Raw genomic sequence first — 72089 nt, 5'->3', positions numbered from 1 at the left:
GTCATTTCTGTCCAGGTTACATAAGCCTGTGTTATGTGTGCTCCTCTGGTGGCTGCTTCCTCCTTATCTCACATACCCAAGCTTCCTCATGGTTTCACTTCAGGGATCCAGAGAAGATAATGCTTGAGATTATAGATCAAGGAATGAACCACATTGGACCTTTCAGACAGAGTTTGTGAATGATTAGGGTTGTGGTCAGAGTAATAATCATAATAACAACTACAATATAACATTTACTGAAGTATTTCTTTGTGCCAGATTTTGGTATAAGCGCTTTACATACATCAACTTATTCAATCACAAAAACTCTGTGAAGTAAATTTGATTATAATTCACAATGAAGGATAAAGAAACAAGGTGTTATAGCCAGTGGTTATAGCTGGAAAGGTGCAGGCACTGAGGAGCTCTGAGCATCCTGTCACAGCACAGGAGTCTGATACCCAAATGAAGGAAGGGACATGGAGTTAGAAAGAGGGAACTTCTCTCTCAGCAAAATTTAACTATTTACCAACCTAAAAAGCTTGCCACCAGAGCCTGGACTCTCAATCAAAGTAGTTTTGCAATTATTCTTGTCAAAAGCCCTCATTTATACTGAAGTCCAGAGAGGAGAGATAATTTGTCATTGACAGCTAAGTCACTGACAGAACCAGGAGCAGAATACAGTTACAGTAACTCCCCAGGCTGCTTCTCAATTCCTGTATCTACTTTCCTAACTTTCAACATGCATTTTCCTGACATCTTCTGAATTTCTTTTCATTAAGATTTACAAATCCAATGGACAATGAAGTATGGTATTAACAGTGCGCTATTCAGAGCTAGGCAGACTCACATTTCTCTGCCAGCTTTGCACTCTGGACCAGGCATGCAGTTCCTGGAATGAACATGAGACTTTCAACAATGTATACAAATGTCTATATATATGCTATATGACTAGCATGTCTATATGACTAGCATGTAGTTGGAACTGAATTAATGCTTTATTCCTTATCCCTTCAAAACTCAAGTTGCTCAGCTATATGAAATTTAGCAACCTATCCTCTCGATAATTCCTAAGGAGACAGAGACCTGAAGCACGCTACTTATTCTCTCCTGATCCCTGCTTAATATCTTTTGCATCTGGGAAGACGTATGTTCCTGTCATTACCTGTATCTTATTATCCAAAATTATTCTTTGAAACATCTTGGTGTATACATACCAGGAGAATTCCTTAACACATGATACATTAATTGATGTCAGGCCTGCTGTCCTACTTTTGATTTCTAAATCATTTCCTTGTTTTCTTTCGAAGAGTGCAAGAACGGGAAAAAAAAAGTATTCTTCCTTAGTCTGATTTTACTTGTCATAAAATGAAGTTCTATGCAAAATTCTAATCTGCCTGGGAAGATAATTTGATTTGAGATAAGGTACAAAACTAGCTTCCCCTCTGCCTAGTCCTTGGAATTTTAAACAGCCCCTCAACCCTGTGCCAGGCATTCATGCAAGACACCACATCAGAGCCTCATTTATGAACTAGTTCATCAGACTTGTTCCAGCGTCTTTATCCTGTTCTTCTTCTCCAAGCTTTGAGTCTGTTTGCTCTCAAACTCAGCACTATCTCCACAACTACATCCAGCCCTGCATTCCTCTTGTCCACAATTCATGTTCTACTTTGGATGACAATATGGACCAACTATTTTAGTGCCTTTGTTTGGGACACGTTAGCAGAAGAAAAAGAATGCTGGATTTATGTAAAATTCAAATAAAGGAACTCAATTTCTTGGAGATTCTTGTCCATACCACTTAATTTTAGACCTCCATTATTTTATTTATGTTTCTATATAGAATATCCTTCCTTCCTTTTTCTTGATCTAACAAAATTTATTCACCACCAAGACTCAGATAATGTTGAACATCCTGTAAGAAACCTTCCCAAACTCTCCCTGTCCCTATAGAATGTATTAGATGCCCCACTTTTGCACTTCACTAACATCTTGTGCACATTTCTATTATAGGATGCAACAGAATTATTGTGATGATAGTTTCAATCACATTTCTTGCTTTGGTCTGTAAACTCATTGAGATTAGGGACTTGTTCTTTCTCATATCCATACCATTTCTACTATATTTACTACCATGAAGAAAATACTCAATATATACCAAACTTGACTAAAGTTTTAATAAAAGGTCAGTATCAAGAATTGGGACAGCAGGAAGGAGAAGGTCCACAAACATACCATGTTGAAATACATATTTCTAATTCACACAAAAACCTCACTTCCTAATTGAAAAGTAGAATTTAGAGAATGCCTTGCTAAGTCTCATTTTCTTTGTCTGTGAAACAGGTATAGTGTTAAACATTTTGTGCCTATGTTAAGGAGATTATGAAATATGTGAAAGTATAGGACTTGGCACAAAGTAGGTGCTTTGTGGTAGAAAAAATTAGATATTATTCTAGCTAGAATTTCTCCTATGATTTTTATTAAGACAGAAGATATGAAAAACAAGAGTTGATATTCTTTTTTAAACAATATGTAAGAGCCTTATGAGGCTATTTTATTAATTTCCAGCTTTATTGAGATATAATTGACATATAACATTTTATAAGTTTAAGGTGTAAAACATGATGATGTTTCACAGTATATCCATCTGTCAAATGGATTATCATACTAGATCAGTTAACACCTCCATCATCTCACATATTACCATTTTTGTGTGTATGTTTACAACTTTAAAGATCTACTCTCTTTTTCAGTAGCTGAATATATATAATATATATTTAATTAATCATATGTTCTTTATCCATTCATTCATCAATGATACTTGGTTTGTTTCCATATCTTAGCAATGGTGCAGTGAACACAGGTGCAAATATCTCTTCAAGACAGTGACTTTGTTTCATATATATATATATATATATATCCAGAAGTGGGATTGCTGGATCATATGGTAGTTTTGTTTTCAGTTTTTTGAGTGACCTCCATGCTGTTTGAAAGTTTTATTTCTTGACCACTAATTTAACTAGCATATTTTTAATCAACTATTTTGTGTCAACTATTTCCATGGGAGCAACTATTACCCAAATTATATGTTCTAATCTATATTACCTCCATGAACTCCTATCCTGAGCTTCAGAATCATTAATTTCTCTCCTTCTGGATATATAAAGATATCTTAAGCCCATGTATAAAAGGGAATTTATCATCTTTCCCCAAAATATCTTCCTTTTCTAGTATTCATCTTGGTGGCAACATCAGTAAATTACCTCAAACCAAACTCTTCCTCATCCATATCCTTTGTGGCCAATCATCCCTCCAAATCCAGTCTTGTTAACATTCATTAATCCCAACAAATAACTAAATACTTGTGCGAAGCACTAGTCCAGGCATTAAATCTATAGCAGTGGACAAATCAAATTCTGGAATTAAGACAGGTCAATGAATGCATGCATACATGTACAAGCATACATACTGAAGATAAATACAATGAAGAAAAGTAAATCAAAGTGAAAGGATAAAGAACAACTGGAGAAAGGTGCTACTTTAGCAAACTGTCCAAAGAAGGGGCCTCTGATGCTGTAACATTTGAGCAGAAACCTAAATGAAATGAGAGGGAAAGCCACTGTGACTAGAACAAATGAATAAAAAGGAATGACACAAAGTGAAATCATCTAGAAGGGGCTAGACTGTGAGAGCCTTATGAACCATGGTAAAGACTCCAAGGGAAATAGAAGCATAGCAAGAAGTGTCCATATCTGACTTAAATTTTGGAAGAATCTCTCTACCCTTAAACTCTTTGTTGAGGTTATCTTCCATGTCAAATATCCATCATGAGAGAGTGGCATCTCCACTTGAACGTCTAATAATAATAACACACTTACCTCTTGTTTTTGACACTCCAAACTGCTCTTGCCCTTACTGTTCTATTTTTCAATAAAAAGCATTCAGTTACTCAAGACTCAAACCCAGAAGTCATCCTTAATCCCTGTATTTTTCTCACTCCCTCCACCCACTATCAGCAAGTCCTGATAATGCTGCCTCCAAAATGAATCTCAAACCTGTACACCTCTACTAGGTTTAAAGCCACCACAATTTTTTACCTCAACAATTGCTCTTACTACTACAGCCTCTTGTCTTATTTCTCTGCTCTCTTTTCCCTTTATAATTCATTCTCCACACAATCAAAAGAATGATCTTACAAAGTTTGTATCAGATCATGGCATTTCCTTGCTTAAAACTATCTGGCGAGGTTTTCTTGTTGAAATTAGAACAAAACCTGAACTCCTTTCTTTGACTAACCAGGTTCTATATGACCTAATTTTAAACAAGTCTCCCTCTTTGCTTCAGGTTCACTGGCTTTTTTCTATTCCTCAAATATGACAAGTTACCACCTTAGGGCATTCCACTTGATGTTTGTTTGCCACAATATTCCACCCTCAGTTTTCAGCATAGTTGGCTTCCTCTTACAATTCAGGTCTCAGCTTGAACACAATCTCCTCAGAGAAGTTTTCTCTGACCACCTAATCTAAAGTAGCTGCCTGTTATTGCACTCTCATTTTCATCGTCTTCTCATAATATATCAGGGATAGGCTGAAATATGGTACCACCAAGGTACCCTTTAAAGGCAAAAGAAACTTTGAAGATACTATTAAGGATCTTGAGATGGAAAGGTTATTCTGGATAATCGGGGAGGGCCCAATATAATCACATTGGTACTTATAAAAGAGAGGCAGAAGGGTAAGAGTTAGAGGAGGGTACTGAAAGATTCTACGCAGCTAACTTTGAAGATGAAGGATGGGACTATGAGCAAAGAACACAGGTAATCTTTAGGAGCTAGAAAAGACAAGGGAAGAGAACTTTACCTAGAGCCTTCATAAGAAATGTAGCCCTGATGACCGATTTTAGGATTTCTGACCTCCAGAATTTTAAGATAATAAATTTGCATGGTTTAAAGCCACTAAATTTGTACAGAAGCAGCAATAGCAAGCGTACAGAGTTGGGTAACTGACAATAAGGTGTTGCTGTAACAAATCCCTAACAATTTTGAAGTGGTTTTGAAACTGATTGATGGGCAGAAGCTAGAAGAATGTTGAGGACATGTTCCTCCATTTTATCATGATAAAATAACACTTGCCTTGACCACTGTTATTAGAAATACAGACTTTAAAGACTGCCAGTGAAAGGATGAGGAGAAAGAGGAACCCTTTTATACTGTTGGTGGGAATGCAAACTGGCACAGGTATTCTGGAAAACAGCATGGAGTTTCCTCAAAAAGTTAACAATAGAACTATACAATCCAGCAATCGCACTACTAGGTATTTACTCAAAGGCCTCAAAAATACATTTTTGAAGAGGTACTTGTATCCCAATGTTTATAGCAACATTATCTACAATAGCCAAACTATGAAAAGATCCCAAAAGTCCACTGACTGATGAATGGATAAAGAAGAGGTGGTATATAAATACAATGGAATAATACGCAGCCATCAAAAAGAGTGAAATCTTGTGATTTGCAATGATGTGGATGGAGTTAGAGTTCATTATGCTAAGCAAAATAAATCAGTCAAAGAAAGACAAATACCATATGATTTCACTAACATGTGGAATTTAAGAAATAAAACAAACATAGGGGAAAAAGAGAGAGACAAACCAGACACTTAACTCTAGATAACAAACTGATGGTTGCTGGAGAGAAGGTGGGTGGGGGGATGAGTGAAATAGGTGATGGGTATTGAGGAGGGCATTTGTTCTGCAGAGCACTAGGTGTTGAAGGTAAGTGATGAATCACTGAATTCTATACCTGAAAGTAATATTATATTGTATATTAAATAACTGGAATTTAAATAAAAACATGAAAAAAAGACCACTAGAAAGGGCTCAGAAAGAAATAAGGAGGAAAGTAGGAAAAAACCTTATATAGTCTTAAAAAATACCTAAGGAGTCAAATGGATTGTTGTTAGAAATATGAGCATTAAAGGAACTACTGATAAGGACTCAGAAGAAAATTAGGAACATATTATTGGAAACTGGAGGAATGGAATCCTTGTTATAAAGTGGCAGAAAACTTCGCAGAATTGTGTTTTACAGATATGTGGGAAGGCTGACTTATAAGAAATGAACTTGGATATTTAGCTGATGAGATTTCTAAGCAAAGTGTCAAAGGTGAAGCCTGGAATTACAGCCTGGTTTCCCCTTGCTGCCTACAGTAAACCGTGAAGTGAAAGATATAAATTGATAGAAGTAGTGTTGAGCAAAAAGGAACCAACACCTGATGATTTGGAAAATTCTCAGCCTATCCAGACTGCAAACAATACCCAAATTAGTAGATTCACTGTCAGGGAAGAATGCTCTGGGAGGAAATCAAGGGTGTGGCTGGACAACATTTTGCTAGTGTCTTGGAAAGACTGAAGGTGAGCGTATTCAAACACAGAGAAGGCTTTTTGAAGAGAGTAGGCCTGTGAGTCATAGATCTCCTCAGCCATCTAATTTTAAGGTAGGAAAACATATAGGACTATACAGAAAATACTATGGCAGACTCTTGTCTAATTGAGTGAATTCCTGAGATATACATGAAAGACCCACAAGTATTTGAGAACGTAACACCAGCAGAAATATTGCCAACTTGGATTGAAAGGGACAAAGAAAGATGAAATAAAAAAAGGTTGTCAGACTCCCAAAATTCTACAGGCATGAAACAGATTGATAAAAGTATTCAATGGCAAACACTTGCTAATCTTCCTGAAAAAAGGCAAAGCCACCAGACTAGAGGACAAAACCGAAAGCCCAAAGAGTAGAGTTTTGAGCCAAGAGCTTGTAGTAATTTATTACAGCAGCAACTAGAACCTAGTACCATATCAATACCTGAAGTTATTTTATTCATTCCTTTGTTCTGTGTTAGATTCTTCTAGAAAGTATGTTCAAGTAATATCAAAAACCTTGTTTGTCCTGTACACCACTATATCTCCAGCGCCAGAACAATGTCCAATGCATTCTATATACTGAAATATTTGTCAAATAAATGAATTAATATATTAATGAGCATGTTATATATTAATAGTACAATTACAGAAATAGGTAACTTTGGCTAAGAGTTCCATGCAATTCCCAGATCTAATTCTAAGCATTTCTCTTTATCTCAAAAAAGTAGAGCAAGTTGTACCACTAATACAGGGATGCATATACAACTTTTCTAAATAATTTATTTTAAGAGAAGTCATATGCATGTTCATATTTAGCCATGATAAAGAACAAACATAATTGTGATGCATCTCACAATGTCCTTGATATGCTGGTGTATCACAGCACCAAATTTTAGTGAGCTCACATCTGGGATAATGTCAAAAGTCATGGGCTTCCTGGAATCATTACCATCATTGCACCAATCCCCTCTCAATAGAAAGAAAGTGGTATTTGAAGGAATTCTGAGTTCTCTCAAAAACCCTGAGGCCATTTATTATTGCAGATTTTATCACAGCGAAGTTTCAATGCTGGTATATCCTGTTGTAAGGAACCCAGGGATAATCTAGAAGTCAGATCATTTAAAAACTGTGCATACTATCACACAAATGAAATTAAAATAGGGTCTCCCAAGTCGAATTTTATTTTTTAAATCTAGTAGCTCCATCTGGGGGCCATTGCTGAAATCTGCTGCTACAGTTCTGTGTATTCTAATCACACCATCTGATTGCCAAAATCAGGCCCAAGAATGATATATATATTTTTTCTCATAAATCTTGCTCATATAAGTGTGCTCAAAGTATACCTGAGACAAGGGTAGAGTCTCAAATGGCATGTTCACCCCCTGAGAAAATCATTTGGTTGTGAAAAGTATTCTAACTGAATACCCTCCAATTAATTTATGGCATGCATGAAAGCACTTTCTAAGTATATAGAGAAAAGCTGAATTTTAATAAGGAGATGATTTTGATTTCTGATTGTATTTTGGATCGCTCAGATTACTTTAACTGGAACAGGAAAAATAACAGAAATAAGCATGAGCAGGCATTTAGAAAGTTTATTTACTAGCAATTTATGTAGTTTCTTACTAATTCTGGTGGTTCTGGTTTCTATTCTTTAAAAAGCATTCATTGAGTAATTATCAAGTATTCTAGTCTTAACAACTCCCAGTTAAAATCCTACAAAACAAGATGTTCTTTATTCTCTATTATTCAATGGCATTTCTACATCTAGCAATGAATCCTCACTAAAAATGTCATATAAGGAAAGAGGAATTACTCTCTGACATAACTCTAATTTACAGGCAAGATAAGGTTGGTTCCCTTATTAGTTATCTGTAGCTATGTAACAAATCACTCCAAATTTTGCAGCTTGATACAATAGACATTCATTATTTAATTGCTTCTTTGGTTCAGGGATCCAGATGTGGCTTAAACAAGTGCCTCTGACTAAGGGTCTCTCCTAAGGCCAGAGTAAAGTTGTTCACAATGGCTGCAATCACCCCAAGGCCTGACTAAAGAAGGACCAGCTCCCAAGCTCACTCACATTGTTAGGTAGAAGGTCCTTGGTGGCTGTTGACTAGAGACATCAATTTCATGCCACAAAAGCCTCTCCATTAGACAGCTTACAAAATAGAAGGGTCTTCCCTTGGAATTAACATACAAAATAAAGAAGAAAAGGCACCTGAGAGAGAAACCATAGCCTTTTTATAAACTAATGTGTCAGGTGGCAAACCATCACTTTTACAATATTCTATTTGTTAGAAGTGAGCCACCAGGTCCAGCCCACACTCAAAGGAGAGCATTACATAAGGCCATGAGTAACAGGAGGCAGGAATCAATGGAGAGCACCTTACAGGGTACCACAGCTTCCTACTCAGAGATTTGAGATTCTCATACTGCAATGATTATTTTCATGTGTCAACTTGACCAGGATATAGTGACCAGCTGTTTGGTCAAACGCAAGCCTAGATATTGCTATAAAGGTAATTTTTCAGTGGTTAACACTTACAATCAGTTAAATTTAGGTACAGTAGATTACCATCATTATGTGAGTGGGCCTTACCCAATCAGTTGAAGTTCTTAAAAGCAAAGATTGATGTTTCCTGAGAAAGATGGAATTATGCTCCCATTGCAGCATATAAAGCCTGCCTGAATTTCCAGTTTCCACTCAAGACTGTAATATCAACTCTCACTTGAATCTTCAGCTTGTTGGCTTGCCCTATAGATTTCAGACCATCTTCTACAACTGTGTGAACCAATTCATTGAAAATCTCTCTCTCTCTCTCTTTTCCTCTCCTTCTCCCTCCCCCTCTCCCTCTCTCTCCCTTTCTTTCCCTCTCTCTCTCCTTTCTCCCCTCTCCGCCTCTCTTCCCTGCACTCTCTCATAGATTAGTAGACCCAGTTACCACATAGGATTATTGTGAAGTTAAATATAGTAGCATATTAAAGAACATTTATTTTGGAGCCAGTCACACAAGCTTGTATTCAAAACACAGCTCTCTCCCTTACATAAAAGTTGTTGTTTTTTTTTTTTTTAACCTTGAGCAAACTTATTCTTCCTGAATTTGTGTGATCACTGAAAAAAAAGATAATGGTACTCACACTGTAGAATCAAAGTGAAATCATGAAAAAGATTTTAAATATGACAGTCACTTGATCAACATTAGTTATATTTTATGCTACCAAGTATAAACTATACAATTAGTTTTTAATATAATTATTGTTGCTACTACTGTCATAGTTTGCCATATAGTGAAGATTCCATGTGGATAAGAGAAGTTAATACCAGTCCTCCTTTCATTGTGTATAATGCGGTACCTACAAACTGGAAACAAAAATTAAGAGCAAACAGGGCATTTACAGGTGGAAGGAATAAATCATAGTTAAAAACAGTCAATTAATCAGATCATTTTCCTTGATATCAATATGGTCTCACATTTGTTAGTATATTAATTATTGAACAGGGTTTTTCAAAGTTGCTTAGTAGATTTAGCCCCATTTCAGCCCAGATGTGTTTTTGCCATAATATGTTTTATATGTAAATATTGACAGTATTCTTTAGGGACATTTGGCTGTGTTATGTTTCTGTTCAGTTTAACAGAGTATTTGTTCAAGTTTCTTCAGCTTAGGCAGTGTATTTAAGCATTAGCTTGTAAATCATGACATGCTGTGTTGCAAACCACAGAATGGGCAGAGAAGTAGGAGTGTGAAAAGCTCTTCACTTGGTCTATTTAAGAATGAACATCCTACTGGAGAATATATTTAGCATCCTGAGTATATGCTCCAAGTTTTCTAATGAGTTTAGGCTCCAAGTCTTCTATTTGATAATTCTTTTGTCCATTAATATATATGATTCATTAAAAACTGTCCTCAGCATTTCTAACAGCATGCGTGTATGGAGGATCAACCCCATACTGTATGGTGCAAATAGCAGTGTACTGAGGCTTAAACAAGGATTCTGATGGCTTTCTGTCTGTAGCCATGTAATCCTGAAAAAGCCATTTCATCTCTATATCCAAGTCTTAGTTTTCTAATATGTAGAGTGAACCAGTAAGAATATAATCCTTTTATGAACCTAAGAATATAAAAATTCAAATTCTACCCTTGGGAGAAAAAGGTCAGATAATGTCCCAAACCAGATTATATTACTCCTTGCTTCATTTATCTATAAGTCATTAATAACTGTAAGTTTCACCATTAATGGCCACCTTTTTTTTTTTTTAACCAAACTCTCAAGTTAGTCTTCTAGAAAACCTCCAAGGAAATAAAAAACTAAATAGTTAAATGTCAATCTAAAGGATGAATTAGGAAAAGGCCAGGGCCAAAGAAATTTTCAAATAAGACAATTTAATTTTAAAGTATACAATATCTCAATAATTATTTTTATTATTATCACTAATACTTGATTTATCTCAAGTACACTAAGGTCACATCATTTGCCCTCTCATCTTCCTTTATGGTAGTAAGTTTGATATATGAAATCACTAGATGAAAACAAGTAAGAGAAGATAATATTTGGTCCCAAACTCAAGAATTGAACTAAATGAGACCTTGTTTTGGGATTGTGTTTCTTCTCCATCAGATGTCATGGAGATAAGGGCACAGCAAGAACACAGCTCTTGGAACAAAATCATATGTGCAGGAGACTAAGGGACCCAGAACAAGTATGCAGTCTTGAAATACAGATCTTATAAATCATTGGATAAAAATCTATATGAACCTATTAACAAAAAGGTTATTTTGGAATGATTTCCAAAACATGCTTTATAATTAATAACTCTAGTTTTAAGAACCAAAAAAAGTTGAAATTTATTAGAATTTCTCAATCCTATTAAGCCTCTCATGACTTCTCATTTTATCAGTTGGGCATAGTTCATAGCAGCTTATGAGAAGATCCTGCACCAATGGGATTTTTCCCACCTCCTTACATACTATCCCCAGATCTGGTCTTCCAAGGATTTACAGAATTAATTTGCTTTCCCTTGAGAAACTGTCCTGAGTATTTTGATCCACAGTAACCACAACTAAAAAGCAATAAAGTTCATCAAAGGTATATCCAGGGATGTCTCCAGAGATATCGATAACATTGTTGAGTAGAATCTAATCACTTGTTGGGCCACTAGAGGGTGCACCTTAAAGACTTAAGAAAGAGAGAGAGAAAGTGCAAGTTATACTTTCTTCGTTTCTTGCCTCCACACAGTAAGCATATCTGAGCAGTAAGCCTACAGGACCTTGAATACTTTTTCTGTTTTATTCATTCTTTCTGTCTTAGAGACCAGACCATGTCACTAAGTCAAGTCACTTCTGTTCTTGGCAATCCACCTCATAAATCATGGATGACAAAACAAGAGGAGAGCCTTAGACGTTTCCAGGCTTAAGACTCTGGTAGAGTTCACCACAGAATCCTGATTTGGGATTGTGTCTGTTCGGTCATTAACGAAGTGAAACTGTGTTCTCTATTTGGCTCTAGTTTTTCTGTTATACTAGTTTGGCAGGAAACCAAAATGCGAAAAATAAAAAGCACAGTATTCAAATACCAGATCCTCATCCTATATCTTTAAAATAGCCCTTCCTCAAACTTCCGTAGTGCTGTCGTGGGACGCTTCTCGTATCTCCTTTTTATCTCATATTATAAATGTTTATAAAAGAGACTTCATTTAAATACTAAGGTTGTGTCTTTTCCTACTAGGTGGCAATGAGCCCTACGTGTGGATTTTGATATTTAGAAGTTAGTTGATTATGATTAAGTATACTTGTTCTTTTCTGAATGTGCCCAATCTTCTGTGAAACTCATTCACATTATTTACAGTCAACAGTGTCTCTGGGATAAGTTACTTAACATTGTAAGTAGAATGGTTGTTGCTTCCAGCTCAGTTCATTTGCTTACATTCTTCAAAATAATGGGTAAATTATTTATTGTCTCTTAATTTAAAAATGTAAAATATAACAATAAATAATAGTGCCATAAATTTGTTTAATGTTTTAGAGGAATCATTCCCAAACACCAGGCACAAGACTAATGCCTGTCTTTATTGAATTTTTAGGTCTACGATTAAATGAGAAAAAATAAAAATAAAAACAGAAGAAAGAGTTTTCCATTTTTGGTTAAGATATAGAAGAGCAAGAGACTCTTCCTCACATCATAATAATTTTAAAAAAATCACTGAATAAAATTAAAGTAAGTCAATGGGTTTTTTTTTTTACTCCCACGAGAGAGATAATGATGTTAAAAAATATAAATGAACTAAATTCCAGAAAAGTATAATCCCTTTCAAGGAGACTTCTGCAGACTGAGGAGCAAATCCACCATATACAGGAAGTTTTACTGGTTTAAGCAGAAACAAGCAGAACTTTTAATGGTAACACATAAGTCAGCATGGAGTCCATCACCAACTATATGGTAGCATATCAAAGACTTAGGTGAGGTAAGAAGGCAGGGAGAGAAGAGAAATCTCTCAAGGCTTAGAGCAGGAGAGAGCTAGCTATTCAGTAGCCAACAGAGCTGACAGGTGAACTGTAAAAAGAGATAACCAGAATCTTACTGAGGTTTATATCTCAAGCCCAGCTGAAATGGAAGTCCTGAAGATGTTTTCAAAATATTTATAATAAGTAATAAATTGAAGTTTATTAAAACTGGGACCCAGCCCAGATTCAGCTCAGTATTAGATCAGATCAAAGAAATTAGCCCCTTAAATTAGCAGCCTCAAAGAGAAAAAGGATTCCCTCTTCTAGAGTTAAGTAGTATTTACTCTCATCTCTATCATTTACCTTTAAACAGTTGCTGGCATACAGTTAAAAATTATGAGATGTGAAAAGGGTAGGACAGGGGCACCTGGGTGGCTCAGTCATTAAGCATCTGCCTTCGGAGCCACATCAGGCTCCTCCGCTGGAAGCCTGCTTCTCCCTCTCCTACTCTCCCTGCTTGTGTTCCCTCTTGCTGGCTGTCTATCTCTGTGTCAAATAAATAAATAAAATCTCTAAAAAAAAAAAAAGAAAAGAAAAGAAAAAAGAAAAAGGTAGGACAATGTGACCTAAAGTCAATACAAAATACTGTCAGTAGAAGCAAAATCACAGATGACCCATATCTTGGAATATGCAGAAAAAGACTTTAAAACAGTAATATATTAAATGATTTACCAGAAAAGGTGGGCCAAAATACATTAACACTTAAGGAATCTCACACAGAAATAAAAACCTTAAAAAGAAACCAGTTACATGAAAATTCTCACAAACACAAGGAAGAAGAATTTGAAGCACATAGAACCTTCAACTATAGCAAACATTAAATACAACCCACATCCTAGCCAAATTACCATAAAATCTCACACTAAGGTCTATTACACAGACATCACATTTAGTTATAACAAAAAATTATAAAGCATGTGTAAAGGTAAGAAAAAACAGTCTGAAGAGATGAAACAGGCATTAGAACTAGACTCAAATATGGCACATATGTTGAAATGATCAAGCATGGAATTTAAAATAACTATGATAAATCTATCAAGAGGTCAAATGGAAAAAGTAGAAAACATGCAAGTCTAGATGGGTGACCTAATTAGAGAAATGAGAATTATAAGAACAAATCAAGAGGTAATTGTTTATATCAAAAACACCATAACAAAAAGTAAAAGTCTTTAATGGGCTCATCAGTATACTGAATATGGAAGAACAAATAGTGAGTTTGAAGATAGGTCAATAGAAGCTTTTCAAATTGACAGGCAAAGAAAAAAGAGAATGGACAAAAAAGAATAAGAATATTCAAAACCTGTGGAACAATTTCAAATGGTTTAACTTACACATAACTAGAATACCAGAAGGGCAAGAAAGAGATAAAGGAGAAGAAAAAACACTTGTAGTAAAAGTCACTGAGAATTTTTAACAATAAACATTGAAACATTCAATGACAGATCAGGGAAGTTCAGGAAACATGTAAAATACCAACAAAAACAACATCTGGGTATATCATAATCAAACTGAAGAAAACCAAAGAAAAAGGAAAAACATTGAAAGAAATCAGAGGAAGGAAAAAAAAAAGCCATTTACCACCTATAGAGGAACAAGAGTCAGAATTACAGGAGACATCTCCCCAGGAGCTATGGAATCAAGAAGAGAGGAGTGAAACAATTGAAGTGTTAGAAAAAGTAAATCAACCTCAAATTCAATAACTAACAAAATTAATCTTCAAAAGTGAAGGAGAAATAATGTCTTTCTCAAAGAAAAATGTGAAATTTGTCACCAGCCGCCTGTCCTGCAAAAAGGAGTATTTTAGAGAAAAAGTAAAGTAATATAGAGCACAATTTCAGATCTACATAAAGAAAGGAAGGGAATGAAAGAGTGAGTAATTGAATGTAAAATAAAATCTAAGCAGAGAGACAGAGAAAGGGAGAGGACATAAATCATCAATATCAGAAATAAAAGAGGGGCATCATTACTCATTCTATGGACACTAAAAGGATTATAAAGGAACACACATAAAAGGATTATAAAGAACCATGAATTTGATAACTGGGATGAAATGGACAAATTTTTCAAAAGACATAAACTACTGAAGATCATACATGGAGAAATAATTAATCTGAATAGATTATAGTGATTAAATAATTTGAACCAATTATTAATAATTCCCCCCCCAAAGGTCTAATGCCCCTAGATGGTTCATTGGTGAATTCTGCCAAACATTTAAGAAAAAGGTAACATAAATTCTCTACAATATCTTCCAGAAAATAGAAGCAAAAGGAATATTTTCTAATTCATTCTATGAGGTCAACATTACCTGATGCCAAAATCAAGTAAACACATTGAAAAAAGGAAAACTACAAACTGATATCTCTTATGAATATGGATGTGAAAATCCTCAACAAAATATTAACAAATCAATTACAACAATGTATAAAAGGAATTATACACTGTGAACAAGTAGGATTTATTCCAGAATGCAAAGCTGATTCCAAATTCAAAAACTGGTCAATTAAAACCACTCCCTCAACAGGCTAAAAACAGAAACAAAAAAAAAAAAAAAAAAAAGAAAGACAAATGAAAAGGAAAAAAAAACCCATACAATCATATCAATTAATGCAGAAAAACCATTTGGCAAAAATTCAACACCCATTATTGATAAAAATTCTTAAACTAGGAATAGAAGGGAATTTCTTCACTTGCTACAGAACAGGTATAAAAATCCTACAGCTAACATTATATTTAATAGCAAGAAAATGGACGTTTTCCCCCTAAGAACAGGAAGAAGACAAGGTTGTACTCTCTCATCATTTCTATTCAACACTGTACTGGAAGACCAAACTAGTGAAATAAGACAAAAAGACAAAAAGGGAATTAAATATATACAAAATTGGGAAGGAAAAACAAGATTGTCTTTGTTCACAGATGACATGATTGCCTCTGTAGAAAATCTCAATGAATTACCCAAAAAATTACTAGAACTAATAGCAAGTTTGCAGGAGACAATGTTAATATACATAAGTCTCAAATGCTCTTCTATATGCCAGTAATGAACAAATGGAATTTGAAATTTATTTCTGTGCCAGTACCATACTGTCTTAATCCCTACAGCTTTGTAATAGAACTTGAAATCTCGAATTATGATGCCTCCAGCTTTGCTTCTCTTTTTCAGGTTTGCTTTGGCTATTGGGGTCTTCTGTGGTTCCATACAAATTTTTAGATTGTTTGTTCTAGCTCTTTGAAAAATGCTGTTGGCATATTGACAGGGATTGCATTAAAGGTGTAGATTGCTTTGGCTAATATAGACATTTTAACAATATTTGTTCTTCCAATCCATGAGCATGGAATGTTTTTTCCATTTCTTTGTGTCATCTTCAAGTTCTTTTATCAGTGTTTTATAGTTCTCAGAGTACAGATCTCTTACCTCTTTGGTTAGGTTTATTTCCAGGTATCTTAAGACTCTTAGCAGGTAAATGGGATTCATTCCTTAATTTAAAAAAAAAAGAATAAAATATTACCAAAAAAGTGAAGTACCTGGATATAAATCTAATAAAGTATGTACACAACTAAATGTGAAAAACTACAAAACTATGAAGAAATTTTAAAAAGCTACATAAATGGAGAAATATTCCATGTTTATAAATTGGAACTCAATATTATTAAATGTTAATTCTTCCCAATATGATCTATAGAGGCAATATAATCTCAATAAAAATCCCAGAAAACTATTCTATAGATATATACAAACTGATTCTAAAGTTTATATGTAAAAGCAAGAGACCTAGAATAATCAACACAGGCTAAAGAACAAATTTGAAGGACTCACACTCTTGGTTTCAAGACTTACTATAAAACTACCCTAATCTGAACAGAATGATATTGATGAAAAAATAGATATATAGATCAATGGAACAGAATAGAGAGACCAGAAATAGACCCAAACATATAAAAATCAACTGGTGTTTGACAAGAAGCAAAGGTAACTCAATAAAGGTAGTCTTTTCAACAAACTCTCATAAAAGAAACAACAAAACCACACACACCTAGATACAACCCTTATACATTTCACAAAAATTAACTCAAAATGGATCTTAGGTCTATATGTAAAACTTAAAACTATAAAACATGGAAGGAAGGAAGGAAGGAAGGAAGGAAGGAAGGAAGGAAGGAAGGAAGGAAGGNATCCGGCTCCCTGCTCAGCGGGAAGCCTGCTTCTTCCTCTCCTACTCCCCCTGCTTGTGTTCCTTCTCTCGCTGCCTCTCTCTCTGTCAAATAAATAAATAAAATCTTTAAAATAAATAAATATATATATATATATAAGTATACATGAAAATAAAATTTAAAAAGAATTGAAAAATAAGAAAACTGAAAATAAGACTAAAGAATAAAAATACAAAGACTGCTATATACTGTTTTCCCCTACAGCTGAAGCTTCACAGCCCTCTATGATCAGTAAACTTGATGCTAGCAAGTTGTTTTTGCTTGTCTTCTGGGGGAGAGGCCTATTGTGTTGATTCTCAGGTGGGCTTGCCCAAGTGGAAATGTGCCTCCAGTGCAAAGGGTAAACAGCTTCGGACTCCACTAGGAGGTGCTGTTTTGCTCCCCGAAGGTTTCCAGCACGGATGGGTGAGATGAATATGGCAGTGCCCTACTCTCTAGACCCGGAGCTGAAAATTCATGCCCTCCCCCCTTCAGTGAGGCATCACAGAAGAACAATCAATCACTGTTATCTTCCTGGTTTCCCTCAGGACTCTGTTCACCCAGCCTGTGTCCGAGTGTTTTTATAACAGGCACACAACTAAGTTTCAAAACTCCAAATTTTAGGGACTCCTGCAGGAGGTACCAGCACTATTCCTCCAGGAGAGGGTCTTGCCATGCTTCTGCCTTTTGCTGGACCCATCCCAAGAAAGCAGTCACATGGCTGCACAGCAGTTCACAGTTTATGGCAACACAGAGCAGAAAGCTGGCACCTAGACTCACTGTTCTCAGTGGCTTCCGCGTGCCCTGTCACACTTATGCACCACCTGTTTTTCTGACACCCTGGGGATCCTCAGACGGTGCCGTCATACCTGGGATTCCACCCCACCTTGCCACCTGACCACCTTTAAGCCAGGCATGTCCTCTAACAGACTTTCAGAAGTTCTGATTTCCCACTCACTGCTTAAAATACTTTTCATTAGCCTCCTTAAGCAGTCTCACTCTCCACCGCTGTATCCTCAGATATATCACTCCAGATTCAAGTCTCTGCACCTCCTACCTTCCAAATGGTGGTTGCTTTTTTACTTGTAAACTTGCAGCATTTGTTTTCTCGGAACTCTGGACTTCTCCGATGTTCAGAATGATTTGGTAACTAGTTGTATATGAGGGATGACACAAACCTAGGGTCCCTCTACTCCTCTGCCCATCTTAACTCCTCCTTGGCAATCAGTCTTTAGATATAACACTAACTGCATAATCCATGAAAAAAAATACAAAATTGCAATTTGATAAAATTTTTAAATTCTTTGTAAAATACACTTAAAATCCAGAGACAAGCCAAAATAAGAAGAAAATGTTTCAAAAATGCATAGCTGATAAAAAACTGGCATATGAACTATACAAAGAACCTCTAAAACTCAGCAGTAAGTAAGCAAACAACATTGTAAAATGGGAAAATGACCTGAACAGACATCTTGGTAAAGAAGATATACAAATAGAAAATAAGCAAGTGAAATGATATTAAATGTCAGTTGTCCTTAGGAAATTGCAAATTAAACCAACAATTAGATACCACTCTGCACCTATTAGAATGGCTAAATTTTTTCTAAAAAACTGACAATACCATTTGTCAGCTAGTATGCAGATCATATGTCTCGTGCATTATCGGTGGGTATTTGAAATAGTTCAGCCACTTTAGAAGACATTTTCCTAATTTTTTTTTACAAAGCTAAACATAGTTTTACCCTATGATGCAGCCACCATGTTTCTAGGTATTTATCCAACTGATTTGAAAACTATGTCCACACAAAATCCAACATGCAATCTTTATAGTTCTTTTATCTATTATAGCCCAAAATTGGAAACAATCAAGATGTCCTTCAATAGGTAAATGAATAAGCAAATGGCGGTACATCTACACAATAGAATTTTATTCAGAAAAAAAAAAGAAAAAAGAAATGAGCTACTAAGCCACAAAAGACATGGAGGAAACTTAAGTACACATTACTAAGTAAAGGAAGTCAGTATGAAAAAGCTACATACTGGACTACTTCATTCATAAGGCATTTCTATAAAAGACAAAACTCTTAAGAGGCTAAAAAGATCATTGGTTGCCAGGAATGCTGAAGAGGGAAGGGGAAGTTGAATTTGAGCAGCACAGTGTGGTTTTTATGGTAGTGAACATACTCTGATACTGTAATATAGGATACATGACACTACACGTTTGTGCATTTATGTTTATTGAACATTGCACCACAAAAAGTGAACCATAATGAATGCAAATTAAAAAAATCATTTAGAAGGTCAAAGGATCCCAGGATTGAAAGCAAAAATGTGATAAAACAGCCTCACTATATGTATGAAATACATGAAATAACATCACTGAAGGGGTTGAGGGGGTAGGGTGGGGTAGGTGTCGACCTAATAACTTCAGAAATGTGTGGACTCTGTAAGACTAAAGTAAAAGAGACTATACTCTCACTGATCCTACAGAAATGGATCAACAATTCTAATAGCACTGCACATGAATACTAAATTAAACAGCTAAGTAAATAGATGCCAAATGGTGATAGCCACAGTCCTTACTGTAGGAGTGGGAATTTACGGATAAGCAAGGGAAGAGACTAGAATAATCCATGTAGTAATAGATTAGAATTGGAGACATGAGTAGGAATTCATGCTTGGGTTCATATAGATATACATGATTCTGTATATGAATATCTATAGATACATATATAAATTATTATATACATATATGTGTAAAAGACACACACCTATTTCTGTGCTATGTCAGTTAAGAGGGCTAAAAGAATGACACCTCAATAGCAGAAGTACATTTAACACCCAGACCTTGGTTTGTAATACCATTTCCCAATAAAAGAAGCCAGGGACCCTTGGAAAAATTGCTGATTCTAGAACTGAGGCAGGAAATATACAAGGTGAACCTGGAACATCTTGTAATGCCAGAAGTTAGCAAGTGCGCAAAACAAAAAGCCAACTAGGTGAGTATATGCGTATGTCAAAAGAACGTAGGAATCCACAAAAATGTTGCCCAGTCTAATCATGAAAAAAAAATCAGACAAATTTCAATTGATAGATATGCTAGAAAATACAAGTAAACCTCAAAACTATCAGTGTCACCAAAAACAAAGGAAAGTCTAAGAAACTGTCACAGTCAAGAAGAACCTAGAGAGACAGGATGACAAAATGTAATGTGGTATCATGAATGGGATCCAGGGTCACAAAAAGGACATTAAATAAAAACTCGGGAAATCTAAGTAAAGTATGGACTTTTTAATTAGTATTTATCAATATTGATTCATTAACTGTAACAAATGTGCCATTCTAATGTAAGGTGCTAATAATAGGGAAAACTGGCTGGAGAATGTTATGGGAACTTTCTGTGCTATATTCACAAATTTTTATGAATCTAAAATTGTTATAAAATTAGAAGCATCTTAAAAGGTAAACAAACCATTAACACTATGTAATTTCCTAAATTTTTGTTTCTTTATCTTTTACTGACCTGTGATATAACCAAACCTGCAAACTCCTATTTTAGACCTTTTGAAGACCTCTTACAAGCATTACCAATTTTGAGACTCATTATTATCCTCTGGTATACCTAAAATAGCTATTATTGTTATTCTTATTTTGTAGAGTAAGAGAATAAAGAGATATTACGTGCTTTTCTTATGGGAATTCAACAAATAAGCCATGAAGATAGATTTCAGACTCTATCCATTCCTCCTTTAATTGCACTATTCTGTTACACACTTAGCCTCACACCAAATCATTGACATAGTCATATGTGCATCACCAGTACCTTACACAGGATTTTATTAATAATAGACTCAATAAAGCATGTGTACAATAATCATTGCTTCATGTTTAGATTAAAGACGTTTATAACTGAAAGAAGATTCAGGAATAATCTTTCCAGCTTAAGGCATTTCACTTTGAGAGGAGGAAAAGGAAACTCAGAAAGGTAAACTAATTTGTAACTTCGTTGCACAACTAGTTAGTATCTGCACCGGAGCTAAAATCCCATTCTGATTCAAATTTTTGGTTCTTTCTCCAACAGTATGCGAGTTTACAGAATGTAATCCTGGAAAAGTTTCTTTATTTATGGTGAAAGATTTATGAAGCTAACTTCTATAAAAAGTGTAAGATTCTTAAAAGTTAAAGGAAGCCCCTAAGCAGTTGTTGCCTAAAGAGCACGAAAATAAAAATTAATAGAAACCAAGAAAGAACAGCTGTAGATAACTACTCTAGGGCATTAGGTTGAACCATGTGAAGTTGCTGGTTTTAAGCCTTTTTATCTGCAAAAGTGGCCAGTTTCATGTAGTTTAGCTATAGTTCCTGCCAAATGGATTAGCATAGGATAATGTAGCAAAACCCAAGGGCAAACCTGCCTATCATATTGTCTACATAGTAAAATGGCACCAACTGTATGAACTTTTATGTATGTATTAATAATGGCATTTATATATTCCTTTATTTAGTATTTATTGAGCATTTTCTATGTAAGATATTGAGCTTCACGTTTATAGGATTAAAAAGATGAATAAGATATAACCCTTAGGCTGAAGGAGAATATTAATCTAGTGTGAAGACTAAAATATGGGCATCAGCATCATAAAGCAACAGTTTCTCTTTATTAATCAAATTGCAAGAGGAACTATATTATATCCTTACATGGATATCTCATTTTAATACTCTAATAATCCTCAGATTAAACAAATATTTCATTTTTTTAAGTAAGGAAATTGAATCTCAGAAAGGTGCAAAGACTCAAGCAAATCACAGAGTTTATAAATGCAGAACCAGTGTCTGAGCTCAGGTCTACAGGCCTGTAAAGCTTATGTTAATTACAGTAAATCAGGTTGATTTTGTTGATAAAACCTTGTTGGAGAGGTTGTTGAAAGGTAGGATGCCTTCACTCTACTGAGGAGAGTGTGAATTGGGAAACTGTTGGTCAATATCTACTTAATCTGAGCATATACATGCTCTATGTTCCAGAAATCCCATGGTATATTTTTCATGATCAATTTTACCATAGGTTTGTCTATTTTTAAAAATGTTTTCAAAGAACCAATTTTTGGCTTTGTTTATCCTTTTTAGTTTATCTTTATTTTTTCATCATACTTTTACTTTTTTTTATTACTTTTCTGTTTAATCTGTTATGCATTTATAAATGTTTTAGGTTGAATGCTTGTTAAAAGTTTTCGGTTTTTCTTTCAAGCTAATATAAGCACTTATAGCTAAAATTTTTCCTCAAAGTAATACTCTGATTGTATCCACAAGTTTTGATACATACTATTTTTGTTAGTATCCAGTTGTAAACATTTTCCAATTCATATAGAAATTCTTTGACTTAATGTAGAAATGTGTTTTTAAATTTCCAACTATTCAGGGATGTATTTTCATTTACGTTGTTGTTGATTTTTTGTTTAATTTCATCCTGATCAAAGAATACAGCCTAAATGGAAAAGTCTGATACAGAAGCAGTACAAAAACTCATGTCAGTGATCACCTTTGGCTGATTGGTATCAGGAAGCAAGAATAGCCACCTATGGAAATTAAAAAGGAAATGTTAAACTAGGCAGAAAACTCAGAATTTGTTTGCTAGTTTATCCAATTTCTGAATCAGAAGTCATGAGAGAGCTTTAGTCTTAGCTGGAGTTCTCTTAAAAAGCAGAGCCTGAGACCAAAACATAGATGCTTGTAGTTTATTTGGGAATGGGATCCCAAGGAGCAAGATACAGGAGAGGGTGAGTGAAAATGGTAAATAAGAAATGTGTACCAGGTTGGCCACCTCCAGGGCTTTTATAAGGTTCCTATCAAGACCTTCATGGGATTCCTCAGAACCCTTGTGCACTATTGGTGGGAATGTAAATTGGTACGGTCATTATGGAAAACACTATGGAGATTCCTCAAAAAATTAAAAAATAAAATACCATAAAATCCAGCATTCCCACTTCCGGGCATACATTAAAATGAAAGGAACTTAGAATCTAAAAGAGATAGCTGCACCCCCACATTCACTGCAGCGCTATTCACAATAGCCAAGATATGGAAACAACTTAAGTGTCCATTGATAGATGAGTGGATAATGAAAATGTGAAAGATATATATAAACAAAGTGGAATATTAATCACTCTTTTAAAAGAAGGAAGTCTTGCCATTTGTGAGAACATGGATAAAACTGGAGGACATTACACAAAGTGAAATAAGCCAGATACAGAAACACAAATATCGTATGATCTCAGTCATGTGTAGAATCTTAAAAAGTCAAACTCAGAACCAGAGCAGAATGGTAGTTGTCAAGGGTTGGGGCAAGTGTGATGGGGAAATGTAGAAATGTTGGTCAAAGGGTATAAACTTCCAGTTATAAGATGAATAAGTTCTGGGGATCTAATGAAGACATTGGTGACTACTGTTAATACTGCATTGTACACCGGAAATTTTCTAAGAGAGTAGATCTTAAGTGTTCTCATCACACACAAAAAGTTAACTATGTGAGGTGATGGATGTGTTGATTAACTTGATTATGGTAATTGTTTTGCAATGTATACGTGTGTTAAAACATCATATTGTATACCTTTAAAAATTGCATTGTACGACCTAAATATGTACCATTTTTATTTGTCAATAGTACTTCAATAAAGCTGGAAAAAATCCGTAAGCAAACAAATAAGAACACTTTCTTGGAAAATTGTTTCAGAATTGTCTGCCCTGGTAAACTAATGGGCAAGTATTTATCTATTGTTTATGCCTACCTTGGTCAAGAGTAGCCCCGCACTTCCAGTTTGCACATGGATGCACAAGAGCTCCGACAGCATTAGAGAAGGAAGTGAAGGAGAGAAGGTATAGGCCTGCCAAGGCACTGTCCCATTGAACCTGCCAAAGTCTTGTCAAAAACCTCAAGGTATCAGTCTCCAAAGCATTCCTAGGATGAGAGGTGGCTGAGAAGATATTGAAGTGCCACAAAAGAGATGCCTAATATACTCTTAAAGCTTACTTAATTTCACTTTGCTTTCCTTTGTCTGTTCTGGGATTATGATTTCCATGGCTCTTCTTGAGGAAAAAGCTTGGTTAAGCTAAAGGATTCAAGTGTTTCTGAGTCCTCTGACTATCTCCCTCTTGGAAGCTCAGATGTAATCACGTCATCTTCCCGTTTCTTTTGAAATAAAGATCAGAATCTGTTAGAGCCTTTCCACCTCAGGAAAGCTCATTTTATGCCTATCTTCTTATCTCTCTGTGCTTCGGCTACACTGGTCTTTCTCTCTCCATAGCCATGCTTTTTTCTCCTGAGACCATTCATTCATACATGCTATTTTGTCTGCCCCTTCTCCTATTTAACTTTATTCTCCTCTCAAATCTTATCTCACATGTTTAAGAATCACCTCCAAGAATTAATTTCTGTTTCCAAAGATTCTTTTAGGTCCTCCTGTTGTTACATGCCCTCATGATATTTAACACCATTTGAAACTATTTTCATGCTTACATGACCCATGCAGATCTCATCCATTGGACTGGAAACATTATGAAGGCAATAAGTGGGTATGTAATTCATCATAATCTACCTAATACCTGAACTTAGTTACATGCACCTCAAGGGAACAGAAATATTCATAGACTCAAAGGTTTCTTGGAAAACAATCAGTGTTCTTCCCATCCTTACTGAGTATAATCTGAAGTTCTTGGCTTTATCATTCAGTCATCCTTTCTAGGAAACTTCACATGTTCAGACTGCTTTAATTTTTGTTCCCTGGAACAAATTTCATTGATTAGTTCCTACCTGGAAACCTTCTTTCTCACTGTGTTTCCTCCATAGTTGGAATGTCCTTCTATTTTCTACCCATCAAAATTCTTCCACACATTGAGGACCAGTTCATGCTGCTCCTCTCAGACTCAGTATTTAATCTTCCCATAGAACTCCTGAATCCAATTTTATCTCTTCTGTGTTTTTTGCTTTTTTGTTTTTTGGATTTGTGTGTGTGTGTGTGTGTGTGTGTGTGTGTGTGTGATGCACATCTCTAGCATTCTCACGTCTAATGGGCACATTGATTTTAAGACCTAGACCAGAGGTCTTCAGTCATCAGTATGCAACTGAAGTCCATAGGTGTATTTTCTTGAATAAAATACAACCACTCTTTGACAAATGCCAATAATAGTTAAGAATTGCAGAAATACCTGATATAGAAGAGTGCAGATAAATCAAACATGATTTACTTATCTGAATTATATAAAATAAAATCATCATAGTCAAGGTACCCAGTAGAAAAAAATAATCTGAGTCTCCAACATGGAGAGACATGTGTAGATTTCCAAAGCCTCACAGTTGCACATGACAACATCTATATGAGCAAGAATCACATGACCACTCTTGGAATCACAGCAGTCACCTTTCACCTTATCAGCATATGTGCCAAGGACCACCTCATCTTGGCCAGGAGTACCCATCAATCTCAAAGTTCTGCAATTTACAACATAAACATGGACTATACAATATAGAGCCAAGCTCTCAAACACCATGCTTGCATTTTCCAGGTTCGGTCAGGATTGGTCTGATAACATTCCAGAACCCAGTGTTGCAGAAGTAGAAAAGATAGCCTGCCAGACATCTCTGGGAAATGTAATGGGCTCTACCTATTCTATAGGTCCATATAATGCTTTGTTGCTATTATTATTGTTTTTCTAGTTTTCAATATCTAAAAATAAGAAGATAACACAAAAATCCAGATTTTCTGTTTTTTTTTTTTAAAAATTCAAAAGGCAACAGTGGACAGAGCTTCCCTGATGGCTACAAAGTAGCAACTGCACTCTTGAAAAGAAAAATGGATTCTCCCATTTATCCTATTTCCCACCACTCATTACATTTCCATGGACAGCTGCATTAATTTCCGTTACCTATCAAGGATGCCATAAGCCTCTGTCTTTTTGAATCATGATCTAAATTATAAGCTCTTTGTGGACGGGGGCCTTGCCTCGCTTAGTTCAGCTTTTTACACATCACCTAACACATGGTATTACCTATAAGCATTGGAAAGAGCAGGCTAGTGGTAAGAGCATAGACATGTGGTTCAAATCCCAGTTCTTCCTATTTGTAGTTTTATGGTCAGGGTGCTGTTTCTTTATTTGTCAAGTAGAAATGGATGTAATACCCATTTGATAGGGTTACTGTGAATTAGGTAACATTTTGGAAAATATCAAATATAGTAGGCACTCAATAGATGCTCATTTATCATTTTTTATTTTTACCTGATTGACTGTGGAATCCATGCAAAGAAAAATGAAGGCTAGATCATCAGGCCAGCAAGAGACACATTAAACAGATGGCAAAGCAACAAGGAGATGAGGCATGAGAGAGCAATTTGAAGAAGTCAGGAATGGCAAAGTTTAATCAATATGGAAATGTAAGCAGAAAAAGGCCTGGATGAGGCTGAATACATTTTCTTCTCCAATAATGAGGACACAAGCCACCCCTGCAGGCTGTACAGATTTCCCAGTTTATTATACCAGGGCTGTTCTTACACTGTGCTAGCCTATAACTTACATGGCAAATGAAAGTGGAGTCTAAGACAGGAACACAGAGCCCACTAAGGCTGGTGCACTCTTAGAGGCCAGGTAGGTCAACCATCTACAACATAAAGTAATAGACTCACATCCTTCATATCTGTTCGCTATGTGGACAGCAACTGCAAACACATAACTATTATTTATTTATTAATAATCTTATAATATATGTTGTTTATGCTAAGTTATATTGAGCACTGGCTATGAGTTAGACCCTATGTTAAATGCTTTACATATTTTGCCATGACTAATTCTCAAGACTATAGAATAAGGTGGAATATGTACTATTATTAGCCACCTTTTATAAATAAAGAATCCAAGATTCATAGGAATTAAATAACTTGTTATTTCTCACATGATTACTATGTTTGAAGCCACAATTTGAATCAAGAGCTGTCTAATTTCAGAGCCCTTGTTCTTAACTACGAAGAAGAAGAAGAAGAAGAAGAAGAAGAAGAAGAAGAAGAAGAAGAAGAAGAAGAAGAAGACAGTGACTATGAAGGAAGGAGAGGAGGGGAGAGGAGGGAAGAGAAGAAAAGAAAAATTTTGTTTTGCATGGGAAAAAGACCCAGGGCACCCAAAGGTTAATTCTGGCTATCTATGAGTCATGTAAATTTTAATTAACATTTTCTAATTTTCAAGAATAGACACTGAATATTCATAACTTTTAAGAACCAATTAAAAATATATTTTTTAAAAACCTTGTTGTCATTGATGCCATCAGCATTGGTCATAACCATCATTATTGCTCAGTGAATTAGTCACTGTCCTTGATTGGTTTGTGATCTATTAAGGGAGAAAAAGCATGGATATAAATAAATGGCTATATGACTATCTTGTCTTCCATTGATATTAATAGGTATACTGCTTTTGGTATCTGTTCTGTCCCCCTGCCCCTATAAAGGCTGATAAGAGGATCAGTTACCTTAAAGCCATCTAAAATTGAAATCCAGTGCTTTTGTCCCTGTCTGTAACACTCCCACCAGTGTTCCTCCAACTATAACATTAATACTGCCAGAGAATATACCACCTGCTAATGCAGGCTAGCTATCTCTGGAAAGTTCTGACTACTAGAAAGCATTTTGTAAATTTGGAACAGAGCTTTTTCCCCATACCTCCATACATTGATCCCTGCTCTGTTTTCTAGAGAAAACAGAGATCAAATCTCACTATACTGAAATGGAAAGAAGACAAAATAAGCTTAATAAACAAAAGGGAGAAAAAAACATACAGGTAGAGAAACTAGAGCAATTCATATAAAACTTACTATCTTTTATAAATCAACCAAGAGTACTGCATTATTAGTGGCCCTCTGTAGGCATTGGTTGGAGCAAGCAAACTGTTATTTACATAACCACTTTGAATTGTTCAGTTTGTTACACCTATCAAAACTGAGTCTGCAATTCAATGTTTTTAGCAGTTTTTCCTCAGTGCAAGCCCAGATGTCCTCAACATTCAGCTATGCTCCCTTCCTGAACCAATCTTATACTAAGCACACATCAGTGGGTATTAATTCAGTGATCAGTAAATATTTATTAAGTATTGTGCCAGGTACCATGATATGTGCTGGCAATGAAGCAGTTAAAAAACAAAATTCCAGGTAATGATAGAGTTTACATTCTAGAGGGATAGATTATTAGTAATAAATATTGAACAGGTAAGTGTTATAAAGGAAAATAAAGCATGCAATGAGATTGAGAATGACCAGGCTGAAAATGCCATTTTACGTAGTATAATCAAGAATTTCCCTTTAATGAGTCTACGTTTGAGCAAAGACTTGCAAGGAGCAAAGACTTGCAAAAGCAAGAGAGAAAAGCTCCATGTATCTCCAGATAGAGGGAATAGTAATACACAGTTCCTGAGATAAAAGTGAGCTTGGAGTAGTCAAAAAACAAGGAGAAGGAGGAAGTCAAGGGGAGAGTGGTGAAAGATAATAAGAGAAAGGTACCTGGGTAGGGGGTGGGGGGAGTGAGAACAAATCATGTAAGGTCTTATAATCCAGAGCAAAATTTTTTAAATTTTGAAATTTGAGAAGAAAAACCAAGAAGCTACAGGAAGGTTTTGAGCCTAGGTGAACTGCTATGGCAGCTTGATAGAAATAACTAAACAGAGAATTAATAAAAGTAGGGATTTCAGTTAAGAAGATATTAGAGGAACCAAATAAAAGTTGTGGTGACCTGAACCATGAGAAGAACACAGGAGGTGATGGCAAATGATTATATTTGAGATATATGTTTTAAACCAGAAAAAAAGAGGAGTGACTGATAGATTAGAGATTGTATTATGCTGTTAGGGCTGCCTTAACAAAACACCACGACTGGATGGTTAGACAACAGAAATCCATTGTCTCACAGATCTGGAGGCTAGAAATCCAAGACCAAGGTGTTGGCAGGACTGGTTTCTTCAAAGGCTTCTCTCCATGGCCTGCAAATAGCCATATTCTTTTCCCTGTACCTTCACATAGTCCTTCTGCTGTGTGTATCTGTGTCATGATCTCCTTTTCTTATAAGGACAACAGTCATGAACTTATTTTACCTTAATTACCTCTTTAAATAAGGCCCTATCTCCAAATACAGTCATATGCTGAGGTATTATGGGTTAGGGCTTCAACATATGAATTTTGCAAGGCCACAAGTCAGCCCATAACAGATGTAGAATATCAGAGGAAGAGAAGTTTCCAGAATGACCTTACATTTTTTTTCTATCTTGAACACTAAAATTACGGTTACCACTTAGTGGAAAAGGAAGACCTGGGGAATGGGTTTGAAGGTAAAAATCATCCAGGTGGCACACCTAGTAAGCTGTTGGATAGGACACCGGAATTCAGAGAAAAGTCAAAGATAGTATTATATACTGGGATGTTTGTCAACAAATACATGGCATTAAAACATGGGATGGTTGAAATCTCTTAAAGAGTATATTTGGGTAGAGAATAAAATAAGTATGCAGATGGATACCTCTGCCATTCCAATATACAAAATTCTAGTATAAGCCATTCCAATATAGTAAAGGACACTGAGGAGGGACCATTGAGGTAGGAGGGCCCAGAAAGATGTACCTGTGAGGGATAATGAATAAAATGTTTCAAGGAGGAGGAAAGTATCAAATGTATCAAAGTGCGAAAATAAGACTAGTAACAAGACCACTGGCTTTTTCCACCTGAAGGTTATTAGTGACTTTGACTAAAGCAATATTGGTAACATGGTGGAGACGAAATCTTAATCCCCACATATAATAGATGGTTTCTGCATTACTTCTGCTACTTTACTCCCAGCATCTAGAGCAGGTAGAGTGGACAGCAATTATCTGGATGTCAACCTGGATCCAGTTGTCTTGTGACTCTATGATTAGGAACTCAATTCCTCCACTTGATTAAGAACCTGAGAGTTCACCTACCTCTTGCCGCTTAATTCTTGCCATGAGATGAAGCCAACTTCACTTAGAGTTCTTCTCCAAATCAAATAAACCACCCCAAAACATAAGTCATCCACCCGCTGAGACCAAAAATCCCAGCTGCCTACCCAGAAATACTTGTTGCTATTTTAAACACTGTTTGCCAGCCACTATGTATTATTATTTGAGCTGATACTTCTGGGGAATTACCTAAAAGGCTTGCCGCCTGAAAATGATCCTAGATACAACAAAAGATTACATATCTAGGAGGTTACCCACCAGAATAATTCAAGCTGCAAATTCTTCTAACAGAGATCCTATTTTTGCAATCATCCATTTTATAAATTAAAACATTTTTAAAATTAAAGCATTCTTTTCCATGCTGTATGGTATGTGAAAATGTTATATCTACCAGGCATGCTAATGGCATGGTGGTTATCTATTACATGGATATGGTGGTGTGTTTCATAATAGATGGTAGCAATGATTTCACACTGATAACACACTAATTGTGGTTACTGTTAGCCATTTTGGCCTGTTAAATTTATTTTTGAAAATAAATTGCAATCATGCAAGAATAAACAAACTATATGACTTTTGAACAAGCTGAGTTTATGGAATACAATCTGGGGGGGGGGGAGTGTTATCCTTTTCTTCTCTACTGCCCAGTCAGACATCCCCTGTAGGCCTATCTCATAACTGCTCCTCAGATGCCGTTTTTAAATCATAAAGTAGTCATCATGTAGTTATCTATATGTCCAATCAGGTGTAAGGATAAAATAAATAATATCTAGACTTAGAGTTGAAATTCCACTCTCTCCCAGCTTAGACTTGCTTTAAAGATGTATGTTTGATGTATGTATGTTCTGGGCTTTCACTCCTTTGCTTTAAAGATGTATGTATGTTCTGGGCTTTCACTCCTTTCCCCATTTACCAGGTTGCTTCAGTATCTCTAAGGTTGAACACAGGGGAGGCAGAAAAGTTTTAAAGGCAGAAAGGTCTTAGCTTACTGGCCTACCATACACTCACGTCTCTACTCTCTGGATTTGAGATAATCAAGAGGACTCATTTGTTCATAGGATGCTATCATAGGTTCTTTGGAGAAGCCCCTTGAATCAAATGTTGCAGTCTTTTCCTACAGTTCCCTAACATGGAAAATACACCCCCTTTCAACCTCTGGGTATACATGGAAATTTCCACAAATAATCTCTTTTATTTTTTTTGTTGGTGTTCTACCATCCCTCCAAGGTGCTCATGGACAGTATCCCTTTAACATGGCCTCAGGTTCTTTATCTCCCCCCTTCAACACACACTCACACACCTTTGTTCCTCACAAACACACCTTGCCTCATTGTTGGTAGGAGCACAACACAGGTACTTCTACAATGCAGCCACCAGCCTTACCTCTACTGTCAAACATGCAGCTCCAGCCACACCCTTTCATTTTGAAACCTCTCAAGCATGCGTCCAGTACCAGACTATGCATCTTAACAGACTCTAGGGGCACAGGATCAGATTCTCCAAGTGGCCTCCTTGAAGCCTATTTCCTTTGGCAAAAAAGGAAGAACTACTGACAGCATTGCTCATGACTCTATAGGACTCATAGCACACTAACAACACTCTAGAAAATTCAGCTTGAATTCCCAGCCACTCTTGATCTCTCCAATGTCTTAAATAACTGAGGTGGAAGGTAAACCAAAAGCTGAGAAAACAGTCAGTTTTGATTGCCTGTTTTCTAAATTCCATTCAGGTAGATTTGCACCTTACTTTGGAAATGTGGTAGCATTTGCCACCTATTTTCTTGAACTTCTAGCTAATAATGACAGAAAAAAATGTATTTTAATATCTTGTGATATTAGCATATAAATATATTGCATAGTAAAAACATTTTCTTTTGGGAATTAATATATTTAAACTCTAGAAAAACTGTTCAGCCCAAAGGATCAGGTCAAAGTTATTCTAGGTAAAGAAACTTCTTTTTAGCTTTAAAACATGGCCTAGTTATACAATGGAATACTGGTCAACCAAACAGAATGAAGTAGATACACATTCAACAATAAAGGTGAATCCCAAGGCACTATGCTTAGCAAAGGAAGCTAGACATAAAAGAGTACATATTTATGATTCCATTTAGATGAAACTCTAGCAAAGACAAATCTAAATTTTTGGTAAAGAAAGCATATCAGTGGTACCTTAGAAAATGTGGGGGGTTCACTAGAATGGGACACAGGAATTTTAGAGGTGACAAAAATGTTTATGGTGAATATATGGATATGTGGGTGTATCAACTTGTCAAAACTCATCAAAATGTACACTTTAAATGGCTCTTTTTAAATTTTACGTAAATACATGTACTTAAGTTGTGAAAACTACACACCTGGACTGTACCATATTTCCCCTCATGGAACTGCTTTCATTGAATTGTTCTTTATTTTTATGTTGCGTCATAAAGCCCCCAAAAGATATAGTAATAAGTAGTCTCACCAACACAAGCTGTATTTTCTGGAGGGATGCTTTCGAGCGAGTTGTTCATCATTCCTTCTATGACAATAAACAGCAACAAAAAATATTCATTAATATGTGAGGTACTTGCAAACACTATGCTTATTTTTATCCTGTGGACACTAAATCACGTAAAAGATCATTTTTTCCTCTCTCAGGTTATTTCCACCAAACTCAAAACTTTGAAATCTCTGGGTCTCATGTCATGCTTTCTGTGTATTAACACAGTTTTGTAGTTCTCTTATTTTTCCTCATTAAGATTAAAGTATCCTGTATTGGCATTGATTTATTATTGTGAAAAGGAATAAAGAAAGTAAAGTAAAAAACACATTCATGAAAACATCTGTCAACCAAAGAGAAAAGACTATAAAAGACTATAAAAGCAACCATACCAATAATTAAGCTCCAAATGCTAAAGACCTGCCCAATCCCTTTAGAAATATACAAGACATAAAAATTCATCATAGAATTCAGACATACAAAGAACAGAATCTGTTTTATGTCATGACTATTGCTGAGAAATCTGAGCTGTGGGGTCAAGGGGAGACAATCTAAGGAAATAATCCTACTAGGAAGACTCTGAATCTTGTCTTGCAAATCAAAGGAAAGAATTATGAGATAGTAACTTCAATTTTATTAAGTGGAAAAAGGATAAAAATGCCCATTTCAGAAACCGTGTTAAAGTATTAATTAAAATACTGTGTGTATGAGAGATCCTGCTAGTGTTGGTGTTGAAAATAAAAAAGTTAATGAAAACTAAATTATATAAACAGTAGCTAAGAATACAACAGTCAGTGGTTTATTAATGAGGGAAGAGTAAGGCAAGAAGAGTGTGCATACCACATACAGCTGCTTATCAGACAATAAGGGCCTGAGATGAAAAACAGCATAAAACTATTTCAGTATTTTCTCCTTCTGGCAATTTCTGATTGTTATTGTGCTCGTTCCTTTCACAGCTGTTCTCAAGTTCACTAGCCATCTTGTTGTGTTTTATCCTGTCAACATGTTTCTCACATCCTCTTCCATCTCCCTTTCTCAAGCATTCCCAGTAGAATCCCATATAACAAGCAACATTTTCTTCACATTTTCCTTTTATTTCTAGTTTGATCGCAGCATGTCTTCACAGGGAGGGAGACAACATTGCCCAGACTCTCCAGCTTGAGTACGGGAAACTGCTAAGCATGCTCCAATTTTTCTCTCTAGGTCCACAGGTGGTAAAGCCTTTATGTTCATCTACTGGCTCATTTGACAAGGAATGATTGAACATCTATGTGCTAACTGCTGTGTAACCAATGGTTGCAAAGTGAGTTCACAAACAATACCTCAACAGTCCTCAGCATCATCTTGAAGTGGCCTTATCTGTGTCTCCATTTCACACAGGGAAAACCAACTGAGACTAAATGAGGCAGGGTGACATTTCCAGCCTAAAGATTAGACTCTCATCTGTCACCCTCTGCAGTATGGCAGTTTAGAAGGACCCTTCTGTAACAATATAACTAATTCCTGGGTGTATTAAAACAGACTTCATAATAAATTATAAACATATCATGAAGTAAGGGGGGAAAAGGGGAAAGAAGGAAGGAAAAATTAGCAACAAAGAGCCAAAACAAGATTTAAGAGTAGTGGGCTATAGGAGAATATGGAAGCCAGGTTACCTAAGGATAAATTTCCACATTACTGCTGTGCTATCTTGAGCCCACATGAAGACATACAGGAGGAACCTGGGACTCCTCCACTTTAAGCCTAGACCTTCAATGAGGACTAAAGCAGTACTAAATCAGCAATGCCTACCAGTTTCCAACAGAAACAAATGCAGTCCTCTGAAGGAAAAACATCATCAGTTTAACACCCTTGGGTGCACTCAGATTAAATTGGACCACAAACATATTAACAAACATATAAGGAAACAAACCACCATATGATTCAGGAGAAACAACAAATCATAAATTTCTCTAGATGATCAAAGACCTCGGATATGAAATTTAACAGTGTGAAATTTAACAGTGCATTCAGTGTTTAAAGAAAAAGTTAAGGTAGAATTAAGAACCTAAAAAGTAAAACTAAGCTACTCCAAAAAAAACAGAAGGAGGAGGAGGAGAAGGAGAAGGAGAAGGAGAAGGAGAAGAAGAAGAAGAAGAAGAAGAAGAAGAAGAAGAAGAAGAAGAAAAAGAAGAAGGAGAAGGAGAAGAAGAAGGAGAAGGAGGAGAAGAAGGAGAAGGAGGAGAAGGAGAAGAAGGAGGAGGAGGAGGAGGAGGAGGAGGAGGAGGAGGAGGAGAAAAAAGAAGAGCAGGAGGAGGAGAAGGAGCAGCAGCAGCAGTGGTAATACTATAGTACTGAAAAGTCAAAAAAGTGATAAGAGAGGACATACCCACAGAGGCAATGGAATGCTCATGACTGAGGCAGCAGAGTAGGTTGCAGAGAAGTAGCAAGGAAGGAGTGATTACCACAAAAGCCGCAGCAAGCCCAGTAGCCTATAGAATGTATTATAGTGCAGATATCCCATTGACAAATTCTTCCATCTTCTGTATATTTGAAAATGTCTATATATCACTTTCATTTTAAAAAAAAAAACTTTCCTTCAGTATAGAATTTTAAGTTAACAATTTTTTTCAGACTTGCAATGATGTCATCTCATTGTCCTCTGTCATTTAATTTTTCTTATAAGAAACAAGATGTCATTCAGACTATTGTTCCCTTATCTGTAAAGTTTCATTTTTCTCTGGCAGTTTTTAAGATATGTTCTTTACCTTTGATTTTAAACTGTTTGATTACTATATGATTTTATTTGCATGTACCCTGATTATTTTTCACTGAATTTCCCGAAGCTCTGCTTGTTTTTTAAATCAGATTTGTCAAGTGTTCAGTGAATACATTTTCAAATAAGTTGCCCTAGCAATTCTATTTTTAGGTAATAACCCAATGGAAATGACAACACAGCTCCACAAAAAACAAACAAAAACAAACAAACAAACAAACAAACAAAACCACTATACAATAAGCATTACATGAGCAAAGATTTGGAAATAACCCAGATGTCCATTACCAGGTAAATGGAAGAACACATTACTGCATATTCAAACAATTGAATGCACTTGAAATATAAAGGAATGAAGTACTGATAAATACAGTAATATGCATTAATTTGAAAAATATGACATTCAGTTTGAGTAGACAGCTATAATATAATGTACTAAATATGATACTATTAATATAAAATTTTATTTTATTTTTTAAATTTTATCTATTTATTTGACAGAGATAGAGACAGCCAGCGAGAGAGGGAACACAAGCAGGGGGAGTGGGAGAGGAAGAAGCAGGCTCATAGCGGTGGAGCCTGATGTGGGGCTCGATCCCACAATGCCGGGATCACGCCCTGAGCCGAAGGCAGACGCTTAACCACTGTGCCACCCAGGCGCCCCTATATAAAATTTTAGAGCAGAACTGATAAAAGTAAGCTTTGGCTGTAGATACTGGAACAGTGTGGCCTGGTAAAGAGATCACTAATTGGAAGGAGGCACAACAGAATTTAAAATTTACTGGGGTATGAAAACATTTTAGATCCTAATTGGGCTGGTTATTACACAATAGTATACATCTACCAAAACCCATCAAACTATAATCAACATCTTTGCGTTGTATGGTAAGGTACTTGTATGTACCCCATCCCCCAAAATCAATGGGAAGGCTGAACAATTAATTAAACATGCTTAAAGAGAGAAGTTGAGAAATGGAAACTAAATTAGAAGAAATTATACAAAGTGAGGCAAAGAAAGAGCAAGAAAAAGTAAACTATAAAAGAAAGAGACATGGAAAACATTTTCTCTTTCTGTTAATTTCAGGGGTTTGTATCAACCTTCTGCAAACAATTAATTAATAATCTGGGTTAAAATACTCTAAATATCTTCCTAAAATAATACAGAGCTGACAAGAATCTATGAATCATTAAACTGAACTCTATGCAAAGGCAGGAATCCAATGAGATGAGTAGAGAACTAAAATCACTTTTGTTCTGAGTCTTTTTCCCAAACTTGTAAAAGGCTTAGATTTTAAGAGTCTCCTAGGACTTAGGAAGTCGTAATAAAACCTCAAGAGCAATAAAATCTGTGCCTGAAGGGGCAATTCACTTAGGTAAAAACAACCTAAATAAACCCATCCAACCTGGTCCCAATCCTAGGAAAGTGAAAGGAAACATGCCTTGGCTCTGAGGTTGAGGAAGGGAGATGCTGTGTAGAAATAATGCCACAAGAACATTAGGGCTATAGGTAAATCTTAAGCCTATTTATGGCTAAAATTCTTACCATCTTTGTAGTTCTGAAAACTTCAAGCAGAAGCAAGGTAAAAGTGGTCCTTGATAAGGAAGGCCCTTGGTGACTTGGGATTAGCCAATTTAAAGACTCTGGAGAAAAAAGCAGCTCATTCTAAGCCTCAAAGAAGACCACAAATAATGTTCTATGGACACTAAACATTTCATAGTCAAATATGAGTCCAGAAGAAAACAAGACATCATGAGGAGAATCAGCCCACAAAATGAATTAAAAATAAACCAGCAGAAACAAACTCATATGAACTTCAGATAATTTTGATAATTTTACAATTATCAACTATAAATTATTTCAAACGCAGTTTATAGCAAGGATGTACAGAAATTAAAACCCTTGTAAATAGTGAAGCCATTGTGGAAAATGTTTGGCAGTTCCTCAAAAAATGAAACAGAGAACCAATAAATTATCTCATCTGCTTGACCAACTCTTCTTTCTTCAAAGCCTACTCCAACCTACTAACCTATCATACATACTGGACATCTTTATCCTCCATATTTCTGTGCTTGATGTGTGGCCATTAAAATGACCAGACTTTTAGTTCAGGAAGATGTGGGATTGAATCCTAGATCTGCTATTTTTTAGATTTGTGATACCCAATTAACTAATTTCTTAGGTTCAGTTTTTCAATCTGTTAACTAGTTACAATAACAACCTTGTAGGAACTAGTGATAATTAGGGATTATATATGTGCCAGATATCTCCTAAAGTTCTAAGGACCAAGGGTAAGATAGCATAGGCATTTAATAAACTAAAACATCAAATATATTTTACTTGCCTCCATGTCTATTTTCTTTGAGATCTCATAGATTGTCTCTATAATTCTATTTCCAGTTTCTAGCACAATATCTGGAATATATTGTTTAACTGTATGTCTGTAACTATCAATAGGAATCTTCATAGTACAACTAAAATTCTGACTCATGAGACTACTCTAGGATATATTTTGTCATCAGTAAGATACCAAATGGAAACCACCACTCATCAGCAGGACAACATCAAGCATTCCTCTTCATAGGAATCCCTGTAATGATCTAGCACATCAGTGTACACAGCTCTCAGGGAGGTATCTATTTCTCAGGTGACTGCTCAGATGCAACAAGATGAAATTTACATCAGACAGGTTTATCACTTATCCACTTATACATAACAAATTGCCTCTAAAATTTGCTGGCTTTAAACAACAAAGGATTCACTTATAAGGTCTTTGGTTTGCATGTTGGCAGAGTTCAGTTTCTCACAGGTTATTGGACTGAGGACATCAGCTTCTTTCTGGCTACTGGTCTGATGCTTCCCTCAACTCCTGGCTATGTGGTCCTCTCTATACAACAGCTTATAACACAGAATCCAGGCTTCCATCAGAGCACAAAAGCAAGAGAGGTTGAACAAAAACAAAACCAGGGTCTTTTTGTAACCTAATCTTGGAATTGACATTCCACTGATTTTGCTATATTCTATTTGTTAGAGGTGAGTCACTAAGTCCAGCCAAAATTCAAGTGGAAGAAATTACACATGGCATAAATAACAAAAGTAAAGCACTACTGGGATCCAGTTTGGAAGCTATCTATCACAGGCACCATGGAAAGCAAAGTAGCTTAGATGCCTCATTTCCAACAAGAGTCAATAGTTCTTATAACAAATCCGTAAGTGTAACTTCCAGGTCTCCCTCAGGTGACAAGACAGTTACAAGTTACTATACTCAGAAAGTCTAAGGTATGGCATTTGCATGAGACATTTATAATCCTCATATAGTTTCTAACATCTATTTTTAAAAAATTTTTATTGAGGTATGACTGCCATATAAAAAGCTGTAAATATTTAAACATGTAAAATTTGATGTGAGTGGATATAAGTATATAACCATGAAGCCATTATCACAATCAACATCATAAAATTATGTCACCTCTAAAGCTTCCTCCTGCCCCTTTTGTTTTCTTTTCCTTTGTGGGAAGCAGATGTAACAGAAGATCTACCCTCTTAATGAATTTTTAAATATACAATATGGTACTATTAATTATAGTCCCTAATTGTACAAATTTCCAGGACTTATATATTTTACATAACTGAAACTTTGGACCCTTGACCAATACCACCCCCTCCTCCCTCCTCTCAGCTGCTGGCAATCTCCATTCCACTCTCTGTTGCTATTTGTCTGACTATTTTGGATGCAATTCTTATCAAAATTCCAATGGTATTTGTTACAGAAATAGAAAAAATAGTCCCAAAATTCATTTGGAGCCACAAAAGACCCCCACACAGCCAAAGCAATTTTAACAAGAAGAACAATGCTGAAGATACCACATTCCCTGATTTCAAAACATATTACAAAGTTACAGTAAGCAAAAGAGTATACTAGTGGCATAAAAACAGACATATAAAACAAATGGAATAGAGAGCCCAGAAATAAACCCATACATATACAGTCAAGTGATCTTTGACAAGGACACCAAGAATACACTATGGGGAAAAGATAGTCTCTTCAAAAAATGATGTTGTTTCTACATGCAAAAGAATGAAATTGGACTATTACAGCATACATGAAAATGAACTCAAACTGGATTAAAGACTTAAATGTAAAACCTGAAATAGTAAAACTCTTTGAAGAAACAGGGGAAGAACACTTCTAAAGATTGGACTGGACAATGATTTTTTGGATATAACACCAAAAGCAAAAGCAACAAAAGCAGCAATAGACGAGTGAGACTACATCAAATTAAAAGGCTTCTGCACGGCAAAGGAAGCAAATACCAAAATGAAAATACAACGTACAGAATAGGAGAAAATATCTGTAGACCATATATCTAATAAGGGGTTAATACCCAAAATATATAAGGAACTTCTACAACTCTGTAACAACAACAAAAACTGATTTTAAAAATAATCTTCTTTCTCCAAAGAAGATAAACAAATGAGATATGAAAAGGTGTTCATTCAGTTTTATGCAACTAATTGAATGCAACTAATGAATTGTTGAACACTACATCAAAAACTAATGATGTATTCTATGTTGGCTAACCGAACATAATAAAAATAAATGAATAAGAAATAAAATAAAAAAGAAAAAGAAAAGATGTTCAATATCACTAATCATTAAAATGCAAATCAAAACAACAAGATGATATAATTTCACACCTATTAGGATGGCTATTAAAAAAAAAAAGGCAAATATTGCCAAAGAAGTGAAGGAAAGGGAACCCTTTTACATGGTTGGTGGGGATTTAAATGGATACAACCACTGTAGAAATCAATATGGAGGTTCCTCAAAAATTTAAAAATTAAAAATTAAATTGCCATTTGATCCAGCAATCTAACCTCTGGGTATGTATCCAAAAGAATTGAAATTTAGATCCAAAGAAATATCTGTACTCCCATGTTCACTGAAATATTATCCACAATGACTAAGATATGGAAACAACCTAAATGTTTATCAATGGCCAAATGGATAAAGAAAATGTGGTATATACATACAGTAGAATATAATTCATCCTTTAAAAAGAAGGAAATCCTGCCATTTGCACAATATAGTGTGGATGCACCTGGAGGGGGTTCTGCTAAATAAATACGCCAGACACATAAGAAAGACAAAAGTTGCATGATCTCACTTATATGTGGAATCTAAAACACTTCCTTCAATTTTAATTGCAGCATTCAAATATTCTTAACACAGCAATGTATTTTAGCAATATCATTGCCATTCTACCCTTATCAGATTGTCAAAACAGAAATAAGAAGTTTAAGAAAGGCCAAATTCTCCTTACCCCAATATGAAGTTCCTATTTTTTAAGTCAAGAAGGGCCAAATACTAGAAAATTTATATAGTTTTACCTAATATTATGTGTTTAATAATTATATGGATATCAAATTTAATTGAACTGAATTAAACTCACAAACACAAGGTTGGGATAGTTAGATATCAAACAATGTGACTCTAGAAAACAGAACAGGAGAGGGGGCAAAGAAGATCTGGCCTGAGGATGCTCCCTCAGCTGGCATTGTGAACTTATCGCACACTGAAGATGATTGGAGGAAATCTGCTACAATAGAGGACAGATATCACATTCAGAAAAAATAATTATTAAACAACTATTTATTACTGTGGCAGGTCCCACTTCAGTTCAGGTCACTTTAACAAAATTTTTGAACACTGATAAGATACTACGAAGTGTGGTAAGAGCTAGAAACAAACATGTATAAGCATGGTCTCTGATCTTAATAAACCCATGTACTCACATTTATTGAGTGTCTACTATATGCAGACATTATCCTTATAACTAAGGAGAAAAAGACAAATGAGATACCATCTCTGTAATCAAGGCAATTGTGAACAAATGGAAATAGACATAAAAATTACCATTTAATATACAAGGCAGAAAGCAAAAGAGATGAAGTTGAAGAGGCAAGAGGGGACCAAATAATAGAGAGCTTTGTAAATCGTTGTAAGGAAGTTGATGAAAAGTCCTGGAGCCTTTTCATCAGAGCAGTGGTATGATCAGAAATACAATTCTTGTAGCTGTGTGCTAGATGGTATAAGGGAAGTGGGAATGGAGACAGAAAGTAAAGTCTTTGCAGAGAGGAAGAGGATCTGAATTAAGGCAATGGCAAAAGAATACTTTCTTTACTTCAGCTTCTGCTTACAGAGATACCCAAATCAACCCATGCCACCACCACCCCCATCATTTGATATAAACAAAGATCACTGCCTTAGCTCTCTCCATGCTGCCCCCATCACTACTTCCCCATTCATGGCCAAGTCCCATCATATGATTCATTTAGATAGACATTTTGCCCAGTGCCTGGTAAACAGTAGATACCCAAGACATTTGTTTTTTCTTGACCACATGAATCAGGGAAGCTGCTACAGAGTGGACACATGCCTTGCCTCCTGTTTTATTGGCTTCCTCGTAACTTGGCAAAAGTCCGTGGCCTTGAAAAGAAGGGACTTGGGCTAAAAAACACTGAGCAGCATCTGTGCTCTGTGTACATAGCACTGTTTTGAAATCTCCTGTCCCTGCTTCGAAGAGCTTGACAGCAGCCAGAACCAACTGTTTGGTTAATGAAACCACAAAGGCTAAAGAAATACAAAAATAATCTATAACTTCCTTTCTAAATATTCACAATGTTCATAACTCAGAACTCAATTTCATTGCTTAAAAATCCTTTCATCATCCAGTTATTTCAGTACCTACTAGGTACTAGGGCAAGAAGATAAGTCAAATATAGGTCCTACCTTATGTGGGTGCACATTTTAATAAGAAAGAGATGAAAAATAGATGATAGATAGATGGTAGATGACAGACAGATAACTGGTCAACATAACAGGTTCTGAGACAAAAAGAATAAAAAGAGTTTTGTCAGAGTAGAGGGAAAGGCTGTATCATCAAACTTTATCTGGGGCACAGGGGTAGCCTTACAGGAGAGGGGCTGTCAGAGCTGGGTATTCAAAGACAAAGAGCACAACAGGAGAGAATGGGAGGAAATTCCAAATTTGTTGAATAAGAGGCAACACTATGTAAGTATACAAGAACACACAGTTGGAATTAAGGAGACTGCAGGCCAGATTGTAGGCAATGATAAATTAATCAAGATAATGCCCTCCCTTCTTAAATTCCAGAGGCTTTCCCATGTGCTTATTATGAGGAAGAGATATTTTAGATATGTACTTTTCATTTATAGTCTAGCCTATATCTACATTGTACACTGTTTTAGTTGTTCCTGTATTTTCATCCTATTTCTGGCTCTTCATACTATTTGTTAGCTACTCAGAGTTCCCAAGAAAGAATATAAAAAATTTTACCCTCTCTTTCTATCAAATAGTGACTGAGAAATACCACATATTTTTCAGAGAAAATAAAATCTGTTGCCCTAGGTGAATAGTGCATTAAATGGGGAGATAATACAAGAAGTTTTCATCATACACTCAATAAAATCTTTTGTTTTTACTGCATGCAATGATCAACATTTCTTCATCCCTGGTGTAGAAGGTGTAATAAAATCTATGGCAAAAATTTGGCCAACACAGTGAGGCCCCTACTGTGTGGGCGGTACGGGATCTGCAACATAAGCCTCCAAATAGGTCTTTGAGTCAAACTACAGATGGCATGACAGCTCCAGCGCCATCAACTGACCAGCCATGTGCTGAATGTAAAGTTTAGATAACTGTCTCTGTAATGACCAAAGAGTCCTTCTTTGATATTCAAAGGTACTCAGCCCACTTAACAATATGGTCATCTAGCAATTCGTGAATATGACATAAAAATTTTGTTATTAAAAATTTCCAAATCAGTAGTCATTATTTTATCACTATGAAAACAATTGAGAATTGTTTCAGGTACTTGGAAAGTAGAAAAATATTCAAGAATGCCAAAGATCCTATACTCCAAAGTGAGGAGATAGGACACATTAATACATTATAAAGTCAGTCTCTTGGCATTTGCCCCTTACCCACATACAAAGTACATAAAAGAAGGGTAAGAGAATTTTCCAGAGACTTTTTTTAATTCAATTAGCCAACATAAAGTACATCATTAGTTTCAAACATAGTGTTCAATGATTCATCAGTTGCATATAACACCCAGTGCTCATCACATCACCTATCCTTGAAGGTAACCTGTACTTTAAGCATTTTTCCAAATGGTAGCTGGAGGAAATTTGCCTGGAGTGGTTGGCAGAAGGTACCCTGCACCGTCATTGATCATGCTCTCTGATGTGTCTGTGGTTATCATTCCCTGGGAGAATCAAGTGGGTGGGATTGACTTCTTCAAGGGAAAAGTTTAATGGGGAAAAAAAAAAAAACCAAACAACTAACTTATGATGTCATCAATTAAAAAAAAAAGACAAAGTAGAACCACTCCTAAAAATATGAGGGAAATGTGCAGGTGTTAGAGTTGATAAAGCAAGGGGCCCCATCTGGAGATTTGTGGGAAGAAAATAAAAATTGAGACTTTCAACTATAAAGATATGAAGGTGAAAAGAGCAACAATGAGATCATATGGAAATGACCTTTTATCAAGTTGTTAAATGTGACTTTTCCTTCATCCCATTATTGCTTAGGAACTTGAAGGTAGGGAAAATTTCAAGAATGTGAAGTGCCTGCATACACCTCTTAGAGAGATGGCGACCCCACATGCAGAACATGCTGAGATTATGAAATCAGTTCTGCTGATATTCTCCTATCATGCACACCCAAGCTGCATCACAGTAAGATCAAAGAGAATGGTAGCAAGTAAATAAATGTTTTGAGAGAGTTGTCAGTATGCTGTTAGGGATGGGAGTGGTTCAAGGATAGAAAGGAAGAGACTTCTCAAAAATGAGGGGGACTTCATGACACTGGGCTTAGCAGGTATTCTGGAATTTGAAGGACCTGGGGATTGATACCTGACTCAGGCCTGGAAAGTCCAAACATGAGAGGCGTTGGCTACAAGAGGATCTACATTTCTCTGGAAAAGAGGGCAAAGGTATTAGATCAGAAGAGGCTCGGTATGCCCACTGACACTAGAGGAGAGAAGTGACATAGCAGAGTGGTAAAATGCTGAAAGGCAGAGGACCAACAGGAATTCGTACACAACCAGCATGAAGAGGAAAGAGACAGCAGGTGGGACTCTCCAAAGAACACACAAAGCATATCACGAAAAAAATGAAAATCATTATTTAGCATCTTCCACATCTCACAGTCACTGTGTCAGTTGTCAATTAATTGCCTCTTACCCCAAACCTTTCAATATATGTTCTATTATAAACAACAAAATCCCTTTAAGCATTTCTCCTTTAAAGTGAGAACAAGTTTAAACTTTCTCACTACAGGGTGTTGGAGGGACACTGCAAGAGGAAGGGGCAGTCCTTGCAATTCTACCAAGAGTCAAGGGTCGACATTGTGGCTGTGTCATCTAGTAGAGCACTGCCCCAGCCATGAGTGCAGAATACAGTCCCTTGACAACCTTGCAGCCTCATCAGGTGACAACATTTTTGCTGCTGTCTGTACCTGGAAACGAGAATCTCACTCAGCCTACGTGGTCTCAAGGTCTTCTGCCTACACCTGCACTGGGACTCCCACTACAAACCCACACTCCCAGCTGCTGATCTCCTGCCATCCTGCTTGCACTCCACAAGGAAGGTTGCCTGTTGTTTACTAGCAACTCCCCACCAGCTCTAGACCAGCCAAACTAGGAAACTTTCCTACTATGCAGTAGGTTGAACCCCTCCTTCTGCAAGAAGGCCTGAACTCCTTCCTAGTTTGTCCTTCCTTGGACACTCTCCCTCAGCCCTGGGATACCATATATATATATATTAGAGTTACACCTCTATTATACTTAGTTCTTTATGTTAAACTCCCCCTGTTGAACCTACTGCATAGTTTCTATCTCCCGAATAGACCCAGAAAACTACTGTCATGGGTACAATTCTGTAATTATACAAATCAAGTAAAACCTTCTGCATCCCACCTCTGCCTTCTTTCCAATCCCCTCCAACTCTGGAAAAGATGGATCAACTCAGTGGGAGGAGGTGGGAGGAATGTGGGAAGCAGAAGAGACAGTTGATGAAATACACAAAACAAGCTTCCTGACTCACAGTAGCCTGGCTCAATATACCTGTTAAATTATCTTATTCTGAGATAGGGATTTCCCAGAACTATTAGAATTGTGCTCTACTAACCTGTAGGCTACTGCGTCATTTTCACCACTATATCTTTCCAACTACTAGCAAAGAAGATTGCCAATTCTCAATAATATATTTTTTAATATTGTTGAGAGAATTGTTAATGATCAAGGACCATAGAAGATAGAAAGAAAAGGTAACCAATATTTAATCAGAGAAGAGCAAACTTATTCAGAAATATGAGTCTCTTTTTTAAAAAAGGTTTTATTTACTTATTTGACAGAGAGAGAGACAGCCAGCGAGAGAGGGAACACAAGCAGGGGGAGTGGGAGAGGAAGAAGCAGGCTTTCCGCGGAGCAGGGAGCCCAATGCGGGGCTTGATCCCAGGACTCTGGGCTCATGCCCTGAGCCGAAGGCAGATGCTTAGCGACTGAGCCACCCATGCACCCCAGAAATATGTCTTAAATTGAACCAAATTCAAGCAAAATATTTTTTAAATTTCAATCCCAAAGTGAAAGAAGCTATTATATATTTTTTAATGAAATTTAATGAAGGCCATTCCCTGAAGAAGGATCACAAAATTTTATTAGGATATCCTCTGTTTTTAACCCTCTTACTGAAATTTTAATCCCCTCTGCAGCATCTCTGTAGCTTATTTTCATGCAACCTGGAACAGGGAACTCATCTGCTCCCAAAAGGAACTCATCCCAATCTCAGAGAGCACAAATAATCAGAAAATGCTTTCTTTAATTCAATCAGGGGAAACATAAAAAGGTGAAGTCCCTTTTCCTCATGACAGTCCTTAAATACTTAAAGGTGGTCATTATATCCCTGGATATTTTTCCTCTGGTTCAAGAGCCAATATTTTATTTGTCATATGGCTTCGTTTAGTGTTTTCTCACTGTCCTAGTCACTCTCTCTGAACACACATCAATTAAAAGTGTGTTTTTTCTATTTCTTTTACATGTCTTCCTCCATGCATAATGAAAACCTTACACCACAGTTGGCACAGTATATAGCTACATGCCAGAACAGAGCAAGACTATCACCTCTGAGGCTCAATACAATCTACTTCAGTAAGAGAAACCTGTTCCCACACTATTCATGTTCCGTGAGCAAGCTCATTAGTTTGGGATGGTTTTAGTTACCACAAATATGATCCCCTAGTGCCTGATCCCTGATATACACAGTATCCACCTCTCTCACCTCATACTAAAATGCTTTTCATTTCTTTTTTGACCTTGGACAGGTTCTTTTTCCCTTCTTTTTTTCAAGCATTTCCTAAAACTTCTCTTAGTTTCCTTATCACTTCCTTTATCTGGAAAAAAACCACCACTGACTTCACAAAATTTGTCTCCCACCTATTTTCTTTCATCAAAGAAAGTGCAATCTTGGACAACTATGTTCTCATTGGAATTCCTTTCTAATGTCACAGGGACTGAGGTCCTGAACTATAGAGATTCCATAACATCTATTGTATGCATCAACTTATTTTGGCATCAAGGCAAGATTTTTTTAAAGGTTTTTTAATCTATTTTTTTGAGATAGAGAGAATGAGCAAGTGAGAGAACACAAGCTGGAGGAGGGGCGGAGGGAGAGGGAGAAGCAGGCTTCCCACTGAGCAGATAGCCGGATGCGGGACTCGATCCCAGGACCCTGGGATCATGACCCGAGCTGAAGGCAGTTGCTTAACTGACTGAGCCACCCAGGTGCCCCATTAAGGCAAGATTTAAAAATAACTCAGAGACACACAGCAGGTAGGTAGAAGGGCCCTTAGAAATCAGTGATTCCAACTTGGCCCTCTCTTGACATCTCAGGGTCAGAACATGGACTTCAGAATGTGATTGTGTTACTCTTGAGTTCATTACTTACCTGTTTCCTAAAAGAGTTCCTTAAATTCTCTAAGATTCAGTTTCCTCATCTACAAAATTAGGATAATAACAGTACCTCCTAAGATCTTAATGGAGATTAAATATGATATAAAGTACTAGTGCAGAGCTCAAAAGTATTAACTATCAGGAATACTCCAAATCAGGAAGCTAATTGGGCATTAAGCTGAGATTCATCTCAAATTTTCTTGTTAATATCCACACCATTTTTAGAAAAATATGATCTATTTTGAGAAAAAAAAAAGACGGCCAAAAAATGGCATTGGCCTCTTTTGTTTTTCCTTTGCATGATTGCTTCAGCTACAATTTAAAAGACTTATCAAAATTTCCCAAGGAAATTGCCCAGTCAAAAACATGGTCTTGGGCTATAAAATATGGCACATACAGTCCACAGTCCATCAAACTCTGACATAGAATGAATCTTTAATGAACATAAACCTCCTTCATGAGCCTTCCCTCCTCAATCTTGGTCCCTTTAAGATGTAATTGTTAGAAGAAAATCCTGCTGATTTAGATCTTTCTTTAATGTTAGATGGCTTCATATTTTTTGCCTCACAAAAAAAAATGGAGTTTGTAGAACAGTAGTGCATTCCTTAGACTTCTCTGGTCTTTTCAACACTTTTATTCTCCTTATTTTTTCATAGTTTGATAGTTTTTAAGATATTTATTTAACACCTACTATAAGCGCTGTGCTAGGTAATGGTTTAGGTGATAGCCACTGATCTGGAAGAGTCACAGCTAAGTGGAGAATGGAAGTTGATGTCATGAAAAAGTTGTGAAGGTTTTAATTGCTTATTTCATTTATTTTGGATATTACCACTGAATTAGCTACATTATCATTAAGGAATAGTTCTTTATTATTTGAAGTTATCCTTAGTAAACGCTTAGTTAAAAATGTTACACTCTAAAAGAGAATATTATACTATACTATAGTTTTAGCTTAAAAATGGCATATCACTTTTGAAATGTGTCATCTATTTCAATTCCACAAACACTTGCACACTCAAACAAGGCACTGTGCTAAGCACTACACTTCTTTGAAGCCACATATTATGTGAAACAAAGACAGGCTGTAAGTATTCTTGTTGGTATGATTAACACATAGTAAACCCCAACACAGGTTTAAATAGCAGGAGAAAAATTCACATGGCACTCAATAATTTTTCAATCTAATAATGGAAATAAAGACACACACAAGTAACAGTAAAACAAGGTCAACTTGCACAAGTACTAAATTATGGAATATGTAAGTGGGTATAGAAAATTGGCCAGATGACCTTTGTTTGGATAATCAAAGAAGTTTTCCTAAAACAGCTGACATTTTAAATGAGCTTCAAAGGTTGAAAAGAATAGACAGGTCCATGGAGATAAAAGTCCCTAGGCAAAAAAAATGGAAATAAATATAAGCTTGTGATCTTGAGAGCAGGTGGTAGTAGTGGGAGGGGATACTCCTATAGGAACACAGACCCCAGAGTTTAATACGATAAATCTATATTCTACTCATCTTTAGGTTCCTGCAACCTCTCATATCTGGCACCTGCCCCAGAGGTGAAGAGAAGGAAGAAAGTTTAACCAGGAAAACAGGAAGGGAAGGAAGCAGAAGAAAAGAAGAAGAAAGAGAGGAAAGTAAGAACCAATCAGAACAGGTGTCTCATAAGTGTCTTATAAATGAATCCTGGTTCAATCAATGTGAAAAAGAGGAAAAGGAGTATCTGAAAAATATGAACACTGACTATATGTAAAGATTTTAAGGAATTGTTCAATTTATGTGTGATAATAGTATTTTAATTATGTTTTAAGTCCTTATATATATTCATTTGTATTAGTAACCATTGAACATGATTGATGGATACATGGGAATTCACAATATATTTTCTTATGTATAAGTTGGAAATTTTATATCACAATCTTAACAAAAAAAGAACAAATGTCTTCAGAAGACTTTACTTTTAAAAGGTCTACAATAAGTTCTATAGTGAAATAAGAAGTTCTACAATAGATTTTCACCATGAAAAACTCCCTCTTAAATAAATGATACCAGCAGACATTATCATTACCTGTAGTATTTTATTTAAGAATGCTTTTGTATATTTTTACATGATTAACAACTAATTTTAGAAAATAAAATACACAATCTGAAGTTAATTTTTATGTCATCTTTTCCAAAATATTCTTCTGTCTTCATTACATGTATTTTGAATGTATGGGTAGTTATATTCTATTTTGGCAATAATTAATAGCACTTACTCAATGAATATTTATTCAATACTTTCTATATGCGAAGTACCTACACAATGTATTAACAAAGCATAGCTTCTACCCTTAAGGAATACATTATGCAGTCAAAGGACTTAGTATCCATTGGTCAATTACAGATTTACTTATTTTAATGGCTAGATTGAGCATGTCCCTAGATTCTTAGAGCTGTAACCTGAAGAGATGGTATTCACAGAGGTTACTTATCAGAATGAAATAAATGTCATCTTTTACTGAAACTTGTAGATAGTAGCCCATCGGTTATCTAGAGAAACTTCTGAAAGAATGTAGATGATAATTCCAACCTATAAAGTATAGTGACATATGACCATTAAAGAGATATTTTAAGAGTCATTTAGGATATTTCTTAGGTTGCTTTTATATGAAAGGTGTTATTTTAGGTCTGACCAACTCAAATAGACATCCATTTCAAAGACCAAAAATTAAATACCAAAGAATTCTACTTTCCTAATTTAATTTCGACAGCCTGGAAAAGTTCATGGCTTTAGTTCAAGTATATTTAGGGGAAAATTTTTCATATTCCTTCTAAAAGAAAGAATAAAAATAAAACCTCTCAAAACCCTATTGTTTCAGTTGTTCCATATCCTATATATAGAATTACAGCAATTAATAGTATGTTCCTGGCTGCCTGTCTGCATTTTTTACCCCCTTAGGAGAAAATAACCTGGGATATTTTAGGTAAAAAAAAAATTGTCCTTCAGCTTGTTAATTTGGAGGCACCACATTTCAAAGTGATTCATTGCAGCCATGAATAAGGAATGTCACCGAAATAGTGAGATGGCCTGAACCACTTTAGAAATTAATGGCCTGACTGTGATATACTGGCGCCTCTTTCACGCATCTATAATTGGAGTGCCAATTTATTTCCAATCATTTCAAGCACTGTAATTATAGAGCATCATCGTTGCCTGTTTAACATTCATATGGGAAGCTGTCATATGAATGTTGGCCAGGGACCAATATTTTGCAACTGAGATACATGAACAAAATGTAAAGAAATATGAAAAGGTCTGGTTTGTTTTTCAAGGCCTGAGCCTTGGCCAAGGTGGGCAGAATTAAATGAGGCAGTGGAGCTGCTGACAGATTTTCAAGTCATAAAAGTTGCTTTTAAACACATCATCGTTCAATATGAGGGGAGAAGAAAAACAAGAATAACAGCAGACGATTCTTGTTGCACTGATACAACGATGACATTTCAATAGGCATTCCTCGAGCATCTACTATGTGCAAGGCATTCTGCTAACACTGGAAATACTGAGATAAAAATGAAACAACACCCACACACATATATTCAGAATCATGTTAACATAGTGAGAGGTAGTTATGTACCGCACATCAAGAGGGTATTTTTAAAAGGTATCTGATGAATACCATTGTTTTCACTTCAAATCTTCCAATGCAAAGGCACGGACTGCGTTAAAGGAGTATTTACCAAGTTTTCTCATAATTCTGGGAACCAAAAATAACTTGAAACTTCAGGTTTAAACAAAGTATTGAGGAAAGAAATACTCAGACCAACCTATGAGCCCTGCTGCAGGGTTAGGTGTTCTCTCCATCTGTTGCCATCACAGCACTGTCTTACCTCTGCTCTGGTAAGGCACTCATGTCATATTACCTCCACAAACTCCAGAGCAAGGCAAGGAACATTTATTGATCACTGGAGTGTCCTCAATACCTATCACATCTAGGGAATCAATAACTGTTTTCTGAAAACTGAAATAATTAATGCATAAATGAAATTCCCTTTCATAACACTATTCACATTTGTCAGTTTCTTTCCATCCCATTTTCTACCAGTTAGACCAGATCTTCAGCCTAACTTTCCTCTGTTCTCTACCTGGATCCTAGTGAAGGATTAAATCTTCTCCAATACCATTATGCATGCCACAAAACTTTCTCCAAAGCTTTTGATTATTCTCCATTGCATGGAAAATAAACTATCTCCTTAGCCTGTTATTCAGAGCCCTTCACCATTTTTTTGTGATCTACCTCTGTAAACTTATTCCTACTATCACGGAATGCTGTTCTGTACAAAGCAATTAATAATGGGATTTTTGAGTTGTGGTATTCGCAAAATTTGAATTTCAATTCATCAAATATTTAGTACCAATTTAAGTGCTAGTTTTTATATTCATTATGAAAGTTACAATCATCGGAATTTTATGGATACATAAAAATTACAATAACTGCTTTAACATGAGTTAAAAAATAATTCAATCAATTGGAAAAGAGAAGGCTTACGTGAGAGACTATGAAACAGAAAAGATTGCCAGAGGATAGACAAAAGGGGGAATACAAGAATTTTAACCAAACTGCATGACCAAAGCTCTCACTCCTCCCTAGGAACCATGAGATTGACTAAGCACTTGGCCCAATCTGACAACTGAGAAGATAGTACAATCTTCCTTTTGAACTTGGCTGGTAATCATCAATCTGTGTGAGCTTTTCATAGCCAAACCATCAACGCTGAGTAGGTACGGTAGATTTATAAGGGTAATTGGAACAGTGGTTGTTGATATGAATTTACATGAGGAATTTTATTATTACTATTAGTAAAGCACAATGGCAATTATGAAGTGTGATTAATATGAGTAAGTCTATAATTGAACTAATACTGATGATCTAATTAGAAAAGAAAAGTCTGAAGTTATAAATTTGCTACGAGAAGGGAAAAGAAATGAAAATATTTAGCCCCCCGAATGTGCCCCAAATTGTGCTGGATATTTATTTATTATTTCACTTTAACCTCAAAAAAACCCTAAAATCATCATTATTATCAGAAAATGAGTAAAAGAGCTCAGTAAAGTTAAATAATTTGCTCAACATCAATTAGTGGATTCAAAGCTGGGATTTTGAGCCCAGGTCTCTCAGACTCAAAAGTTATGCCTTTCATTTCACTAAACCTTGGGAGAAAATGAAAAACAGCTGAGAAAAGAAGACACGAAGTAAAATTTGGACATCTCACATGCTCATGCAATAGTAAGCTTGAGAAGTAAGGCATTTTATAGAGTGAAACCTTGAAAGGAACCCTTTCACGTGGACCGTGCATCCCTTGGCACTGCCCCTTCATGTGAACCATGGATCTACTGACATTACCCCTTCTTGTGGACTATTCATCTATTAACACGACCACTGAAACTTCCAACTGTTCCACTGTGACAACTGGCCACTCTGAATGAATTTCGGTAAAGATGAGCTAGCAGTGCAGAAGAGGCGATTTTATGATAAGATGTGGATGTGAATGTGCCTGTGGATAAAACAAGTAAAAACACAACTGCTGAAAATCAGACTTATAAATACTTCTCTCCTTCGTTTTCCTCAAGGTTTTGCATTCCTAACATATATATATATATATATATATGGAGATTAGATATTCTAATAGATATTCTAATTTTCCAAAACAGAAAATTAATAGAGCACCAAACATCTTTGGGTGCAAAGACAGATCATAAAAAAAGAAAAAGAAATCAGTCATTTCTTATGAAAAGTATTAAAAACTGATAAGTCCTGTGTTCACTAGAAAAATTCTATTTGAAACAATCCTTATTTTGAAAGTACCATAAGATTGGGAGACAGGGAATACCACTAACTGATATTCCACAAAGATGTCTATTATGTCTCTCATGCTATGTTATTAACATGATATGATAATATGGGAGGATAAACAAATGACCAGATTTAGACTGTTAATTAATATATTTATATCTGAGTAAATTGCAAATATATTTGTCTGGTTCTTTGCTGGTCAATTTTTTTTAATCAACCACTGGGAAAAAATCAGAAGACAAGATTATCAAATCAAATCAAATTAGGAGGATGCTACTGAGGACAATAGAATCAAACATCTCAGCAGCTTTGTAAGACAAGCCAAATTACCATGATAAAATTTAATGAAGATAAATGTAAACAATCTACTGAGACTCAAAATCAAATAAACAAGTACACGATGACTAAGATATTAAGTAATTGCCATTTCGGTGTAAAAGGCCTGGACGAAAGCTGACAGTAAGCTCAATATGAGTCAATATTGTGACATCAAAACCCCTAATTTAATCTTAGACTACAGTACTAGAAGTACAGTATCCAAAAAAAGAGATAACAGCCCCCCTGTGCTTTGTGCTGATCCATGCCAAGTATGATTTCCACTTATGGGCAAAAGATTAAGTGAGGCACATTGAAAACATCACCTACCAATAAGATCAAAGGACAAATAACTGAAGAATGCCTAAGAAAACTACTGAGGTTGTCATATTAGAAAAACTGCTACATGGAAGCCAAGATACCCTGTGGCAGACAGCAGACTAAAGACTAAAAATATGAAGTAAAATCTGAACATCTCACATTCTCATGCAACAGTAAATTTTAAGAATCGAGCATTTTATAGAGAGAAACCTTGAAAGAAACTACTTCATGTGGACTGTGCATCCACTAGCAAGAGCAAAGAACACATTTCAATGAATTCTATCCAGAGGTAATAAATTCCTAGACATCAGCACAGCTATATATCCCTGGTTTCCCACACATGGGCAGGGCTTGCCTTACTAACCTGATTCCACAGTGGAGAGCAGTCCAGAATAAACCCTTTCTGCAGGAAGGCAGGAGGTGCTTGTATCCTAGAACTTCCTCACCCATTCTCAGCCTATTCTAACATCTCAGTTTCTCAGTACTTCTCCGGAGGCAAAGGAAGTCGAAGCAGGTTTTCCTACAGGTGTGGGATTTTGCTAGCCTGTTCTCAGGTTCATGCATAAATACATTTTCCTTAGCCCATTGTTTCTCAAAGCCTCTTAGATCATATTGGCCCCAAAACTTCCCCAAGAGGCCGAGGATTATATTCAAGGAAGCAAGCTACCAGCCTGTGTTTCAGATTCCCTGCAAACCTATCAGAGAATTTTTACCCACTTTCCCCAACCCTTTGCCAATGTCTTGAAACTCAATCCCCTAAACTATACATTCCTCTCCCCATTCCACCCCTGGCTCCACCCCCCACATACCAGAAACATTTTCTATTTCCTGTGTGACAGGAACTTGCTTGTGTCAAATTTTTCCCTTTTTTAATCTATGATCTTATTTGTTAAAAACAAACAAACAAACAAAACAAAACAAACCTTTGTACACTAGAATTCCTAGCTTGGCTTTTCATATATAAACCTCAACTTTGGAAAATTGAAAGAGGGGGAGAATTTTTTCTATCAACAAAACCTGGCTCCTAGAAGAAAAATAAGCAGGCAAGTGAAAACAAATTATATATATATATATATATATATACACATATATATATATTCATTGTATTGAATGAATGGGTAAATAGCAATATGGAAGTAGAAAGTACACATTACTAGAAATACTTGATAAATATTTGTATTATGGAAAGGGGTTGAATTCTATCAAATGTTTGCCTCTACATATACTGAAGTGAGCATAAGGCTTTTGTCCTTTACATAAACAAGTTAAATTACATTAAATGATTTTGAGATATTAAGCCAACTTTACATTCCTGAAATAAATTCCAGATGACCATGATGTGTTATCTTTTTTTATGCATTACAAATCTCAATTTGTTATTTAGTTTAGAATTTTTGCCTCTGTGTTCATTTTTTCCTAATTCTCACAATACAAGTCTAGTTTTATTATTTCCCTTTCATAGATGAGAGATCTGAAGCTTACAGAGGTTATTATGCAATTTACTCAAGGTCACAGAGCAAGCAAATGCAGTACTTGGATTTTATTTCAGATTTGTCTAATTCCAGGATCTTTCCACTGTATTACACATTAGCCAGCACTTTTCTGTTTCTAAAAAGGTCAAGGATGAATCAAGTACAGATTCTATACTCAGGACACTCACATCATGTCCAAATTCTATTTTCCTCAGGTATTCTTACAGGATGACAATACTTGTCAAATACATTGAAAGGCAGAATGGTTAACACATGGAGCAGAGGCACTGGACATTTGAATTCTGGCTCTATCCCTAACTAGCCATGTGATATTCACCTCTTTGAGCCTCAATTTTCTCATCTAAAAAATGAATCTAAGACTTGTAGTTTCTAGTCCAGAAATACAAGGAGCTTGGAAGTCGTCCCTCCATCCTAACGACAAATAAAAAGCTGAACAAACTGAAAAATCATCAATCAGAAAAGTGAGGTTACAGGACAAACCACTGCCCCCAGACTTGGAAAGATAGTAAGGTGGATGAGTGTCACAACTTACTGGACTAGAAACCCTTAAGCAGCAACCTTCACTGGAACCAATAACAGGCAAGAAAACCTGAATTATAATCGATGAATTGGTGGAGACTCAGTGTAGATACATTCTGGGGTGGGAGGTGGTCGTAATTCATTCAGGCTGTTATAATAAAATACCATAGACTTGGTAGATTATAAACAAAAGAAATTTACTGCTCATAGTTCAGGAGTCTAGAAATCCAAGAACAGGGTGCCAGTATGACCTCCAACTTCTTGCTATGTCCTCACATGGAAGAAGTGGCTAAGAAGCAATCTATGGTATTTACTAGAAGAGCACTATTCTCATTCAGGAAGGATCCAACCCTCATGGCCTAAAGTAACCTCCCAAAGACCTCATCTCCTACCACCATCACACTGGGCATTGGGATTCCAACTTATGAATTGGGGGAGGGGGGAGGACATAAACATTCAGACCAGAGCAGGCATGAGTCATGGGGAGGGGCAAACTTTTGTGAGTTTTACCAGGTTCTCACAATAAAAATCAAAGAAAATTCCTCTCCTGCTTCAGGAAGGGGAGGGAAACAGTTACCATTTTGAAACACGCCAGAGCATTCAGTTCTTCTTTATAAGGTCTATCCTTGAAAAGAAACTTTTACCAGATTCTCAACTATTGGGGTTTTATCAGAGCCTAACTGAACTGAGGCAAGAGAAATACTCAACCCCAGCCAGTCTAACCTTCCACGGTAGGGAAGGGAAATAGTCCTACCCAGCTATCCTGACCCAACTAGGCATGGGGGGGAAACTGAAAAGCACTTTTGCAGATTACAGCTCAGGAGCACAAGCTCATTAAGAGACGGAGACATAATCCTAAAACTATAGACTGCTTCCCCTTCCCCCACACCTTACCATCACATTTCTAAAGGACAATTACTAGAGTTCCTTTTACCCAATACATTATGCTTGGCTTTCAGCAAGAAGTTACAAGATATACCAAAAGGCAAAAAAACACAGTTTGAAGAGAAAGAGCAAGCACATATAGCAAGGATGTTGGAATTACCTGACCAGGAATGTAAAACAATGGCTTTAACGGATAAAGTAGACAACATGCAATAACAGATGGGAAATGCAAGCAGAGAAATAGAAATTTTAAGATGAATCAAAAAGAAATGCTGGAGATTAAAAACACTGTAACAGAAATGAAAAATGACTTTGATGGGCTCATTAGTACACTAAGTATAGCAGAGGAAAGAATCTCTACCTTGAGAATATGTCAACAGAAACTTCCAAAACAGAAAAGCAAAGTAAAAGACTGGAAAAAAAAAAAAGGCTAGAACATCCAAGAACTATGGGACAAATACAAAAGGTATAACATATGCATAATGGGAAAGAGAGAAAGAAACAAAAGAAATATTTGAAGGAATGATGACTGAGAAATTCCCCCAAGTTAATGTGAGACACCGAACCACAGATGAAGCTGCTCAGAGAACACCAAGTAGAATAAATGAAAACAGAACAGGACAAATCACTACACCTAAGCATATCATTTCAAACTAAAGAAAACCAAAGATAAAGAAAAAAATCTTGGACAAAGCTGGAGAAAAAAAACATCTTATCTATAGAGAAGCAAAGATAACAATGACACCTGATTTCTTTTCAAAAACCATGTAAGCATGAAGACTGGAGTGAAATTTTTAAGTTTTGAGGGGAAAAAAACATGTATAATTGCATATACTGTGAAATTATTCTTCAAAAGTGAAAGAAAAATAAAGTCTTTCTCAAATAAACAAAATTTGAAAGAATTGGTCACCAGTACACCAGCACTGCAGGAAATGTTGAAAGAAGTTCTTCAGGGTAAAGAAAAATGATAGAGTTCAGAAATTCAGATGTACATAAAAAAATGAAATTCATTGAAGAAGGAATGACTGAAGATAAAATATTTTATTTTTCTTACCTTTTTTTAAAAAAAGATTTTATTTGTTTATTTGACAGAGAGAGAAACATCCAGTGAGAGAGGGAACACAAGCAGGGGGAGTGGGAGAGGAAGAAGCAGGGACCCTGAGATCAGGCCCTGGGCTGTATAGTAATAGTGTTGTATGGTGAGAGATGATAGTTACACTTGTGAGTATGCCATGATGTACAGACTGGTTTAATCACCATGTTGTCTACCTGAAACTAAAATAATACTGTGTATCAACTAGATATTAATTAAAAAGAAAAAATATAGGGGTGCCTAGGTGGCTCAGTTGGTTAAGTGTCTGACTCTTGGTTTCAGCTCAGGCTGTGATCTCATGGGTAATGGGATCAAGTCCTGAATCAGGAGTGAGGGGGGAGCTGGTGGGGGGGGAGGGGGCCATTCTCAGCAGGGAGTCTGCTTAAAGATTCTCTCCCACTGCCCCTCCTCTCACTCTCTCCCTCTGTCCCCCTTACTCTCTTAAATAAACAAATCTTTAAAAAAAAAAAAAGAATATTTATTGGGAAAATGCAACCTAAAACTCCTTTACACCTACTAGAATGACTATAATCAAAGAAATGGATTGTAAGAAATCCATAGTGTTGGTGAGGATGTGGAGAAATTTAAAACCTTGTACATTGCTGTTGGGAATGTAAAATGCTGCAGCTGTTATGTAGAACAGTTTTATGGTTCCTCAAAAAGATAAATAATTACAATATGACACAGCAATTTCACTTCTAAGTATATAACCAAAGGAATTGAAAACAGGAACTCAAACAGTTATTTGTATGCCAGTGTTCACTACAGCATTATTCACAATAGCCAAAAGGTGGAAACCACTCAATTGTCCATTCACAGATGAATGGATAAATAAAATGTATATATACAAAATGAAATATTATTCTACCATAAAAAGGAATAAAGTTCTGATAGATGTTACAATGAAGAGGAAAATTGCTCAGAGCAGGCCCAGGCCGGCAGGCCCCAGAAAATGGAGAGTTACTAGAAATAGCTAGAGATAACCAGAAGCCCTGCTGGGAGCAAGAGATAACCAGCCATTTCTGCTTCTGTACACAGGCTTTCTGCCACAAGTTCCCTGCACTGCCCTAACTGCTGTTCCTGCCTAAAGCAACCCCCCCCCAAAATTAAACCTACCTACCAGCAGTCAGTGTAGCCCTTGGAACCTGAATCCCTGCACCCCCTAGAAAAGCTCTATAACCCCGCTGCCAGGGGCCCAGAATTTCAAGCATGAGCTCATCTGAGTCTGCCGGTTTAAAATAAACCTGAGTTCTCCTGCTTCTCTGAGTGTTGCTTGGTTTCTCGCTGGTCTGATTATTTTCCACAACAACACGGATGAATGTTGAAAACATTATGCTAAGTACACTAAACCAGACACAAAAGGACAAACATTATATGTGAGTTATAATGATGAGTTATTAATGATTACACTTTCTGAAGTTATGAAAAAGTTTTAGAAATAGCAGTGATGGTTACACAAAACTGTGAATATAGTTAATGCCACTGAATCGTTGTACACTTAGTAGTTGAAATGGCAAATTTTATATTATATACATTTTACCACAATTTAAAACATTAGTAATGTGTAATATAACAAAAGCCACTGAAGTGTGCAGTTTAAATGGGTGAATTATATGGTATGTGAATTATATCTCAATAAAGTGATTTAAACCCCCAAAAGGTAAAAAGTATAATTAATATGCTAAAAAAGCAAAAATAAAATTAAATAAAAATGCTCAATTAAAACCACAAAAGGAACAAAAAGAATGAAAAAATAGGAATAAGAAACAAGAACAATGAATATAGAACCTAACAAATATGATTGACATTAAGCCAGCTATACCAATAATCACTCTAAATGTCAATGGTCCTAATACACCATTGAGAAGAAGATTGTCTGAATAGATCAAATAACAAGACTTAACTATATGTTGTCTATAAACCCACTTTACAGACCCACATAAAGGAACATGTAAATTGGGGCGCCTGGGAAGCTCAGTTGGTTGCGCAGCTGGCTAGCTGGCTCTTTGTTTCCGCTGAGGTCATGATCTCAGGGTCCTGGGATCGAGCCCAGTGTTGGGTTCCAGGCTCAGTGGAGAGCCTGCTTCAGGGTTCTGTTTCTCTCTCTCTCCCTCTCTCTCTCTCTCTCTCTCTCTCCCTCTCTGCTCCTCCCCCTCTCACTCTCTCTCAAAGAAAGAAATCTTAAAAAAAAAAAAGACACATGTAAATTAAAAGTATAAAGATGGAAGATGATACATCATGTGAATACTAATATTCCAAAGAAAACTAAAGTAGCCATATTAATTTCAGAGCATCCTTCAGAGGAAAAAACACTATCAGGAATAAAGAGGGGCATTACAAGATGATAAAGGGGGCAACTTTCCAAAAAGATAAAACAATTCTTAATGTATACATATGTAAAAAGAGACTGGCAAAACCATGAAGTAAAACTTGACAGAACTGCAAGGAAATATAATGAATTCCCTATTATAGTCAGAAATACTATCCTCTACCAGAAAAGGACAGACCTAGCAGTCAGTAAATCAACAGGGACATAGGTGAATTCAAGGATACCTTCAATCAACTAGATGTAATTGATACCTATAAACTACTTTAAGTAACAACACCAAAATACACATTCTTCTCAAGCATACATGGAACATTCACAAAGATGGATGACATACTGAGACACACAAGCACACACACAAAAGCACCTTAACAAATTTAAAATAGGAATCAAATAATATATACTTTTAGACCACAGTAGAAATCAGTAACAGAAAAGTAACTGGAAAAATCCCAAAATTCTTGGAGATTAAATAACACACTTCTAAATAGCACATAAGAAGAAATCTCTTAACTAAATGAAAATGAGAATACAACTTATCAAATTGGTGTGATCCAGTAAAAGCAGTGCCTAGAGGGAAACAAAGTATTGAAGGAATTTATTAGAAAAGAATATCTAAAATTAACCATTTAAGTTTCCACCTTAGGAAACTAGAAAAAGAAGAGAAAATTCAATCCCAAATAAGAAGAAAGGAAATAATATACATTAAACCAGAAATCAATGAATTTGAAAGCAAGAAATCAATAGAAAAAAAATCAGCTTTTGGACTTGCTGATCAGGTTTTCTATTTGCTAACAGGTTAGTAAAACTGATAAGCTTCTAGCCAGGCTAAGAAGAAAGGAGAAAGTACAAATTACTGATGCTAGAAATTAAAGAAGTAACATCACTAGACAGCCCACTGATGTTAAAAGAATAATCAGTGAATAATGTAAACAACTCTGCCCACAAACTTGATGACCTAGATAAAATGGACAAATTCCTTAAAAGATACAATCTGCCAAACTCGCATAAGAAGAATAGATAATCTGAATGGGCCTATATCTATTTAAAAAATTATACCAATAATTAACAACCTTCCAAAATAGAAAGCACCAGATGGATTCACTGGCAAATTCTACCAAGTATTTAAGGAAGAAACTACATCAATTCTCTACTATCTCTCTCAGAAGATAAAAGCAAAAGGAGTACTTTCTCACCCATTCTATGAAGGCAGCATTACCCTAGTAGCAAACCCAGATGAAGATCTCACAAACAAAGAAACCTACAGACCAGTATCTCTCATGAGAATAGATGGGAAAATCCTCAACAAAGTATTAGCAAATAAAATCGAACAACTTATAAGAAGACTTATACAACATGACCAGGTAGAATTTATCTGAGGCATGCAAGCCTGGCTCAACATTTAAAAATCAATTAACATAATTCATCACATCAACAAGTTACAGACAAATCAAATGATCATATCAATAGATGCAGAAAAGCATTTGACAAAATACAATAACCATCCCTGATAAAACTCAATAACATCCTTGACTTGATAAAGAATATCTATAAAAAACCTACACCTAATATCATACTTAATGCGAGAAACTTGGTGCATTCCCACTAAGATCAGGAACAAGGGAAGGATATCTCCTTTCACCACAGCTTTTCAACATCTTACTGGAAGTCCTAGTTAATGTAATAAGACATGACAGGAAAATTAAGGTACACATATTGGGAAGGAAGAAATAAAACCATCTTTCTTCACAAATGATGTGATCATCTATATGGAAAACCTGAGAGAATCAGCAAAAACCCTACTGGAACTAATAAGCAATTACCACATTTCAGGATCTAAAGTTAATATATGAAAATCAATCACTTCCCAATAAACCATCAATGAACAAGTGGAAATTGAAATTTAAGTGCAATACTGTTTACATTACCACCCCCAAAATAAAATACTTAGGCACGAATCTAACAACCATGTACAAAATCTATATGAGAAAAACTAAAAAGTTCTGGTGAAAGAAATTAAAGAACTAAATATTTGGATAGATATTCCATGTTCATGGGCAGGGAGATTCAATACTGTAAAGATGTGAGTTCTTTCTATTTTGATCTATAGATTCAATACAATCCAAATCAAATCTCAGCAAGTCATTTTTTTTGGACATCAACAAACTTATTCTGAAGTTTATATGGAAAAACAAAAGACCCAGAATAGTCAACACAATATTGAAGGAGAACAAAGTTGGAGGATTGACACTTTCCAACTTTAAGACTTACTAGATAACTATAGTAATCAAAACAATATAGTGATGGTAAAAACCAAGACAAAACAAAGAAAACCCCACAACAGATCAGAATAGGGAATCCACAAAAAGAGACTTGTGACTCACATAAATATAGTAAACTGATCTTTAACAAAGCAGCAAACTCAATACAATGGAGCAAAGATAGTCTTTTCAACAATTGGTACTGGAACAACTGGAAATCCACATGCAAATAACAAAGTCAGACTCCAGACATGGGCCTTACCCTTTTCACAAAAATTAACTTAAAATGGACCTAAATATAAAATACAAGATTTAAAATTACCAAGAGATATCATAGAAGAAAATCTGGATGACTTTGGACAAAGCAATGACTTTTTAGATACAACACCAAAGGCATAATCCATATAAGAAAGAACTGATAAACTGGACTTGATTAAAATTAAAAACCCCTGCTCCAAACAAGACAATGTTAAGAGAATGAGAAGATGTACCACAGACTGGGAGAAACCATTTGCAAAAGACACACCTGTTACCTAAAATATACAAAGAACTTTCAAAATTCAACATTATGAAAATGAACAACCAGATTTAAATAGGCAAAAGACCTGACACCTCACAAAGAAGGTATATAGACGTGAAGCTTTTATATAAAAGATGTTCAACAGCATATATCATTAGGAAATTGCAAATTAAAATAACAGTAAGAGACCCCTATAAATCCGTTGAGATGGCTAAAATCCAAAACACTGGCAACACCAAACTGTCATTCATTGCCGGTGGGAATGTAAAATGGTATAGCCACTTTGGAAGACAGTTCAGCGATTTCTTACAAAGCTATACATACTTTTACTATATGATACAGCAATTGTAACCTTTGTTATTTACCCAAATTAGTTGAAAAGTTACATCAACACAAACACCTACACATGGATGTTTATAGCTGTTTTATATATAATTGCCAAAACATGGAAACAACAAAGGTATCCTTCAGTAGGGCGCCTGGGTGGCTCAAGGCATCTGCCTTCAGCTCAGGTCATGATCCCAGGTCCTGGGATCGAGTCCCACATGGGGCTCCCTGCTCAGCGGGAAGTCTGTTTCTCCCTCTACCCCTCCCCCAAACTGTGGTATATCCAGACAATGGAATGTTATTCAGTGATAAAATGAAATGAACTATCAAACCATGAAAAGACATGGAGGAAACTTAAATGCATACATACTACTAAGTGAAAGAAGCCAGTCTGAAAAAGCTACATACTGTATGATTCCAACTAGGTGACATTCTGGAACAAGTAAAAATACGGACACAGGGCCTGGGAGTAGGGAGTATTGACAGTTGAACAGAGGATTCTTAGGGTGGTGAAACTAATCTGTATGATATTATAATGGTGGATACACATCATTCATTTGTCAAAGCCTATAGAATATACACCAAGTGACTCCTAATGTCAACTATGGACTTTGAGTGATAATGATTTGTCAGTGTAGGTTCACTGATTTTTCTTAAAGATTTTGTTTATTTATTTGACAGAGAGAGACAGTGAGAGAGGGAGCACAAGCAGAGGGAGTGGGAGAGGGAAAAGCAGGCTTCCTGCTGAGCAGGGAGCCCAATGAGGGGCTCAATCCCAGAACCCTAGGATCAGGACCTGAGCCTAAGGCAGACGCTTAACGACTGAGCCACACAGGTGCCCCTAGGTTCACTTATTTTAACAACTGTTTCTCTGTAGTGCAGGATGTTGACAGCAGGGGAGACTGTACAGGTATGGAGAAAATCTTTGTACCTTCTCAATTTTGCCGTGAACCTAAAACTATTCAAAAAACATAAGCTTTTTTTAAATAATTAAGCTAAGAGTACTTTTTAGGTTGCTGAGATAATTAGATCTAACACCCATAAAGTATCATATGCAGAGTTTTGCTGCACATCATAGAGGCCCACCCAATGTGGGTATGAAGGATATTCAATATTAAATCAACCTTCATATACCTTCCTTTTTCCCTTGATTCTTATTTTATGGATAAAGTCAAATTCCCTTCAGAGAAATTTTCTCTAGATTCCAGATTTCCCCATAGCTCAGGAGTATCAAGTTGAAATTTCCTCATTAAAATATGATATTGGTTCTTTTCCATCTTTATTAATAGACCACAATGGTAGAAAAAGCCCATACCTTGACACCTAACGGTGGCAGCTGCTCTTGTCTACAATTTCTGCTTAAGAATTAGAAAAGTTATTTTTTTTTAAATCCTGGATCCTTAGTTGTCATTTATTAAAACAACTGGATGCATGTTCCAGCACTCTCTCTGTGACCCTGGGCTAGTTACTGAACATCTCTGTACCTCTGTTTCCTTCCTTATGAAATGAGGTCATGGTATTACTATTGGGAAAAAAGAAGGTAACAGTAGGACATTCGCTGCCTATGAGGACTCTGGAGGAGAGACTGAAAAACTATCAGCCAGACATAGTAACCCTAAGAGCATGGCAATATCTCTACAACTTCATAAATTTCCCTATAATGTGGCATTCTATACTGCCATTTCCCTGTAGTACTTAGCACAGTACAGTGAAAAGATAACGCACTTCCAAGTTTGACAGACCTGTCCCTTACCAGGTGACCTTGGGTATGTAACTTTTCTGAGCCTTGGTTTCCTTATTTGCAAGTTGATGATAATAACTCCTATTCCATTAGGTTTCCATGAACATTAAAGAAATAGCATAGTTATGTTCAATATTCATTATTTTTTCCTATATAAATGAAAATCAGAGGACCTTCAAATCTTCTGCTTTTTTTTCCATAGATGAACAAACAGGTTACTGAACTGCAGTTAAAAGAAGACAGTTTTTTAAAAAATTGGGGGGGGGGTGATTAGGTTGAGTTCCTGAGGTCATAAAATCAGAACAGGATACAAACAAACAAGACAAAAAAAAAAAAAAAAGCTCGTTTGGCTAGCTATAGTTTTTCCCAACATGTTGGTAGCCATTTAAGCAAATTTCTAATATAAGAGCTTCACTATTTTGAGTCCCTTCCTATAATAATACCTAAATAATACTCCCAAATCTATCCGGGTCCTAATCCCTGGAATCTTTGAATTTGTTGGTTATATGGCAATAGTAATGTGTAGGTGTGATTAAATTAAGGATCTTGAGATAAGAAGATTAATCTGGATTGTCCAGTTAGACCCTAAATGTAATCTGAAATATTCTTATATGAAGGAAATGGGGGAGATTTGACTACACAAGAGGAGATGGTGATGTGATGATAGAAGCAGAGATTAGAGTAATGTGCTTTGAAAAGAAGCCCAAGTCAAATAAAGACTAAAAGCTAAAAAAAAAAGAAAGAAAAAAGAAAAAGAAAGCAACAAAACACATTCTCCCCTTCAGAGCCTCCAGTCCTGCCTTCAGCTTGACTTTTAGTACCCTGAAACTGATTTCAGATTTCTGACCTCCAGAACTAAGAGAATACACTTGTCTTGTTTTACCACTAAGTACTGGTTACAGTGGAAACAGGAAACTAATATACCTCTGATTTTGAAACATAGTTCTAACACAATGAAACAAAGTCCAACAAGCAAAGCAAAGCAATGGTGATTGCCTTAAGAGATCAAGAACTCTGTCTTGATCATGCAGATTTCTCAGAACAGGAGGAATATTCTCGGCCAGCACTGAAGTGCTGAGTCTCGGGCCCTGATGGGTCCTACATTACCTAAAGACAGGGGAGGATGTTCTGTAAAGTTAGCCTGTGATATATAATTGATTTCATTTGTTTTAGCTGGAGCTTAATTTGAATTGTGTACCTCAAAAGAAGAGCTCATACTGATTTCTTTAAAATTTAAATGTACCTCCTGTGTACCCTCCAGGTTTTTGAGATGAATATTGTTCTTTTATCTTTTTGCAATGAAAGGTACAGAAAATGAATTTGGGATTTTATGGCTTGAGGTTAAAATATGGATTGCATGTGCAAATATTAAAAGCTAGTTAAATCTGTTCACTTTTCCTCAGTAGAATGTTTGTCTTGTAAGTACCAGCTGTTTTATACCAATATTCAAAGCCTTCCAGGATCTGAAACATACTTCATCTCACTGTGCTTGGTGTCCTATTCCCTAGGCTTCTGAATAGTTGCAATTCTTCAAATGCACCCTGCATTTTTTGATTCCTTGTCTTTGCAAATACTACGCTTCCTCCTTGAAATTTTTCTCTTTTCTCCCTCAACCCCTCATTAATAGAGGATGCCTACTTATTCTTTAGGTCCCAGACATGAAACATCAATGTCAACCAACCCCATGAGGCTTCTCTGAACTGGAGTTCAATATTCCCTGGTTTGTGCCCCCAGTGTATCCTACACACATTGGCTCCTGGTTCTCCTCCACTTTACACTAAGGATTGTCTGAATACTACTGGCCAACAGAAGGAGGCAGAGAGAGAAGTCTAAGAAGAAGTTTTCCACCTTCTCCTTGAGGAAAACATGTACATTTTTGGATTTAGAGAAAAATTCACTTAATCCAGGATTATGCTATTTGGTCCAGCTAAGTATGTTCATGATCCCTTCATTTGTAAAGTCTACTGTTCTAACAGTATGCATCCTTGTTTGGTCTCTTTCCCTACAAAGTTTTACTAAAACCTACATTCTTTTTTTTTTTTTACCAAATTTACGAACAATTTATTTTATTTCTAACTAACACTGACAACTGGTCAAGGTTTTCTTACTGAATCCATCCTTTGATCAATGCCACATGTTTAAGATTCTTCTGGTTTATATATGTATTTCAAAATTTTTCACCTTCCTTTAACAAAAATCCAACCTCATTACTTTCCATAACCACACGTTCTGATTAGACCTCCTCTCATTTCTCAATTGTCCATCATTTGTAATGGGTAACCTAATTATTGGTCTAAACTCCAGCTTATTTGCTCACAGAATTAAGGTTGCTCCATACATAGCATTTTATGCACAATATTGAAAAACTCACCTTTAGCCCACCTTGAGTTACCTTTCCTATATTTGTGTTATCATGAATTCATGGATCATTCAAAAGATGAAATTTAACTCTACTATCATCAGTGTTTCTTACTCTCAAATTATTATTTGGCCACTATAAGTCCTCTTTTCAGACTGTTTCCAAAATCAAGATGACTCAGACTCATCTTAAAATTTTCTGCTCCAGGAGGTGAAATTAACTCATGAGATATAGTTCTTTTTTATTTTTATTTTTGGTAGAAAAATGATACTAATAGCCAAATGTCATGGGCCAGATTCTCATGACATTGCTCCACCATTCTACCATTTCTGGAAGGTAGCTTGAATAACATAGGAGAGCATGCTCTAACCTTAGTGACAAAGGAGAGATTTCTTTAAAAAGGGAGGAAGTTCATAAGTTCTTGTTGTTTCAAACTGATCACTGTTTTTAATTTATTCCAAAGTAAGAGTATGTAAAATCCATTTTATCCTTTTAGAAGCCTCCAGTTTTATCCACTAATATAGGTGTTCGTTCCTATAAAGCTGTGGTGATGGTTTCATGGGTACACACATATTTCCAAATTCATCAAGTTGTATACATTAAATTATACTTTAATAAAGTAGATATTTTAGATAAAGTTAAAAACTTTCTTGGATGGTGGAAAGGGTCTATCTTATAGAAGACTGTCATGCAAGACAGTAGCCATTAACTACATGTGGCTATTGAGCATGTGATATGTGACTAGTGTAAAAGAAATGAGTAAATAAATTTTTATTTTACATAATTTTAATTAATTCCAATTTAATTAGCTACTTATGATTAGTATATATTATCCTGAACAATACAACTATAGAGATAATCAAATAAAATTATGTGGTTAAAAATTCTTCCCTTTCTTTTATTTCTTCCCTCTTGGTTCCCAGCCTATCTCCAGAGTGTATAGATACAACTTTGCCTGAGCACAGACCCAAATATCTGAAAACAGAAAATTCCAACTCTAATATTACCCTGTTCCAGACAAATACCAGGTGACCTAAACACATAGATCATCTAGCACCTGAAATATTGTTGCCATGCACTTAGTAAAGAATAATAATAAACACTGCATTTTGAGATTTAATCTAAATTTCTCCTCTAGATCTTTTTTATATGAAATGTATTAGTCTAATATATTTTATTATGCATTGTATTACATTACAAACAATATCATTGTCCACTCCCTTAGTACAGTCCTTTTTAACACTGATTCCCAGTATTTTAGAGGCATTGAGAACCACAATATCTATATCCACAATGTTGCAAAATAATTTTCTTAGTGGAGTGTGAACGACAAGGGGAATTTGAAAACTGCCAACACTTTAGAGGTGGTGGGAAGTTAAGAAAGACTGACAACATTGATTATTTCCCAAAAGATGCTTTTTTAAAAAGCTGCTTTTAAGACTTTTAACTGTTAATATTTTGTTATGAAATGTGTCCATTTGAAGTACCTCTCCTTACAGGCAGCAAGAAGATTTTCAGTTCTCATCTGTACAAACAGTGGAAACTACTTGGATTAAATATTATTACTTAGTGGTTTCATCACTGACTTAAGTGGAGACATTGCATTTTCACTGATCTTAAACATCATCTCATTGAACTTTATAAAATGTATGGAACACAACCTGAGCCACGCAGGTGCCCCCTCAGGCACACATTTTTATTGTGAATGACAAATTTGCTGAATTAGTGTTAGTAGAAATTAGGAACTGGTAGGCAAGAAGTCAATACATCTGGAATAGTAATTATCAGAGTTTCTCTCTAAACTTAAATTTTGAAATGTAAAAAATAATCTTTTGAGTCATTTTATTCATTTGTTTAAGTAATCTCCATGCCCAACATGGGACTCAAACTCACAACCCCGAGATCAAGAGTGACATGCTCTACCGACTGAGCCAGCCAGGTGCCCCTCTTTGGAGTCATTTTAGAGTTTGTGAGACTGTGGTGCTGTCTGCCCTTGAGCTTCTAACCTCTTCCTCAACTCTGCCCTCCTCCATGAGGACCTTGTAGTCCTGAGGATGGGAAGCAGAGCTCAAGGAATCTGCCAGAGCATCAACTTTATGGTTTGTTAATTATTTTCCTGCTCTCAAGGACATTGTCTGGGGCACTGCCCCAGTTGATTTTTTATCCTGGGTTGATGACTTTTATCCTGGGTTGAAGACCCTTTGGAAAAGGATATATACTTCCTGGCCATCGGACCTTCCATATAACTTGTAGTCACTCTCCCCTAAAGGGGATTTTCCTTTCTCAATTGAACTTCCTAGGTTTTCTCTTTGATGTGGCACAAGATCCTCTTAAAACCAGTTAGGTGGCTCTTAGGCCTTCTTGATTTACAGTAATTTTTTATTCATTTTAGTTATACATCTTATCCAAACCTTGCTGACAGATTGTACTACCCTGCCACCACCTATCCCTACCTCTACCCATATAACGGAGATCTCTCCACTCCCTCAAAAATAATTTCAAATATATTAACTGAATTAGCTCCTTGCAGGTTTCTTTATGGACATGAAAAGCCACATGCATTTCCAAAACCAAATCTGTATTAAATAAAATATATATGGCCAGAAAGAGAGTATTCCTGTGAGAAGTCCACATGGGTTCATGCCTAAAGCATCTGCATTTGATTCAATTGCATCTGGGTCAGCTCAGATTATTTGAGCTGGTATAACAGGGTCCCCTCAGTGATCAACTCATACCCTACTCAAACACCAAATCATTTATTCTAGGTTCTAATTATATAACCCTAACCAGATGATTTCAGCCTTCTAGGGCCAAAGTAAGGGAGAAAGGGATCAATATAAATAACAGGCTACTAAAATCAATGATTTCTCAAAAAATTATACAGGATTAACTTTCCAGAATTGTTTAGTGCTTTTGTACTGTATTTCCAAGTCCATTCCAGGTACCAACCTTAATGGGGAGAAAAGGCAAAGCACATAAATATATATCTTACTTAACTTACTGACTCTCCGATACCAACCAGAAGGAGAAATAACAATGAGGCACTACTCACAGAAGCCCTCCAGTCATCAAACAGAATGTACCCTTTTATTATACAATTCAGATTTCTCCTTGTCAATAGTTGATAACAAGTCTCTTCTAAATCTGCCTCACACTTTTCTCGAAGGAGAACTGCCTTGAGTATATATTATTTCACTCTCTTGTATTCTTCATTCGCTCCTCTTTCGTTTCATTATAATATTATTACTATAAGTTGGAGGGCTCGGGGCAAGGGCAATCAGGAATACTGTATAGCAGTTTGGGGATTATGGAATTCTTAACTCTAGTTGGTGAAACTCTGTAATTTTCTTCCCTTTATTCATGCAGCTTAAAAAATGTAAGACATCCTGTCAATTTTGGTTTTATCTGTCTTTCTACAGGTCTTGTCAACTTTTTCATTTTTTTAGCTTACTTACTTAGTTTATTTTATTTCTACTAGATAAATTCAATGTCCTTCTTTACTACTACAAAAATAGTTCCCTCTCTGAATTTCCTCACTGATCAATACAGTCAACTTCTATTCCCAATTGAACATTTGTTACAATATGTGTTACTGGTCTAAGAACAACTTGAAAATAAGGATCATACCTTATCCTTTTTTACATAAATAGAATAATGATCAAAACAGATATTCAAAAATATTTTAATGTATTAATTATTTAAGTGAGCCAATATTCTAGAACCATGGAAGTGGGTGTAATGGTAACAAAAGATCCCAATGTGAAATTTATAGTAGATATAATCTTTTCCCAGTCCACACACTCAGGAATGAAAGAAAATTAAACTTTACTTTTCCATTTCTGAACTTGATTTCTACCTCAAGTCCCCACTTGAGAAAGGTGAAGAATGACTCTTAATCTAGTTCTTGTTTTCTGCCCCTCCCATGAATTCATGATTTTTTTTTAATTTATGATAAAGAGAGAGCATGTGCACGAGGGTAGCAGTTGAGGGAGGGGCACGGGGAGAGAGAGAAGCAGGTTCCCAGCTGAGCAGGGAGCCCGATGTGGAGCTTGATTCCAGGACCCCAGGATCATGACCTGAGCAGAAGGCAGACACAAAACCAACTGAGCCACCCAGGCACTCCTGAATTCAAGATTTAAATAGCAATTCCTAAGCTGTAGGAAGAATGGGTGAGGACCGTTAAAAATCAAAGCTCTGGGGGCAAACAGTATCTGGGCCTGGACATATTCTGTCTATATGGACGTGCACTGAGATGCAGATAACCTAATCTGGGTTTTGCTGTTGTCATCTGCTCACTCTGACATCTGCAAGATGTGTGCCTTTGCATCTGGTTAATGGCCAGTAAATTTACCCTGGCACTGAACTCTTCCCATCATCCCGACAGAGAACTCATAAGGCCCAGCAAATCTTAGCAGCCCACGTCTGCTCTTCCCAGGGCTGCACAAGGTGGGAGAGGGTAGCAGGGGCAGCAATGTGCAGCGCCCCTTCCTGGAGACTGACACTGGCATCTACAGATTTCTTTTTTCTTCTTAGGCAGAAAAGAAACAAGTCAGGGGACAATTTTAAATGTTTAAGGGGGAAAAACATTCTTTTCACACAAATTTGTCAGTTTAACCTTTAAACAAAATTAAATAATTTTTCCTTGTTGTGACATTGCTTAGGAGCTTGGACAGCTGATGTTCACTATGAATCACCAACTGGGAGTGTATCAATGCAGCAGGTATCTATTTCATTTGGGCAGC

This window comes from Ursus maritimus, unplaced genomic scaffold, assembly GCF_017311325.1.
Source record: "Ursus maritimus isolate PB19 unplaced genomic scaffold, ASM1731132v1 scaffold_16, whole genome shotgun sequence".
Classification (NCBI taxonomy): Eukaryota; Metazoa; Chordata; class Mammalia; order Carnivora; family Ursidae; genus Ursus; species Ursus maritimus.
This window is presented reverse-complemented; position numbering follows the sequence as displayed.